Below are 72089 nucleotides of genomic sequence, written 5' to 3'. Positions count from 1 at the left end.
AAAAGTGAGCAGAAGATAGAGAGATTTCCCATATATTGCTGGCCCCCACATACACGCAGCCTCTCTCAATATTGAAATCCTGAACCAGAGTGGTACATTTGTTACAACTGACCAGCTTACCTTAACACACCATCACCCAAAGTCCCTAGTTTGCATTAGGGTTTACATTCTATGGATTTTGACAAATGTGTAATGACACGCATCCATCATTACAGTATGATACAGAGTAATTTCACTGCCCTAAAAATCCTCTGTGCTCTAGCTATTCATTTCCTTCCTTCACCGCTAACCCCTGACAACCACTGATCTTTTTACCATCTGCACAATTTTGCCTTTTGCAGAATGTCTTATAGTTGGACTCAGACAGTATGTAGCCTTTTCAAATTGACTTGTTCCATTATTAATATGCATTTAAGTTTCCTCCGTGTCTTTTCATGGCTCAATAGATCATTTTCTTCTTAGGACTGAATAATATCCCATTATCTTAATATGCCACGGTTTATTTATCCATTCACCTACTGAAGCACATCTTGGATGCTTTCAAGTTTTGTTAATTATAGATAAAGCTTCTATAAACATTCATGAGCAGGTTTTTGTGTGGACGTGAGTTCTCAACTTTTTTTGGTAAATATCAAGGAGTGCAATTGCTGGATCAGATGGTAAGAGTTTGTTTCGCTTTCTAAAAAACTGCCGACCATCTTTCAAAGTGGCTGTACTATTTTGCACTCCCACCAGCAACGAATGAGAGTTCCTGTTGCTCCACATCCTCATCAGCATTTAGTGGTGTCAGTGTTCTGGATTTGGGCCATTCTATCAGGTCTGTAGCGGTATCTCACTGCTGTTTTAATTTGTATTTGCCTGATGACATATGATGTGGGGCATCTTTTTATATGCTTATTTGCTAGCTGTATAGCTTCTTTGGTGCAGTGTCTGTTCAGGTCTTTAGTTCATTTTTAAATCAGGTTGTTTGTTTTCTTATTGTTGATTTTTATCTTTGCTCCTTTCTTTCTCTAGTGCTTCAGATCTTACTATCTCTGATTTTAGACCTTATTTTTGTTCTTTTGATGAACTTTTAATATTTTAAGAGATATTTTTAAAATTGATATTTAATATTAATCTATGTCTACATTTTCTCTATAAATGAAAAAAATATATTAGCATAGTTTTACTTGTCTATCTGGATCACCATTTCTGTCTCTCAATCTTCAGCCATTGGGATTTTTAGATTCAGCTTATTAATGATTTTATTAAACATTGTTCAAAACCATTATATAGACTTGATTATTTGATTTTTGGCTTTCCCATCATGATTTCTTTAATCCCATATTATTATCTTTTTTGGATTTTTTTTCCAGGAAAGCACTTGTAGTGGATCAATTCTTGCATATCCAAAATGGTTTTGGCCCTTGCACTTAAATGCTAGTTTTGCTGAATATGGAATTGTAGGTCAAAAATAATTTTTCCTCAGGTATTCAAAATACTGCTCTATTGTCTTCTAGAATCCATTATTGCTAGTTCAGAATTCTCATACCAGTGGGAGTCTTTTTCCTTTTTGAGTAACTTTTCCCTTTTTCTGGAAACAGAATTTTCTCTTTATTTTTGCTATTTTGAAATTTCTTAATGATATATTCAGCTATAAATCTTTTTTATTTATTATGACTGGCATTAATGGAAACTTTCAAAATGAAGCCTAATACTTTTATACAGTTCTGGGAAATTTTCTTTGATTTTTGCATTTTCTTTCTTTTGTTTATGAAACATCTATCAGTATATGTACCGACAATGGAATTTCTGGATCTATGCTTGAATCTCTTAATTTTTTTCTATGTTTTATACCTCTTTGTTTTTTGCATGATATTCTAGAATGATTACCCAATTTGATGAGCCAGTTTACTGGTTTGCTTTTCATCTGTAGTTGTTCTGCTAGTTAACTCATGCATTGAGTGTTTTTAAAAGGCAGCAATCATATTTTAAATTTCCAAGCTCTTTAGTAGCTTCTTTTTCAGAGGTGCCCAATCCTTTCAAATCTCTCTGACAATGTCAATAATACTTATTTTAAATTAATTTTGTTTTCCCTGTTTTATTTAAAGTATATTTATTATAATATCTTTTTGCTAGATTCTTAGTTATTTCTGTTTCCTTCGGACACTTGGTCCTTCCTAGTTGTGCACTCAACTTTGCATTTGATAATTCTCAGCCATGTGTTCATAGAGTCTAGTTCTGTGTAAAAAAAAGGGGATTTGTGGGTGTGGGTAAATGCGGTGTCAGATGCTTGTATATTCCTTGAGTGAAGGCTGCCTATTCTTCTGGGTGTATCCGCTGGTTGGGGCTTCACCTTACCTGTCTGAGCTAAGTTTCCATACTTGCTCTTATTTGACAATGGGTCTATATTACTTTGTGACTTTAAAAATAATAAAAAATAAATTTTGAAGCATTACAATACATGGAAAAACGTAATCTTAGTGCTTTACTGCAATAACTGACTTCTCACTGCCTGAATCTGGCCAAGACATCTTTTAGTTTATACTTCCAAAGAATAATGGTTAGTGTGTGATAACCTTTTAGGGAACATGGTGCAATTTAGAATGTTCATCCTCTAACAAAATCCTGTGGTGAGAATTATATATATAAATAAATATATATGTTGTATATACTTTATGTATAAATATATTATATACAAATAAGTAAATATTTATTTATTTGTATAACATATTTATTAATATAATATATTATATATTTATATATATAAAACAAAAACTTGTGAACATTTGCGTATGCCAGAAAAAAGAATTTAGGTTTGTAAGTTGGTGTTAAAATTGTTATTCCTTACCGTTTTTTGATGTTGTTGGTCTAGGGAAATTCTTATGAACTTTATTCATCAAGGCAGGAACTAAATCTACTATACTATTTGAACAAGCATTTCTCTGAAAGATCAAATTACACAAGGGTTCTTTCTTTTTGGTTTATAACATTGTGTAATTTTGGGTGTACATTATTATTTATCAGTTTCTGAATAGACTTCATCATGCTCACTACCAGTAGTCTAATTTTTGTTCATCACCATACGTATGTGCCCCTTTCCCTTTTCACACGCCCCCAACCCCCTTCTCCTTCGGTAACCACTAATCTGTTTTCTTTATCCCTGTATTTGTTATCTTCCACACATGAGTGAATCATGCAGTATTTGTCTTTCTCTGTCTGGCTTATTTCAATTAACATAATATGTTCAAGGTCCATCCATGTTGTTGCAGATGGGATGATTTTGTCTTTTTTTATGGCTGAGTAGTATTCCACTATATATATGTAAACCACATCTTCTTTATCCATTCACCCATGGAAGGGCACTTGAGTTGCTTCCACGTCTTGGCTATAGTGGATAATGCTGCAATGAACATAGGGGTGCATAAATCTCTTTGGATTATTGATTTCAAGTTCTCTGGATAAATACCCAGTAGTGGGATAGCTGGATCATATGGTATTTCTACCTTTAAGTTTTTGTGAAATCTCCATACTGTTTTCCATAGTGGCTGCACCAGTTTGCATTCCTACCAGCAGTGTGTGATTGTTCCTTCTTCTCCACATCCTCTCCAACATTTGTTGTTTTTTCTCTTGGTGATTGTAGCCATTCTGACTGGTGTAAGTTGATACCTCGTTGTAGTTTTGATATGCATTTCCCTAGTAATTAGTGATGTTGAACATCATTTCATGTGTTTGTTGGCCATTTGTATATCTTCTTTGGATAAGTGTCTGTTCATATCTCCTACCCATTTTTTGATTGGGTGGTTTTTTTTTGTTGATGAGTTGTATAAGTTTTTTACATATTTTGGAGATCAACTCCTTGTCAGATAAATGATTGCAAATATTTTCTCCCAGTTAGTGGGTTGTATTTTTATTTTGTTCATGGTTTCCTTTGCTTTGAAGAAGCTTTTTAATCTGATGTAGTCCCATTTGTTAACTTTTTCTTTTGTTTCCCTTGCCCAAGTAGACATGGTATTTGAAAAGATACTGCTAAGACCAATGTCAAATAGTGTACTACCTATATTTTATTCTAGGAGTTTTATGTTTTCAAGTCTTACATTCAAGACTTTAATTCATTTGAGTTAGTTTTTGTGTATGGTGCAAGATAATGGTCTACTTTCATTCTTTCGCATGTGACTTCCAGTTTTCCAAACACCATTTATTGAAGAGACGGTCCTGTCTCAATTGTATGTTCTTGCCTCCTTTGTTGAAGATTAGCTGTCCATAGAGGTGTGGGTTTATTTCTGGGCTTTCTATTCTTTTCCATTGGTCTGTGTGTCTGTTTTTGTGCTAGTACCATGCTGTTTTGATCACCATAGCTTTGTAGTATATTTTGAAGTGAGGGATTGTGATGCCTCCAGCTTTGTTCTTTTTTCTCAGGATTGCTTTGGCAATTCGGGGTCTTTTGTTGTTCCATGTAAATTTTAGGGTTATTTGTTCTGTTTCTGTGAAGAATGTCATTGGGATTCTGATTTGGATTGCATTGGCTCTGTAGATTGCTTTAGGTAGTATGAACGTTTTAACTATGTTTATTCTTCCAACCCATGAGCATGGAATATCTTTTCATTTCTTTTTTTAAAATTTTCATTTTAATATCAGTAACATTGGTTTATAACATTATATAACTTTCAGATGTACATCATAATATATTTCGAATTCTGTGTAGATTATGTCATATTCACCACCCAAAGTCTAATTATAGTCCATCACCACATGTATACCTAATCACCCCTTTTGTCCTCCTGCCTTCCCCCTTCCCCTCTGGTAACCACCAATCCAATCTTTGTTGCTATATGTTTGTTTGTCGTTATTTTTATCTGCTACTTATGAGGGAGATCATATGGTATTTGACTTTCTCTCTCTGACTTAATTCACTTAGCATAATACCCTCAAGGTCTATCCATGTTGTCACAAATGGCCAGATTTCATCATTTCTTATGGCTGAGTACTATTCCATTGTGTATATGCACACCACATCTTCTTTATCCATTCATCCCTTGTTGGGCATCTAGGTGGCTTCTAAGTTTTGGCTATTGTGAACAATGCTGCAATGAACATAGGGGTGCATGTATCTTTATGCATTTGTGTTTTCAAGTTCTTTGGATAAATACCCAGCAATGGGACAGTTGGATAACATGGTAGATCTGTTCTTAATTTTCTGAGGATACTCCGTACTGTTTTCTATAGTGGCTGCCCCAGTTTACACTCCCACCAGCAGTGTAAGACGATTCCTTTCTCCCCACACCCTCGCCAACACTTCTTGTTTCCTATCTTGTTAATTATAGCTCTTCTGACCAGAGTGAGGTGATATCTCATTGTAATTTTGATTTGCATTTCCCTGATAGTTAATGATGTTGAACATCTTTTCATGTACCTGTTGCGCATCCCCATATCTTCTTTGGAGAAATCTGTGTTCAGATCTTTTACCCATTTTTAAATTGGGGTGTCGGTTTTTTTGTTGTTGAGCTGTATGAGTTCTTTGTATATTTTGTATATTAACCTCTTATCTGATATATGGTTTGCAAATATCTTCTTCCAATTGTTAGGTTGTCTTTTCGTTTTGTTGATGGTTTGCTTTGCTGTGCCGAAGGTTTTTAGTTTGATGTAGTCCCATTTGTTCATTTTTTCTATTGATTCCCTTGCCCACTCAGACAGGGTACTTGAAAATATGCTGCTCAGACTGATGTCAAAGAGCATGCTGCCTATGTTTTCTTCTGGAAGTTTCATGGTTTCAGGTCTTATATTCAAGTCTTTAATCCATTTTGAGTTGATTTTTGTGCATGGTGTAAGATAATGATCTACTTTCATTCTTTTACATGTGGCTGTCCAGTTTTCCCATCACCATTTATTGAAGAGACTCTCCTTTCTCCATTGCATGCTCTTGGCTCCCTTGTGGAAAATTAGCTGTCCATATATGTGTGGGTTTATTTCTGCTCTCTCGATTCTGTTCCATTGATCTATGTGTCTATTTTTGTGCCAGTATCATGCTGTTTTGGTTACTATAGCTTTGTAGTACATTTTGAAATCAGGAAGTGTGATACCTCCAGCTTTGTTCTTTTTCCTCAGGTAAATATCTTTCCATTTCTTTATGTCTTCTTAAGTTTCTTTCAATAACGTCTTACAGTTTTCAGTGTATAGGTCTTTCACCTCTTTGGTAAGTTTATTCCTAGATATTTTATTATTTTTGTTGTGATTGTAAATAGCATTGTATTCTTGATTTCTCTTTCAGCTAGTTCGTTGTTAGTGTATAGAAATGAAACTGACTTTTTAAAACTTCATTTTGTACCCTGCAACTTTGCTATAGGTGTTGGTTATTTCTAATAGTTTTCTGATGCATTCTTTAGGATTTTTTGCATATAGAATTATGTCATCTGCAAACAACGAGAGTTTCACTTCTTCCTTTCCAATTTGGATTCCTTTTATTTATTCTTCTTGCATAATTGCTCTGGCCCAAACCTCCAATACTATGTTGAATAGAAGTGATGAGAGTGAGCACCCTTGTCTTGTTCCTGTTCTCAGAGTGATGGCTTTCAGTTTTTCACCATTAAGTATGATGTTGGCCATGGGTTTGTCATATATGGCCTTTATTATGTGGAGATACTTTCCTTCTATACCCGTTTTATTCAGAGTTTTTATCATAAATGGATGTTGGGTCTTGTCAAATGCTTTCTCTGCATCTATTGAGACAATCATGTGATTCTTATTCCTCATTTTGTTAATGTGGTGTATCACATTGATTGATTTTTGGATGTTGGACTATACCTGCATCCCTGGAATAAATCCCACTTGATCATGGTGTGTGATCCTTTTAATGTATTGCTGTATTCGGTTTGCCAAAATTTTGTTGAGGATTTTTGCATCTATGTTCATCAGCGATATTGGCCTGTAATTTTCCTTCTTTGTGTTGTCCTTGTCTGGTTTTGGTGTCAGGGTAACGTCAACCTTGTAGAATGAGTTAGGAAGTGTTCCATCGTCTTCAATATTTTGGAATAGTTTGAGAAGGACAGGTATTAAATCTTCTTTGAATGTTCGTTAGAATTCTCCAGAGAAGCCGTCTGGTCCTGGACTTTTATTTTTTGTGAGGTTTTTGATTACTGTTTTAATCTCTTTATTTGTGATTGGTCTATTCAGATTCTCTATTTCTTGTTGATTCAGTTTTGGGAGGTTGTATGAGTCTAAAAATTTATCCATTTCTTCTAGATTGTCCAATTTGTTGGCATATACTTTTTCATATTATTCTGTTATAATCCTTTGTGTTTCTATGTTATCTATTGTAATTTCTCTTTCATTTCTAATTTTATTTATTTTTGCCTTCTCTCTTTTTTTCTTAGTGAGTTTGGCTAAGGGTTTGTCAATTTTGTTTGTCTTCTCAAGGAACCAGCTCTTAGTTTCATTAATCCTTTCCACTGTTTTTTTAGTCTCTATTTCATTTATTTCTGCGCTGATTTTATTATTTCCCTCCTTCTTCTGACTTTAGTCTTTGCTTGTTCTTCTTTTTCTAGTTCTGTTAGATGCAGTTTAAGATTACTTATTTGAGATTTTTCTTGTTTGTTGAGATGGGCCTGTATTGCTATGAATTTCCCTCTTATGACTGCTTTTGCTGCATCTCAAAAGAGTTGGTATGTTTTCATTTTCATTTGTCTCCAGGTATTTTGTTAATTTCTCCTTTGATTTCTTCATTGAACCAATGGTTGTTCAGTAGCATGTTGTTTAGTCTCCACACATTTCTGACTTTCCCAGCTTTTTTTTGTAGTTGATTTCTAGTTTCATATGTTGTGGTTGGAAAAGATGCTTGATATGATTTCAATCTTCTTAAATTTATTGAGGCTTGCCTTGTTTCTCAACATATGGTGTATCTTTGAGAATGATCCATGTGCACTTGAGAAGAATGTGTATTCTGCTGTCTTTGGATGTAATGCTCTCTATATATCTATTAATTAATGTCCATCTGATCAAGTATTTCATTTGAATCTACTATTTCCTTGTTGACTTTTTGTCTGGATGGTCTGTCAATTAATATAAGTGGGGTGCTGAGGTCCCTTAGTATTATTGTGTTGCTGTTAATTTCTCCCTTTGGTCTGTTAATAATCACTTTATGTACTTTAGTGCCCCTGTGTTAGGTGCATATATGTTAATAAGTATTATATCCTCTCTGTGGATGTCCCTTTTATCATTATATACTGCCCCTCTTTGTCTTTTTTAACTTGAAGTCTGCTTTGTCTGATATAAGTACAGTAACACTTCCTTTCTTTTGTTTGCCATTAGCATGGAGTATTATCTTCCATCCCTTCACTCTGAACCTATGTTTGTCTTTAGTGCTGAGATATGTTTCCTGGAGGCAGCATATTGTTGGGTCTTGTTTTTTAATCCATCCAGCTACTCTGTGTCTTTTGATTGGAGAATTCAATCCATTTATATTTAGAGTCATTCTTGATAAATGAGGGCTTAATACTGCCATTTTATCTCTCGTTTTCTAGTTGTTCTATGTTTCCATTGTTTCTCTTCCTTTGTATTTCTGACTGCCATTTCTTTTTGGTGATTTTCTGAGGAGGTATCTCAGTTTTCTCTCTTTTTGTGAATTGTGGCTCTGCTCTGATTTTTTGTTTAGTGGTTACTGTGGTGTTTGTATAAAAGATCTCATAGATGAAATAGTCCATTTTCTCATAGCCTCTGACTTCCATTAACCTAAGCAGGTTCCGTCCCTTTCCTCTTCCCCTTTTGAGTTATTTATATTACAAATCATTCTGTTTTTAATGTTGTGAGTTTGTGACTAAGTTGGTGTGTTTATTGTTACTTTTGATGCTTTCTTTCCCTTTATCTTTTAGGTTATAATTGAATATTTGCCTTCCTGTTCTGACAGAGAGCTGCAGTTTTCTGATTATGCCTGTCTATTTATCTCCTTGCTCAAAGATTTGTAGACCTTTGCCTTTTGTTCCCCCAATGTGAGGGCATCTTTAATTATTTCTTGTGGGGGAGGTCTTCTGGCTATGAACTCCCTCAGCTTTTGTTTATCTGGGAAAGCTTTTATTTTGTCATCATATCTGAAGGAAAGTTTTGCTGAATAGAGTATTCTTGGCTAAAAGTTTTTGTCTTTCAGTATTTTGAACATATCATTCCATTCTCTCTTAGCCTGTAGTGTTTCTGCAGAGAAATCCATTGAAAGCCTAATAGGGTTTCCTTTCTAGGTTATTTTCTTCTGCCTTGCTGCCCTTAATATTTTTTCTTTGTCATTGACTTTTGACAGTTTTACTATTATATGCCTTGGAGAAGGTCTTTTAGCATTGATGTAATTATGCATTCTATTAGCTTCATGTATTTGTAAATCTGGTTCCTTCCCCAGGTTTGGGAATGTCTCAGCTATTATTTATTTGAACAAATTCTCTGCTCCTTTCTCACAAAGGTTCTTAATAGTAAGACACTTGTTGAATATTTTGAAAGTATGATTTGGGAAGGAAGGTGATGAAACTAAGAGAGACACTCTAATTCTTTTCCCTACAAAAATTCAGTAATAGATGTGTAATCATTTCTCTATGATTTTATGTAATGGCAGTTTTAAACAATAGCAGTCAGGAACAAATATAAATTCCTTACCATTACAAACATAGATTTTCCTTAATTCCATTTATTTTGGTTAATTTGAAAAAGATCTGAAATATATCACTATTGATATGTTTAACTGATAACTGCTAGAGCAGAGATGATTAAAGTCATTTTACAGCTAAAGGACTTGAGGCTCAGACTAAAATACCCTTCTTAGCAGAACACATACAATCAGTTAGAAATGTCTAAAAAGTAACTTTGATTCTTGATATATAGTTTTTGTTATTTTCTGCACTGGATTCATTCATTCTTTTATTCATTTAACCACAATCCATTCAACTGACCACCTGATATTTAACATTAAATACTCACTAAACAGCATAGTTCTGCACTTGTGTAGACTTGCTATCACAATTGAAGTCATTATTAATTTCTTGAATAAGTAAAAAAAAAATCTACTAGATTTTAAAGTTTTATTTCATTGTGTCCTAAAATGAGGTACACAAAACAGTACTTTATAGAATTTTCCTTTTAAAGAGTAGTGTTAAGTGAAAGAGTTAATCAGATTTTTGACTACAGGATTTTTCAGTCTTTACTAAGCTAATGTTCACTGTTAATATCTTAGTGGGGATAGTATGCTAAATTTCTCAAACTTATTTCACCAAGAAATATTCTTTTCTCCCCCAAGGAAAATCTTGTCCATTAATATTCTGTGGAACATACTTGGCATTGCTGATTTATTTGAAAATTACTTTCTTCTCGTTTTCTATCTTGTGTAATATGCTTTGATTTTCATCTTGGATACTCCAGTAATAAAATGTAAGGAGAATCAAAAACTTTCTTTTTAGATTGATTCTGTAGATATGCCATTTTCAAACCTTTCAAACACAGCATGATACTGATATATGGGAATCCCAGGGTAGGCATTATCATAAAGGTAATGTATCTCTAATTAGAAACAATGTTTGCCTTTTTCTCTGGTGGCCACATGAGGGAGCTAAAAAGAATCAAAGATTTCCTTTTTTCTTTAGTAGGGAATTTTATCCGCTTTTAAATATCCATTGTGAGTGATTCAATGGCAGTTGTTATTTTTTCAAGATCATTAAAAAAATCTATTAATATTATCTAATGGAGAAGAAAAGTATGAACAAGGAATCAAATTTACATTGCCAAAAAAATTCAGGTGATTGTGTATGTGTGTGTGTCTCTGTTTGTGTGATTCTCTTATCAGAGGACCAGAGGCTAAAGGGGTATAAACTTTCAGAGATAAGCCTGTACATTTCTTTATCTGAGAATTGTTAGGATTGTATTTCAACAGGATAGGAGAAATGGTGGTAATAATATTTTAAAACATTTTATTATGTAATATTTTATATATATAAATAAAACGAATTTAATGTATATGTAAGTAATCAGTCATAGTAATGAAATTAGCTTTTTAAATTCTAATTCCTAATGTAGGGACTATACCATTCCCAGGACCCTTGAAGGTACAAGTGTGCCTTTTGCAAATGCCCTCTCCCTGCCTCCTCCCCTCAAACCAGAGGTAAACAGTATTATGGATTTTGTGTTTATCATGCCTTGTCTTAAAAACATAATTTGATTACATATGTATACCTTCCTAAAAATATGTTTTTAAAACCATGTTCTTGTTATTCAGCTTTATAAAATTGCTTACAATTAGTTCTCTGAGCCTTCTTTCCCCATACTTTCTGTTCCTAAAATTCATTGAAGTTGTGCACTGCTATGTAATATTCCATTTTTTTTTGCCTGTGCCACAAATTATTCATCCATTCTAGTTGATGTATACTTGAATTTTCTTTTTCTTTTTGCTCTTATGAATATTGTGTGCATTTTCATGCTATGTTTCATGATGCAAATACAAAGAAGTTTCTGTAGGATAGTCTGAATCCCTTGGAATAGAGTTTGCATTTGTTTGCATCAAAAAGATAATCCCAATTTGGGGCTGGCCCCGTGCCTGAGTGTTTTAGTCCGCGCGCTCCGCTGCCAGCGACCCAGTGTTTCGTTGGTTTGAATCCTGGGCGCGGACATGGCACTGCTCATCAAACCACGCTGAGGCAGCGTCCCACATGCCACAACTAGAAGGACCCACAACGAAGAATATACAACTATGTACCGGGGGGCTTCGGGGAGAAAAAAGGAAAAAATAAAATCTTTAAAAAAAAAAAAATCCCAATTTTATTTCCAAGTTTGTTTTGGAGTGAGTGAGTTCCTGTTGCTCTGCAGCCTGGCCAACACTTGTTTTTTTCATAATCTTTAATTTTTACCAGTTGAGTGGGTTTCAAATGTTATATTATTGAGGTCTTATTCTATTGAGGCTGAAAATTTTTTATATGCTTATTGGGCATTTGTGTTTCTTCTTCTGTGAAATGCCGATTTATGATATTGGCTCATTTTTCTTTTGGAGTGTTTGTGCTCTTCTTACTGAATTTCAAAAGGAGTTTTAAAAATTCCAGATATGAATCTTTTATGGGTCATATGTATATCCTGTCTTCTATTTTTTTTCATGGTGTTTTGAAAAATGACCTTAATTTTAATTTGTGAATCTATCAGTTTTTCTTGAAGGTTTGTGCTCTTGGTTTCCTGTTTAAGAAATCGTTCTATACATGAAGGTCATAAAGACAAAATATTCTTCCATATTTTCTTCTAAATGTTTAAAATGCTTGACTTTCACAGTTTACTTTTTTTAAACTCTAGAATTGATTTTTGTGTACAAGATGAAGAAGAGATGTACTTTGATACATTTTTTATATTGCTGATCAATTGTAACGGCCTCAACGGTTGACTAGAGCATCCTTTCTTATAACCAGCTCCCCTGTTAAACTCTCATATTAGAATTGTCTTTGTTGTTAATCGGAATAGTATGATATTTCTATTTCTTCTTTTCCAATACTACTTTTTGGTTCATCTTACATTCACATATTTCACATAGAATCTTTGGTACCATATTGAATACAAGTTAATAATAGCAGATTTCCTGTCTCATTCCTTATTTTAAAAAGAATATTTCCAATATTGACCATTAAAATAATTTGGGTTTTGGAGGTTAACCCTTTGCCACGTTAAAGTATTCTCCTTCTATGACTAATTTGGTTAAAGTTTTTACTAAGAATGGGTGCTGAATTTTATGAAATCCATTCGATGCATCTATTGAGTTGATCATAAGTTTCCCCTCTTTAATCAGTTAATATAGTCGATTGCAGCAAAGAAATTGCTAGATTTGATTTACTAATATTCTAAGTATGTTATTCAGGATTTTGCATTTATATTTATGAGTAATCTAAAAAGGCAATTTTTTGGTATGCTTTCCTTGTCTTTTATTTTTAATCAATCTACTAGCCACTTAGAATGAGTTGGGATGTATTTCCTCTTTTGCTATTTTTTGGAGGAGATTGTGTAGGTTGGAATGGTCCATTTGTCAGAAGTTTGATTAAACTTGACTAAAAGTTTAATAGAATCTGATTTTTTTAAAGAATATCTTTCAAGTTTGATTTTCTTTCTTTAATAGGACTTTCTTGTAAAAGCTATAGACTTTCTAGTTCTTTTGGAATTTATTTTGATAAGATTTTAAAATAGGAATTTAACCATTTTATTTCAGTTTTCAAATTTACGAGAATGAATTTGTAGTTGTTTCTTATCTTTTTAATCTCTGCTGTTTCTTTGGCTGTATCCACTTTTCTTAACCAGCATTTTTGACACTAGTTGATGCGGGGTCGGTGAGCCGAGGAGTCGAAAGAAAGATTTCTTGGACTCTCAAGATCTGGCAGTAGTGCTCTTTTATTTAGAGAATAGAACAGCATGAGGACAGGACCCATGGGCAGTCAGAGCTTCTGCTGCCCCAAGTTGAGGGTTAGAGCTAAATTTAAGGCATAGGTATGTGAGTTATCTCTTTACAAGACAAAGGAAAGAATATGAAAAAAAGTTAAAATGTTATCAGTGCCGGTGGGGTCTGGTCATTGGGTGATCCCATGACTTTTAGACAAGAATCAAATCGAATTAAGTAAAGGTTAGAAAGGTTAGAAGCAACCACCCTAAATCAGTTACACGAGATTGCCAGACAGCAACCAACTTAAGTTCTTGCCTTCCCCATTAAGAGTTTCTAGGGACAAGGTCATCTCTCTTCTTCTTCCTGGTGCAGAGAGGGAGGCACCTTTTACAGATAGAGATTTACCTTACAAATGGAAATGTGTCCCAACAAGGGCAAGTTCCATTCCCCAGAGCCACCTTGCCTGTCCCAGTTTATCGAAAGCAATCAGCCCAAAACAATCCCGATGCCAAAGAGACATATCCTAGGGTGGCCAATTTCAGGTCCCTACAAGGTCATCTCCCCTTCCTTCCCAAATGCAAATATCTCTCAAAAGGGAAGCAAATTCCAGTCCTTGGAGCCTGCTTCTCATCTGCAGTTTTCCTCATCACTAGTAATTTTGATTTTTTTCCCCTTGATCAAGCTTGCCAAAGGTTTGTCAATTTTATTAGTTTTTTCAAACAGTTACTTTTGGCTTTATTAGTCCTCTCTTGTATTTTTGTTTCCTTCCTTTAAAATAAAATTTTGCTTTATCAAAATTTTCTGAGCACACAACTTAAAGAGTAGAAAAGTTAAAAAATTTGGTTTTTGTAAAATGGCAGTCTCTTGCTTCCTCTCTCCCATTTCCTCCTTCCACTTCAGTTCTTTTTGCTGATTATTTTGATACTTATTGCCAAAACTGTAGATGACATATTTTTACTGCTACTTCCTAATTTTTCGATTTTAGGTTTTGTTTTTTAATCTCTGTATTAGGTTAAATCTCTTCATAGCACAAATCATAATCACTGTTTTACATTTCTTTGCATTATTATTTTAATTAATATTTGTGTTCCCTTCTAGAAGTCTCATGTGGTCAAGGACTTTGCTTGCTTTTGGTTTCCTTTGATTCTCCAATGTCTAAAACAGGGTGGACATTCAGCTATTTTTTGAGTGAATGAATGAATGAGTGAATAACAGGAACGTGAAAGGGAGAACAGTCAAGAATTGAAAGAGATGGGTTTTCTTTGGGGGATAACTTGAACAGGACGAGGCCAGGTATTGTCAATTATTACCAGCTCATCTGCGGCCAGATTGCAGTTACCTAAGAATGTGAATGCCTTCTCTATACGAGTCAGTGTTGGTGACTTTTTCTGTGCTTCTTTTGTTTCCCTTAGGTTCATAATAAAGACCATTAGACATGTTCTCTTTCTACTGAGCTAAAGATAAAGAAATATGCAGGTGAGTTTCAATCCATAGTCTCAGATGGTGGTGGTGTGGGGATTTGTCCTGGAAAGCTGGGTTTCTGTTTAAGTGCTGAGGAAGCAGATAAGTAAAGAAGCATAGTGCATGCGTGATGGTGGCCCCTCCTGGCTTTTAGTTTTTTAAGAAATGTGCTCATCTAAATTTTTCAACAGGCACACAATAGTAGACAGAATAGTATAATGAACCCCTTCTCTGTATCAGCAATTTAATTTTTTCCAATCTTGTTTTATTGATCTCCACTGTATTATAAATATATATAAGTATATGTTATATACCTATATACATTTAAATATAATTATTTAATGTTATATATTGGATTTATTATAAGGAATTGACTTACTTGATGATGGAGGCTGAGAAGTTCCAAAATCTGCATTTGCAAGCTAGAAACCCTGAAGAGTTGGTGTAGTTCCAGTCTGAGTCCAAAGGCTTAAGAACCAGGAATCTGGTGGTGTAAGTTCCAATCTGGAAGCTGGTAAGCCCAAGCAAGACCCAAGAAGAGCCAAGGTTTCAGTTAGAGTCTGATGGCAGGAAAAAACCCGAAGTCCCAGCTCTAGCAGTCAGCCGGAGGAATTCCCTCTAACTCAGCCTTTTTGTTCTAGTCATGTCTTCCAGTGATTGGATGAAGCCTGCCCACATTAGCAGGCAATCTGCTTTACTTGGTCTACTGATTCAAATGTTAATCTTATCCACAAACACTCTCAGAAAGACACCCAGCATAATGTTTGGCCAAATGTCTGGGTACTCTGTGGCCCAGTCAAGTTGACACAATTAACCATCACAGCCACCCAGAGTTTTTTGATTAAATATGTTTTAAGCAAATCTAAGACATCATGCTATTTCACAAGTAAATGCTTCAGCATTTATTGCTACATGATAAGAATTTTTTAAAAAGTAAATTTTAATTTTAAATCAGTTTTAGATTCACAGAAAAATTGCAAAATAGTGGATTGAATCCCTGTACACCTCACATCCAGCTTCTCCTGTTACTAACATCTTATACTAGTGTGGTCCATTTGTTATGACTAATGAACCAGTATTGACATATTATTGTTAACCAAAGACCATAATTTATCTGGATTTTCTAAATTTTTCCCTAATGCCCTTTTTCTGTTTCAGAATCTCATCCAGGATACTACGTTACCTTAGTAGTTATGTCTCCTAAGGCTTCTCTTGGCTGTGACGATATCTCAGATTTCCCTTGTTTTTAATGACCTTGACAATTTTGAGGGGTACTGGTCAGGTAATGTGTAGAATGCCCCCATATTGGAATTTGTTTGATGTTTTTCTCATGATTAGACTGAAGTTAGAGGTTTTTGGGTGCAGGACCACAGAGGTAAAGTAGTATTCTCATCACATCCAACAAGTGTGTAGACTGCCAACGTAATTTATCGCAGTTGATGTTGACCTTGACTATCTAGCTGAGGTAGAGTTTGTCAGGTTTCTTCACTATAAAGTTACTCTTTTTCCTGCCTTTCCATACTGTATTTTTTGGGAGAAAGTCACTTTGTGGAGCCCATACTTAAGGAGTGGGGAGTTATGCTCCCCTTCTGAGAGTATCTACATATATTGTTTGGAATTATTCTTCATGGGAGATTTATCTCTTCCCATTCATTCATCATTTATATCAGTATGGACTCATGGATATTTATTTTATAGTTTGACTTATAATAAAATACTACTTTATTTATTTTGTTGCTCAAACTTTTTCACCTTTGTTCATTTGGAGCTTGGCTGCTTGGAGTTCTTTTAGTAGTCTCTTGTGCTCTTTTAACATACTCCCATCAATGTAGGTTTATAATTTTATAATTAAGTTTTAAAATTTTTGAGAACTTTCTTACTTCCTGGCATTATAAGATGCTCTAGGTTTATCTTGTATATTTTATGTTCCAGTCTCAGCATCAGTCATTTCTCAAAGAAGCCCTGTTTCCTTTTATTGGAAAATGGTATTAGGCACCAGGATCTGGGAAGTAATTGTGCTCTTTGCTAGAAAGTTGTCCTTACTTCTAGGCATTCTCAGCTGACAGAGCAAGGAAATATATGTGTATATGCAAACCTGTATATATGTACATATCTATAAATATTTCTATATGTAACCATCTATATCTATATTAAATTAAACATGGGTTAAGACTGATGTCTGCTTCTAATCCACTACAAAATGGATCATTCTAGCCTCCTACCTTTGCTAATCTGTAAATTACCAGTCCAAGAGTAAGAAATCTTGACTCTCATCTTTTTGCCATCCATTTATTTGTTTGATTCTAATATACATATCTAGTAGTATCAGAATTGTTAAATTGGATTTTCATGGGAATCCACTTTATCATTTGGAGTATACTGCTTCTTGGCTGTTCCCTTTGCCTTCAGTTTTACAGACTCCACTCATTTCTAAGCTACTGAAGGTAGCATCTCTCCCCCTCACCCCCAACTTCAGTGAGATTGTTTTGTACATTTGTAGTAGATTGTTTTGTCACATTCTGCAATCCATTGCATGATTCCCCTCAATCTTTAAATAATTTCTAAAAATTTGCATAAAATTTTCACTCAGTGCTGTAAAGTTTTATGGGTTTTAACAAATGCATACTGTCATGTATCCATAATTACACATCATATAGAATAGTTTCTCTGCCCTAAAAGTCAGCTGTGCTTCTCACAATCAACTCTTCCTCTGAGAAGCCTCTGGCTACCACTGATCTTTTTACTTTGCCTTTTTCAGTATGTCATATAGTTGGAATGATACAGTATGTAGACTTTCAGACAGGCTTCTTTCAACTTAGCAACATGCCTTTAAGGATCCTGTATGTCTTTTTGTGGGTTGATAGCTAATTTCTTTTTAATATCAAATGTTGTTCCATTAGCGAGCCCTGGTGGACTAGTGGTTAAGATTTGGCGTTCTCGCAGCTGCATCTCGGGTTTGTTTCCTGGTCAGGGAACCACTTACCCATCTGTCAATTGTTATACTGTGGCTGCTGTGTGTTGCTGTGATGCCGGAAGCTATGCCACTGGTATTTCAAATACCAGCAGGGTCACCCATGGTGGACGGGTTTCAACAGAGCTTCCAGACTAAGACAGAATAGGAAGAAAGACATGGCCACCCACTTTCAAAAAAAATTGGCAGTGAAAACCCTATAAATAGTAGTGGAGAATTGTCTGGTATAGTGCCGGATGGCACAAAAAGACCAGGCATGGTTCCACTCTGCTGTACGCAAGGTCACTAGGAGTCAGAATCGACGGGGCAGCACTAACAGCCACCATGTTTCATCGCATTCATGTACCATAGTTTGTTTATCCATTCACCCATTGAAAGACAACTTGGTTGCCTCTAGTTCTTGGAGATTATGAATAAAGCTATTATAAGTGTCTGTGTGCAAGATTTTGTAAGAACGTAAGTTTTCAAATGAATTAGGGAAATATCCAGGGGTACAATTGCTGAATTGCATGGTAAGTCGTGGTTAGCTTTGTGAGAAACTACCAAACTGTCTTCCAAAATGGCTGTATTACTTTGCATCCCCAACAGCACTGAATGAGAGTTCCTGTTGCTTCACACTCTTGTCAGCATTTGGTGTTGTCAGTTTTTTTGTACGATAGCCATTCTAATAGGTGTATAGTAGTATCTCGTTATTATCCTAAAATAGTTTCAAAATGGCAAATTAAAGCAACTAGCCATTTGTATTAGTTGATTAGCTTATTTGTATTAGCTGATGTAGCTGATTAACATTTGATTGTTTCTAAAATGACAATTTTTAAGAATATCCTATTTTATTTTAAAGATCTGCACATATATTTTATATGTTTAATGAAATGTAAACACTCATGAAAACTATAGAGGGAAAAGGACGTGGTTCTTCCAAATAAATATAGATCATTTGCTTCCTGTAAAATGTATGATTAATGCAAAGATTGATTTTTAATTTTCTTATATGGTATGTTGATAGTTCAACTTATTTAAGAGGGGCTTAAGTTCTTACTATTTTTCTTTTTTTTATATTAAAAAGTTTGAATTTTGGGGGGCTGGCCTGGTGGCACAGTGGTTAAGTTTGCACATTCGGCCTTGGTGGCCTGGGGTTTGCCAGTTCGGATCTTGAGCACTGATTTAATGGCATCACTTATCAAGCCATGCTGTAGCAGGCATTCCACATATAAAATAGAGGAAGATGGGCACAGATGTTAGCTCAGGGCCAATCTTCCTCAGCAAAACGAGGAGGATTGGCGGTGGATGTTAGCTCAGGCTCCTCTTCCTCAAAAAACAAAAAAAACTTTGAATTTTTTTTCGAAGACCAACCTTGGTGTGGGGAGGAAGCCAAGACTACAAACCCCTCCAAAAGGAAAATCTTGCAGAAATGAAATTGCACGATAATCAGGGAACAGAAGAATCAAGAAGAATGGAAGAGCCTGTGTACCACATTATTTGTTAAAGTTTGCTGAATGATGAATAGACTCATTCGTTCAATTCAACAAATATTTTTTGAGCTGTTCCTATATAGTAGATAGCTCGGAAGACAGCAGCAAATAAAAACAGATAAGATCCCTGCTCTTAGGGAGCTTCTATGCTGGTAAATGTAGTTGGATGATGAATGAATGAGTAAATACTGCAACATTCTTTTATGGTCATGTCACAAACTCTTGTGGTCTTAAATTATTTGAATGAAATATTTGAAATTTTATTTCACCAGATGCTACTTATGCTTTGACTGCTTATTTTTTTCCCTTTTTGGATTGATTTTGCCCTAGAAATCCCCATGCTTGGTCATATGTGTGGCTGCTGTCTGCACATAACACCCAGACAGCTTATTACATCCATACACTGATGGGAATGGAGAGCGTGTTTCTGGGATGAGTGAATGATTTTTCACTTCTGTCAGAGAGATCAAATTATCAGAAGGCTGCTAATCTGCCTATCTGCAAAAATAGCCGGAAATATGCACAAATGTAAACATAAAAGGGGACTCTCATAATTTACATAGCTCTCGTGTTTGTCCAGTCACCCTAAATGCCTGTAGGCTGTTATGCTGGACACGAATATACAGCAGCTTGGGGAATTGTCATTTTATCTTCCAATGAGACACTTTATCATCACCATTAATTGATTAAACATTTTCAACACTCTCTGAGTAAACCAGTCACACCATCTATTTCTACCTTGGGCTTCTGTTTATGGTCTAAGTGTGCCAAACATCCAGACTAAATGAAAATATACCCTCCAGGAACCACGCACGGCATCTCTCATAACAAGCTGCAGCACCTCTCGGAAGCACGGCTGCTATGTCGTGGGGAATCCAGGGAATCTTTAGCTTAACTCGCTGTGCCTTCGAGCCTCGAGCCTCGAGGAGGAATGGAAAGTGAGCGGTACAGGATGAATCATGTGGGTGGGTGATTGTCATACTTACGTCTCTCATTTTGAGGGAAAAGGAGCATTGGTTCAGGAACAGATTAGGTCTCCCTGGGATAACTGGGATTTGTGGGAGCAATCTTGGCAATGTGAGTTCCAGCCAGATCTCCAAGGCTGCGCCAGTGTTGAGCTTCTGTGGTTTTGTGGCTCAGAGGAGGGCACTGATTCTCCAGTTGCTTGGGGCTTACCCGCTTTACAGTCTCTATCAAATCTAAATAACAAGAGAAGTGATCCCTGTTTGCCTCTCCTTTGCAAAGATAGCTCTGAAGCCTGGGAAGGACGGGGTCGCTGGGGGAAGGGAAGAGCTTGGCTAAATGGAAAGTGTTGAGATGATTCAAAGGGCTCGTGCTGACAGAGCAGGGCTTGGCTTGACCTTCTGTGGGGGCCACAGGCAGCCTCCTACTGGTTGTTATTTTGGGTGCTGGAAAGCCTGCCTGTCCTGAAATATCTCTCCCTGCCGTCTTGCCAGGTTCTCTAATTCCCACCACGAGAGCCATCCTCTAGTTAAAGGCATTGTGTCTCCAGGAGGCCCGGGTTACAGGGCAGCCACCCATAGGCAACGCCACACATTTAACCCATAATTGCCCATCAGCCCAGAACCTGGCTGCAGAGAAAAGCTACCAGCTGTTGGTAACCGAACACTGCCTTGCTAAGAGAAGCTTTTTGACAGCCTCTTCACATAAGTGGGGGAAATGGGTGCCGCAAAGCTCTGGATCAGGAGTGTAATGGCTTCCATGGGAGCGGCCAAATTGCTGCAGTGATGGCATCTCAGCTTTCTCCTCCCAGGGCATGGGCCAGTTAGACTTCGGATACTGAGAGGAATGTGGAAATGCAAATGGCACCAAGGAAGTGCACATAAGTTCATGGATGATGGATCCAATGTGGAATCAGGGAACGCTTGGGTCACACCCTTAACCAGGCCTTATCTCTGAGGGAAGAAGACAACTGCCTATCCAGCTTGAGCTGATGTCCTCCAACATCCTGTCACTGGTCAGTAAAGACGTCTGAGGGTTTCACTGTAATTATTTCTTTGGGTATGGGAGGCACCTGTTAAAAGGTAAACATGTTCTCAGGGAGGAATAACCAGATATTCTTCAGAATTGAGAACATTCATGAGAATTAGACTGTCTCATATGATAGCCTGAGAGAAAGCTTGGAAGCTTGGTATGCTGCAGCTGTGCATGAGAAAAACATTCTTCACACAGTGCTGGAGCTACTGTCATACCCAACAGCCTGTTCTGGGGAGTGAGCCAGCTTCCTACTAAGTGTGGTTAGAGGGCCACATGCTCTCTTTATAAAACTAAATTCTTAGGATAGTATTTAGAGTTGCCTTTCTCTTCTTCTGGTTTTATTTCTCTTCTTGGGAATGGTCTTGGTTTTCCTCTCTGCATTCCTTGCAGGGTGTGGAAGGTCTCCCCACATATCCACCTCTGCATCCCTTGCTTTCTTTCTGGGATTCGTTGCACGGCTTAGAGCCTCGCTGGACAGAAGGGTGCCACCTCAGGAACAGGCAGTCTTCCCGCCTTTAGAAAGTTTTTCTGGGAGAGAGTTGGCCATCTACCTATGCCTCACCCGCAGCCCATTCAGTGCGGCGACTTAGGAACAGAGTCCCTGAAGCTGTTCTGTTGGATCTGCCGTCAAGGCAATAACAATGGGACACCAACAGAGAAAGGGTAGACAGCAGGCTCCCTTAGTGGGTAAACGGGACCCTGCCAAAGAGTGAACAAACAGAGGAAGAGGGACTCTGAAGTCAAGGAATATCAGAAAGTACCAATGAGAAACAAGTAGAACTGGAGGTAGAAAGAAGTCACATAGACTCGGCTTCAAACTCAGCAACTTGTGCCATCTTGAAGTTACTTAATGTCTTTGAGCTTGAATTTTCTTTTACAAATGATGTTAGTGATATCTGTTCATGAGGTGTAATTAAAAACAAATGAATGATTAGCACTGTGATTCTGGCCCATAATAGGCATTTAAAAATGTTAATTATCCTGATTGTTACTAAGAGCATTTTCAGTGGAGTAGTGAATAGAGTTTGAATAGGAAGTTAGCAAGTGGTTGGGAAGGAAGAGTTATAGTGTAAACTTTTGGCTCAGGTGTAGTTGAAATAAGTATTTTTTTGGATGAAGGAAACTTGAGTATGGGTGTCGATTCAAAGAAAATAGCCAGCAGAGAAGTTAGAGACATGATATTGAAGCAAAAAAGGGAATAATTTATAAGTCAAGTTACTGAAAGACTTACTGGGAGGTAGATGTGGTCTCAAGAGCGAGAAACATTGGAAAGGAGCAGCGTACCTCTTACTTCAAAAGAAAGAGAAGCTCTATAAGGATGGATAAATAATTCATGAGCTTGGAGGGCAAAACAGAGAGAATTTGAGACATTCTACAGCAGTGGACTCTGATCTATGGAGAGCATTGGTGGTGACCATAGGATCATGGCTTTGGAAGAATAACGGAAAAGTCACAGATCCGCAAGCCAATGCTTTTCACAGTCTGCGGGCCAGCGCTGGTCCAAAACCAGTTTGTCTCTGTTCTGAGACAGCATGAGGAGCTTGCACCAGAATGTAGATCAATTGTATCACTAAAGGCACTAGTTAGTTCAGCTAATTTTCTTTTTTCTTAGTGAGACTTTTGTTCTTTGCATTCTGGTGCAAGCTCCTTGTCTTGTAACAGAATGGTAACACATAGTTATCGTAGTTAGCCATGTGGACTAGCTACATAGAACTAAATTGCTTTAAACCACTGAATTTTGGGGAGTTCTTGTAGCAGCCTGATCTAACCAATTGCTATGGTCTAAATGTTTGTGTCCTCCCCAAATTCATACTTTGAAATCCTCACCCACATAGATCATGGCATTAAGAGGTGAAGCCTTTGGGGAGGTGCTTAAGTCTTGAGAGGAGCCTTCATGAATGAGATTAGTGCCTTATTAAAGAGGCTCCATGGGGCTGGCCCTGTGGCTGAGTGGTTAAGTCTGCGCGCTCCGCTGTGGCAGCCCAGGGTTTCGCTGGTTCGGATCCTGGGCGCAGACATGGCACCACTCGTCAGGCCATGTTGAGGTGGCATTCCACATGCAACAACTAGAAGGACGTGCAACTAAGATATACAACTATGTATCAGGGGGATTTGGGTAGATAAAGCAGAAAAAAAAAAGAGGCTCCAGAGAGATCCCTAGCCCCTTCCACCATGTGAGGACACAGCGGGACGGCACCAGGTATGAACCAGGAAGAGAACTCTCACTGGAATGTGACCATGCTGGCACCTTGATCTTGGACTTTCCAGCCTCCAGAACTGTGAGAAATAAACTTCTATTGCTTGAAAACCACCCAGTCTGTGATATTTTGTTACAGCAGCCCAAAGGGACTAAGACAGCAATACAGCAGGTTTAGGAGAAAGAAGAAATGGAAGGACAGCAAATTGTAGTCAAAGAGGGAGCTTTCAGAATTCCAGATGTTAGGAGACTTGTGGACTGCTCTTCCTGCCGTAGGTTTAGGGAGGCAGAAAGGTGGATGCTAGAGAGAAAGTCCTTCAATGGAGTGTAACGGCTTTAGGATTCTGATTGGAAGTTTGCTGTAACATCCTATTATTATTATTTTTAAAACGTTCTCTTCCCAGGTGTGGTGGGAACAGTAGACTATGTCCATGGGAGGTTTTAGAGTTCAAATGGCCTGTATTTATATCTCACCTCCACCACTGTCTGGCTGTTGTCCTTGATAAGAAACTTTGCTGAAACTCAGTTTCCTCATCTGTGGACATGTGTATAACACTGTGTACTATTGAGAACAGTTTATGATGACCTGAGATGAGAAATGTAAAGCAAACAGTACATTACTGACCACATCTTGAGCACTAAATAAAGATTACTTTTTCTTGTTTCTCCCTTTCCACTGTCATAGTCAGAGTGGAGGCCCTCCTCATCTCGCTATGCCTCTCGAATAGAACTTTCTGCAATGATAGAAATGTTCTGTAATCTGTGCCTTCCAATATGGTAGCTACTAGCTCTGTGTGGCTACTGAACACTTGAAATGTCGGCTATTACAACTAAGGAACTGAATGTTTATTTTTATGTAATATAATTTTTTTTTTCCCCCGAGGAAGATTAGCCCCAAGCTAACATCCACCAATCCTTCTCTTTTTTCTGAGAAAGACTGGCCCTGAGCTAACATCCGTGCCCATCTTCCTCTACTTTATATATGGGACACCTGCCACAGCATGGCTTGCCAAGCAGTGCCATGTCCGCACCCGGGATCCGAACAGGCGAACCCCGGGCCACTAAAGTAGAACGTGTGCACTTAACCACTGCACCACCGGGCCGGCCCCTATAAAATTTAATTTAAATAGCCATATGTGGCTAGTGGCTACCATATTGGACAACACAATCTATAGGCATTATTGTTCTAACTCTTCCAATCTATCTTTTTCCAGTCCATCTTCCATATTGCTGTCTGAGTTAGTTTACTGAAGCATGACTCTTGTCATATGTTCTCTCATCTCAAAGATCTTTAATAGTCCTATGTTTTCTATGAAAGTGAGGTTGGGTCTGTGCAAGCAAAGAAAAGGACACAGGATTAACATGTGATCTAAATATCTATATCCTGATGTATTGTTAGAGTTCTCCAGAGAAACAGAATTATATATATGTGTGTATATATAGACATATGTTTATATATAGACAGAGAGAGAGAGAGACAGAGACAGAGACAGAGAGAAAGAAAGAGAGAGGAGAGACTTGTTTTAAGAGATTTATTTTAAGAGAGATTTATTTTAGGGAATTGATTTCATGTGATAGTGAAAGCTGGCAAGTCCAAAATCAGTAGGGTAGGCCATCAGGCTGGAGAGCTAGAGGAGAGTTGATCTTGTGGTCCAAAGGCTGTCTGCAGACAGAATTCCTGCTTCTTCTGAAAGAGATCAGTCTTCTTCTATTAAGGCTTTCAACTGATTGGATGAGGCCCACCTACGTTATGGAGGATAATCTGCTTTATTCAAAGTCTCAAAGTCTACTGAGTTAAATGTTATCCTCGTCTAAAAAATACCTTTATAGCAACATCCAGAATAACATTTGACCAAACATCCGAGTACTATGGCCTACCCAAGTTGACACATAAAATTAACCATCAAACCTGATAATACCTCTGTCTAGACATTTGTCACCAACTCTTGGTGTTGAGGAAGAAACAAAATAGGGCTTTGCAGTGTGGCCCATCCCTTCTGCCATGCCAAAGGGGTAGCCATTTTAAAGGTTCTTTTTCTTTCAAAACCTCTACCTCTTGGCTCTTTGGCCATCTCTATTGGCCACACCCAGCTCTTTTGCCCTTTATTTGTTTATGAAAACCCAACACTTGGCCTTGCTGCCTTCATGGTTCTGCCCATGTAGATTCTTATCAGGCTGATTCTGAGAATGATCCCTGGCACTGGGCCTGCAGGGTCTTTGCCGGCAATGCGAGCAGCTTTGGTCTCTTCTGTGCTGGGCCTGGCCAGCCTCATTAAAACCAGGGACTTGGAAGTGAAAAGCTTTATTATCTTGTTATCAGTCCATTGAGTCATTTAGTCTCTGCCTGACTCTGTAAATGTGACAGTGTTACTAACAGCTTGAGCCCAATTTGATTTACTGGTGAAATTAAATTCTATACTTCCACAATGATGTCAGTACTTCCTGGGTCTGAAAAAAAAAACAAAACAGGCATAGCAGCAACTGCAAGCTTAACTGGTTAATCCATGAGTTGTCCAGGCCAGTTGCTCTAGATGTCAGGAGAGCAGTGCACTGCCCATTCTTCTTTGCTGAACATAAAGGAACCCTGTCCTTAAAATTTCCAGTGCAGTCAAGCCATTAAAATAAAATACTAAACATTCTCTCAAAATACTTTTGGGAAAGATTGTGATTTGCGTTTCAGAGTCTCTTTTAATGACAGGATTATTACTAAAGCAAGTTTTCTTCCTCACACAATGTAAAAATATTTTAAACAAGGAGATAAATATTTGAAGCCAAAATTATTATTATTATTGATATTAAGTTGGCAAATTTGATTAGTCTGTGTAACAGCATGAAGATGACAATACGTTATTACTGTGAGGATCAATAAACTAATGTGAGCGTTTCTATATTCTGTAAAGTCATTTCCGCCATTCTCACACTCTCGGAAAACCCAGCTATGGTAAAAGTCATTACGTGGTTAAATAAAACACAATTGATATAACTGCAACATTCATCTTGAAAAATATTGACGCTGGGGGAAGGACTTGAATAGTCCATTTTAGTAGTTGACACAACCCACCCGCCTGGGAAGTGGAACTAATGGGAAAAGACAGGATTGTGAAATCTGAGCTTCCAGCGTCTCCAGAAAACTTAGGTTTTTACTCATAAAAGTAAAATGGGACTTAGAGCAAGTAAATCTTCATGTAAATCTATTATTTCTTTGTGTACGTGTAGACTGTGACTCTGTTAGTCAGCCTCATGTTGTTGTTTTTTAATTGAAATTAAGCAGCCTGTTTGGATCAAGGGCCCATAGGAGAGTCCTGAGAGATTGGGGTAAATCGACTTCAACCTAGTGTAGGCAACACTGTTAAAGAGATATAATCTCAATAATATAAAATAATTTTGTTTAAAGTGTCCAGCTGCAATTTGGAGAAGGCTTTGTGGACCATGGCCACAGAATAAAGATGGGCAAATCCAATCAGTGTTGTATAGACATGACCCTGCTTCTGATCGAGCCCCTGAATGTCAGCCAGGGGTCCTTGACTGCCAGGTACCCAGATCTCCAGAGAGAGGTGTCAGAGACTCAGGAAGACATTTCAGTCCCTCTGTAGTTGGACTGTGATGCTGTCAGGCCTTTCAGCCATTTCTAACATGTCCTTTGATCCCAGAAAACTATAATTATGACCAAGTGATTTAAATCCCCAAAGATCTATGATACATTGGAAATTCATTGTTAAGAAACCTGATGGGAATAGAGCGAATGCGAGATGCCGAAAAGCAAGGCAGAAATGGAATCCAGAATACACGGAATAAAATATTGGATTGGATTCAGATGTGCATTTGTTTGAGCAAATCTGTGTCCTGTAATTTGTGTCCCGTCTGGGTGGCCTGGACCCAGATTTCTTCACTGCCTTTCACTGAGCCTTTGCTATGGAAGAATGTTCATTCTTTTAGGTCAAAGTCAATTTTTTATTTTGCTTTCATGATATACACATGGTTGTACCTAGAAAGGAAACTATTTTGAAGCATTGTTATGCTGTCGAACTGGATAGCCTTTGTTTATGCTATTTAGAGCTTTTTCCAGGAGTGATTTTTGGGAATCTCCAATATGTGATAGTATTTGTCTTCGAACTTAAAACTAGAAGGTTAACATTTCAGGAAAGACACAAGGAGAATATTGCATATATGCCCCTGCAAAACGAGGGACAGTGAGGCCATACATTACACATGGGCCTTATGTTATATGTGTGTATCACTGAGCACCAGTTTATATTGTATGGAGTAGCTATGTTGGAATCTGGCTCCAAGTGTACAGATTTTCTTAAGTCACATCTATTGGGCTACTTCAACTATAGGCAGAAATTAAAGAAATTTATGATAAATTTTTCTTTATTCTATTTAGTTGCATACATTTCTCTTTTTTTTCCTGAATTTTTCCTTCTTGATGGTGGAAACTTTACATTGTATTGCTCAGGACCATGTTTGGATGCAAATAACATAATACCTGATAGAGATTTTTTGCTGTGGTCTGAAGAATTCTTGAAGTAGATATTGTAAGTGTACATTCATCTTGTCAGTGATGTCGTTAGAGAGGCAAACTCTTTCCTATCTTTCCATTTGGCTATCCTTAGCACGTTGCCATTTGTCTTCCTACATATCACCAGTGGCACCAGACAGACTGTCATATTAAAGACAAGAAGAAGGAAGGGAGGATGTAAACTTTAGGAGTTCTGTCCCCAGATATTAGAAAAGCAAAAGATTTCCCTGAAAGTCCCTGTAGACTTTAAAGGTCTGTGTCATGTGGCCCCTGCTCCTGGCTGTATGAAAGATGAGGTACGTGAGTATCCAACTGGGCAAATAGCCTCAATAGTAGAATCAGGGTTCTATTAGCAAAGAAGAAAGCAGGAAAGCCCACGGGGTAGGCAACAGTGTCTGCCACGCTAATCATGATGAAACAGCCACTGTCCTTGGCTGATCTTGGTAACCTTCATTAATAGATTCCAACCTATATTTAATAATGATCATTGGTTCTTGCAAGGTTAAATAACAACCAACAGCATATAAGTAGACTTTAGAGCTCATATTTCTCCATTTATTTAGGCATATTTAATATGATATTGAGAGAAATAATGTTATAAAGATGTCCTATGTGATAGTAAGAGAGAAAAGGAGAAAAGGAGGCAAATATCACTGGCAAAATGAGCTAAGTGGTGTTTTATATACTGGATTTTATTTCTTTTAGCTTTTCAGTTGTGTGGTTTCAGAGCTAATTGTCCAAGATATCACTTTTCAACGTGTGTTCCTCGGAACATTAAATTCTAAGAGATTCTATGGACAGGAAAGTCAGTAAACTGAGTCAAAGAGATTGAATAAGTCTCGTGAAGTTTCTTTGCTACAAGACCTTTCAGAAACTTTGGAATATAATATGCTTTGAGAACCTCCAAAAGTAGCGTTGTTCCATACTTCTTTTATTTATTTAAATACCTTCCATTACATCATTTATTTAATAATGGCTTTGGTGAGGGGTAAATAATACCTTAAATATTAAGATGTGGTAGTGGCGTACGTTTGTCCACACAATTGCATTCTTATTTTTTTCTCCTTTTTTGGGGGCATATTATTTTGAAATGATGTTTGCTTTGCCTTTTTGGAAATGTCTTTTTCTTTTTTTTAAAAAAATTCTGCAGTCCTTCTACCACTAAAAATAGATAAAGATTAAGCCTGGTTGGTCCCAGGAAAGGAATCCTTGGAGGTGACAAAGAGCCAAAGTCGTGGCTTTTGAATGATTAAGTAGACTTTCTAAACTTGTACCAGAGACAACATCCTTAAAAGATACATCTTTCAAGTAGAAGAGTCAGTTGGGTCCTTGATAAAGCTATATAAATATTTTATATTTAAAAATATTTCTTGAGTACCTACTATGTGCTAGGCACTGTCAATATCAGTAAACAAAAGACTGCTCTCAGGGAGCTTATATTTTAACAGAGAGAGGAAGACAATAAACAGAGTATATAAGTAAACTATTCAGAGGTGTAGTGGATGCTGTAAAGTTCTGCCTGAATCCCTTTTCTGAGAGGAAGGAATATTTCTCTCAGCAGCTGATAGAAGTCAGACTTTGGTTGTCAACCCACTGACCTCAGCGCAGAATGTCACAGCTCCAGAACTCTCAGCGACATCACCTGAGGCCTTCATTGGGATGGCATTACACTTCAGCTTTGCCCTCTCTCTCTGCCCAACCCTGCTTCCCTGCCCTCACTTTCACAGGTCCCAGGTATTCCCTAATGAGCATCCTGCTTGCTAATCAACATCTCAGAACCTGCAGCCCAAGGAACCTACCTGAGACAGCAGGTGATAAACCTTATGTTGAAAAGAAAATGGAGATGGGCGATGTTGTCGGGAGGCAGGTTTCAGCATTAACTGAGGGTTCAGAGCAGGCAACATGGAGAAAGTGGGACTTGAGCAAAGATGAGAAGATCTTGGGGGAGTTATCCAAGGAGGTTTTTGGGAGCAGAACATTCTAGAAGAGACAACAGGCGGAGCAAAGGCCACAAGACAGGTGTATGCCTAGCATGCTCAAGGAGCATCAGGAAGTCTAGTGTGGCTGGAGTTGAGGAGGTCAGAGTTAATGGAGGTCAGGTCATGTGGGGCCTTGGAGGCCATGGTAAGGCCTTCAGCTTTTACTGAGTGAAATAAAAAGCAACTGTGAGTTTTGAACAGAGTGTCAGAATCTGACTTGTGTTTTAGGCAGATTACTCTAGCTTCTGTGTGGAGAACAGACTGTGAGGGAGCAAGAGCAGAAGCAAGGAGACCAGAAGGGAGACTTAGTCCATTTGAGCTGCTATAACAGAATACCATAGGTTGGTGGCTTATAAACAACAGACATTTATTTCTCACAGCTCTGGAGGCTGGAAGTCCAAGATCAAGGTGTTGGCAGATTCAGTGTTTGCTGAGGACCTGCTTCGTGCTTCACAGATGGCCGTCTTTTCATTATGACCTCATGTGGTGGAAGGGGTGAGGGGTCTCTGGGGTCGCTTTTATGAGGGCACTAATCCCATTCATGAGGGCTGTGCCCTCATGACTTAATCACCTCCCAAAGTCCCCACCTCCTAATACCATCACACTGGGGATTAGGTTTCAACACATGAATTTTGGTGGGACACAAACATTTGGTCTATGACAGAGACTATTACAGTTGTCCAGGTGAGAGGTGACAGTGACTTGGACTAATGTGGCAGTGGAAGAGCTGGTGTGAAGTAGTAGGATTCTGGATATATTGTGAAGGTCTTAGAGACAATAGGATTTCCTGATGACTTGGATGTTAGGATTGGATTGGAAATTTAAATAATTTGGCTTGAAAGATCAAGTGCTGAATACTGAATAAAGAAGACATGGAGTCTATCTCTAAGTAATAGTCTGTGAGGAGACCATACCATGAACTAAAAGCTAGTTATGACTCCAAAGGGAATTAAAAGTTTGACCAACTCGTGGCAAGGAGGAAATTTGGAGAAGATGTAACCAATTTGCAGTATGTCTTTGAGAAGTACCAGCATCCTCACCCCTTCCTGGGCTGAAACCCTGAGAGTTGAAAGGGCAATGAGAACTCTAGATAGGTTGAGGGGAATCCTCACACAGATGGGGCCATTATCAGACTTCCCAAGGTGTGGTCTGAAAGATGGCAAGACTCAGGGAGAAGATCCTCATGTGACATCCCCTGCGCAGTGGATTATCAGTGAGTGAGGCAGGTTTCTAGGTGGACAGGCCTGAGAGGAGCTTCAGTGACCTCTGTATCCTGGAGGCGTGGGGTGTGTGGGAGCATCTGAAAAGAGAAGACTGTGAATAGGCTTGCTGTAGTAGAGATCTGTATGAATGAGGGGGGCCCAGAGCATGAGACCCTTATGCGTAGAGGCCATGGTGGGATCAGGAACATCAATGGTGGCCACTAATACGTGACAACAGGGATCAGATAAGCTGAGGAAGACTGTCTCTCAGAAGGCAGTATAGACGGAGGAGACCCATGAGCGATAGCTCCTACCTGGGTACCAAGGTGATACTCAAGAGGCAGAATTTTTTACTGGAAGAGACTGGCTTGCTTTGCATTGGCTAGTTTAAGCTTTCTACCATTGATGGAAATCAGAGCTTAAGAGCTAAGTTAATTCCAGTTAACTAAGTAATTTCCTAAGAGCTAAGTAATTTCCAGTTAAGAAAAAATAAGAAAATTGCATTTCGACACACTGAACTTTTGTGACTATAAAATTCATACGTAGTAGACATTTATTCATTCTCCAAAATCACAAAGTTTGAACCTAGATCTTTTGCATTTTCAGTGTCTAAAGATATTTTTGAGTTATTTTGGTGATAGCAGCCATATTTAGCATCCTGATGACTTGCTGTTTTTCATAATCTACACTGACTCTTCTGATTTCCTTCGCATCTTTAGGGCTGAAGCTCTGAATCTGAAGCATATCAAAGAATGCTGGTGTTTTGTCTCCGTTTCCTGATTAGTTAAATCTATAGTTACTTTTTTTCCCCTTAGCTAAATTACCTATAGCTAGAGCTTAAATCCTTCATTTGAAAGGCAACACAAATTCTTTTTTTTTTTTTTAAAGATTGGCACCTGAGCTAACAACTATTGCTAATCTTCTTCTTCTTCTTTTTTTTTTTTTTTGCTTTTTCTCCCCAAGTCCCCCAGCACATAGTTGTATATTTTAGTTGTGGGTCCCTCCAGTTGTGGCATGTGGGACGCCGCCTCAATGTGTCCTGACGAGCAGTGCCATGTTCGTGCCCAGGATGCGAACCGTGGAAACCCTGGGCCGCCGAAGCAGAGCCTGCGAACTTAACCACTCGGCCATGGGGCCAGCCCCCCAAATTCTTTTTTTAAATTGAGGTATAATTTATTTCTAATGAAATGTACAAATTAAATATTAAAGTGTTTTGACAGTGTATACACCCATGAAATCATCACCATAATCAGGATAGTCAACATTTCATTCACCTCTAAAAGACTCCTCATGATTCTTTGCTGTCTCTGCTCACCAGACAGCCCAGGGCAATCACTGATCTTATTTCTAGCACTATATCTTTGCATTTTCTAGCATCTTATATAAACAGAATCATACAGTATGCACTTTCTTGGGTCCAGCTGTTTTCACTTGGCATCATGATTTTGAGATTCCTCCATGATGTTTGTATCAATAGTTCCTTCTCTTTTATTTTCTTCTCTAGGTAGGAATTCCACTGTATGGATATACCACATCTTATTATTCATCCACCTCTTGTTGTACATTTTCCCCCTAATGTAGTGGGTTAAATTTTGTTCCCTAAAAAGATACATTCAAATCCCAACCTTTCGTACCTGAGAACGTAACCTTACTTGGAAATAGGATTTTTGCAGATATAATCGGTTAACATGAGGTTATACTGGATTAGGGTGAGCCCTAAATCTAATCACTGGGATCCTTATAAGAAGAGGACAGACACACAGAGACACAAAGGGAAGAAGACCATGTGGTAATAGAGGCAGAGATTGGAGTGACACGGCCTAATCAAGGGAATCCCAAGGATTGCCCAGCGACCCCCAGAAGATGGCAGAGAGGCATGGGACACGCCCTCCCCTGGACCCTCCGGAAGGAACTAACGTGTCGATACCTTGACTGAAGACTTCTGGCCTCCTGAACTGTGAGAGACAACAATTCCTGTTGTTGTAAGCCACCCAGCTGGTGGGAATTTGTTAGAGCAGCCCTAGGAAGCTAATACACTCAGTTTTTGTCTATTTGAATAAAGCTGTTATGAACATTCACATGCTTTTGTGTGGACGTGTGTTCTCATTTCTTTTGGGTAAATACCTAGGAGTGGAATGGCTGTGACAAATGTTTAACTTTTTAAGAAACTGCCAAACAGTTTTCCAAAGTGGTTGCACTATTTTACATTCCCACCAGCAGGGTCTGAGAGTTCTAGTTGCCCTGCCTATACACCAATGCGTAGTATTGCCAGTAATTTTAATTTTAGTCTTTCTAATATGTATGTAGTGGTATCTTGTTGTGGCTTTAATTTGTGTTGCCCTAATGCCTTTTGTATATCTCCTTTTCTCTGTTCAAATATTTTGAGAGTTTTGTCTTATTATTCTAAAGTCCTTTGCCAATATATTTATATGTTGCAGATATATTCTCTCATCTTATGACTTGCCTTTTTATTTTTTGAAGAGACAAAGTTTTAAATTTTGAGGAAGTCCAACATCAATTTTTCTTTTGTGTTTTCTGCCTTTGTGGGCTTTCTAAGAAAACGCGGAAGTTCACTTGCACCCCCAGTGACAAATACTGTGTTTTCCATAAGTATATGTTCCATAACCCTACTTCTGTGCTTTGACATGCACAATACTTTTCATTTCAGTGTTATATTACGTTGTAATATTTTAAAGATATTTTAAGCACAATTAAAGATCCAGATTTCAGTTGAATTCAAATAACTCAACCAAAGTGACAACTGAATGAACTGACTTATGTGGAAAATCCATCACTAAACTCACATATGCCTTGCATCCTCCTACTGGTGGGTGGTACTCTGGAAATGTTGGCATTCATCCACTCCTCCACATCCTTTCACTGCTGATGTGTATTGATGTTGTGGTCCTGGCCTCTGCCTGGGAAAGAAGACAGGAAGGCAGAGACAAGGAAAGTGAGTCAGGAGCAGCAGAGGAATGGAGCATTTTTCACCCAAACCACAGCCCTGGTTAGAGTCAGCTGCAATTTTAATATAACTTTGTCTGCCCTGGTCAAGACAAAGCACTTTCCATTTAAAGAATCTTCTTTTGGCTGCAACAGTTGTTATTTGAGAGTGTTAAAAACTGAGAGTAAGGAAAACATTTTTTAAAAACTGATCTATGTGTTGGTGCGAGGAGGGAGCGTGAGAGGATTTAATTTCAAACTATGTGAGAGGAGAAAATACAATGTTGAAAAGCCTAAAGTTGTTTCCTAAATTGAATGTCCGTTTGACTCATGTTGATGTACGGTTAGATTCTAATGAAAACATCCAAATTCTATAATGTGGTAAGCCTATAGGAATGATCAAAATCTAAAGCGACCACAAAGCTAAATGAAGGACAGATGGTCTAACCGTATTCATCCATAATAGGTTATTTCAGCTTATATCACAAGCGAAAAATTTCAGTAATTGTTTTACAATTTCGTTTCAATATTATGGAGTTCTTGTCTCTCTCTTTTCAAACTCCTTGGCACTCCTTGAGGCTGGATTGAAAGACTGAGTGACAGAATGAGAAGAGGTGTTAAAGAGTTTACATTTTGCAGCCATAAAAGACAGCAAACGTGGTAGAGATGGGACTTAGGGAAACTGCTGCCTTGTGGAATTCCAGAAGGATTTAGTCAATTTCATTTTGTGTTTGACTCCCAGTAATGGGAGACGTTCCAAACCCACTGCATTTTGTGGATCAAATGTATTGTTTTTTGGCCACCCAGCTGGGTGGCTGGAACTTGGCAAGAGTGAGAAATTGTCTCCCAAAGAGTTTTGAGTGCCTGGAGGAGGGTTGAGTGCTCCCGCTGGAGTTTGAGCTATAAAGGCATTGCAGAGAAATGTTAGAGGAGAGAAAAGACACCTGCTCTGCAGTTCTCTGCGAGAATGTCATGCTCCGAGTAAGAGGATGCCTTATGTGACTTAGGATTTAAAAAGTTCCAAGCAACTAAATGGGAATCAAATTGGGAACAAGAAGTCAACTTGTGCCTCAGCAGCACCATAACTCACAGTCTACAAAAGCAGCAGCAACAACCAAGGGGAAGTTTGCAGATACTTGATTGTTAATCTTTCATGGTACTCATGCTCCTCTTAAATTTCCATCTATTCATTCAACAAATATTCACTGAGAACACACTATGTAGCCGGGTGCTGTTGCAGGCATCAAGGGTACAGCTGTGCACTAAACAAAATGCTGCCCCTCGAGAAGCGAACATTCTAGGTTGTGAAGACAGATCACAAACAAATGAACAAACAAACATTCTATAACAAGTAGTGATAAATACTATGGAGGAAAAAATGCAGCATGAGAGGCAGTTTTGGGGTGATACACTTTGAATGTAATCAAGTTTTCCTCTTCATTAAATTTCCACTGCTCACGATGTGTTAAGGCAAACCAAGATGCCCAAGGCAGACACATTCCTTAGACACCATGTTAATATAACAATATCTATGAATATTGTGTTTTCACATATATTTCCTTGTTTGGCCATCATGACCATCCTGGATGGCAAGCAGGACAGGGGTGCTCCTCCTGGAAAACTGAGGCTGGGAGAGGTTAGTGGTGTGCTCAATAATATGCAATTGGTTAGAAGCAGATTTTAGCCTATAATAAGATCTTATACTATGTTTATATCATGTTCATTTTTTTCATTCACTCAGCAAATATTTATTTAGTGCCTAGAACATGCTGTGTCTGGGTATGGCTTTAGTGTCAGTGGCAAAAGAAAACAGACACAGTCCCAGACTCATGGAGCTTAGAGTGTAGTGGAGGAGACAGATAATAAGCAAATGGTTAGAGGTGAGGTGAATGTTAGGAAGAAGAAGTGTCCTGTGCTGGAGAACTGAGACAAGGGGACCTGACCTTGTCTGGCTTAAGAATTACATAAGAATGAGTCATCTGAACAATCCAGATATAGTTGGGCAATCACAGTGTAATGTAGTTGCATTAAAAATTCCTAAATGTAGCATATTTAAAGTGAAGTGGTTCATCAAAACTGGAATTTATGTGTGCACCATTTTAAAAACTAGAACTTCTACACTTGTGTATGGATGCAATTCGTCCTTAGCCGTGACTGGGTAGCCCTAGGGTCAGAACACCTTGGAGATATACTCACAGGTTTTTTTCCTGGTGTATGGTGAAGAAATGATCGCTGCTTACTCATCAACTTTTTAACCATATCCATAATAATTACCCACTGTATAAGGATCTAAAGTGGTAGAGGAAAGATCTGCTCACAATATTTTATCATTGTATTGATTTATGAAAAATTTTAAGGGCCTGCAATTTACCTATTTGAGAGGCCAGAATGAGCTGGACATGACAATTGCCCATGGGGTGGCACAGAAAGAGGATCACGAATCCTATATAACCTGGGAAAGGCCTTCCCGGTATGGCCCCAGGCGGCATAAATGGAAAGGATGGTTGGAGTTTTCTACAGAAACAAAGGATTCTGACTGGGAAGACGACATTGTAGTGAAATGTGATAAAGACAGAGAAACAAGTAGTGAGGTTGGAGCCAGGAGTACCGAGAGCAGGTCAGACAAGCAATTCATGACAGAGTTCACCAACAGAGAACAAGCATGTCTCTACATTGTGGGGCCAAACATGGCAAATTATGGTAGCTTGAAATAGTCACTCTTTTAGGATAAAAAAAGTCAAAACTTCAGACAATTTGATAATTTTGTTCTGTACTCCAGGTGGGCACATTAGCAAGTACTCTGGGCAGTTTTGATGCTCACTAATGTTGATTGCTCTAAATTATGGAACTACTTTTGGAAACAGCTGTAATTTAAAAACCACTAATTTTTTTCGATTTCTCCTATTAAATGGAATTTTGCTTCCTAAGTTCTCAGTATTGCCCTCAGGAACTACGTGTAATAAGTCTACCCTTCCTTTAAATTACACATCTTCTCTTTTTTCCGAGGAAGATTAGCCCTGAGCTTACATCCCAGCCAATCCTCCTCTTTTTGCTGAGGAAGACTGGCCCTGAGTTAACATCTGTGCCCATCTTCCTCTACTTTATATGTGGGACGCCTGCCACAGCATGGCTCAATAAGTGGTGCATAGGTCTGTGCCTGGGATCCGAACCGGTGAACCCTAGGCTGCTGAAGCGGAGTGTGTGAACTTAAATGCTACACCACCAGGCTGGCCCCAAAATTACAGGTCTTTTAAGTTTTGGAAAATAGATCTTAGGTTCTTCCCAAGGTAATCTTTTCTTCAACATCAAGAGAGCATGCTCTGCTCCTTCAACCATTTCTCAGATGATCTAGCTTCCAAGTCTTGTTGTCTCTGTGTCTTCTTCTAGACACTATCTCAATTCTAAATGTGCTTCTTAAAGTGTGCTTGCAACTGCATGTGGTCTGACTGGTGGAAGATGAAGGCAATCACTTAAACTGAGCTTATAATCACAAAAAGATCTTTCCGCATTGAGCGATTGCTTCAAAGTACTAAAAGACGATGTGTGGGTCTGGCAGTCTAAAGATAAATATTTAGTGAGTGCTTATCATTTGCTAGGCCCTGTTGTAGATGCTGGTGATAGAAGGATGAACAAGATTGTCAAATTCACTGTTCTTACGGAGTTGACATCACAACAGAGGAGCAGAGGAATAAACAAATAAACCAATAATTCTCATACAATCCTGACAGCAGCCAGTATTTTAAAGAAAACAAAACAGGGTAATGTGCTGGAGAGAGTGATGGGAGCAGGGCAGCATTGCACAGGGGGTAGGATGTTAGGGAAGGTCGCTCAAGGGTGATGTGTGGACCCAGACATGATTGGGAAGAACTACCTATGGCAAGATCTGGGGGAAGACTGTTCCAGGTGAGAGGCAAATCAGCTTGCTCCTCCTCGCTGACCCTGCCCCCTCCCCCTTTCCCGCTGGCACCCAGAAGTAGAGTTACCCTTTCTCCCCTCAGCTAAGTCATTTGAGACTCCTCTCTTTTCACCTCCCCATTTTGTCTTCGAGGCCAAATGAAGATAAAGTTTCGTGAAGGTAAAGTTTGTACTACTTTTTTGAGTTTTGTTGTTTGCTTTAGAATTAGTATTGAAAGGAGACACTTTACCACCCTCACTTTCCTCTTTCATCTCAAATATGAAATAATAATGGTTAACTTCTGTGGAGCCCTTTCCTACATTCTAGTCACTGTGCTAAGCAGTATCGTGCATTATCTGGGAGGTATGTTCATTTATGATCCCCTCTTTATGTACAGTAAAATGGAGGCACTGAGGAGTTAATTCAGTTGCTGAAGGTCACAAAGCTGGTAAGTGGAGAAATCAGGATTTGAACTCTTAACTCTTACGCTATTTTGAGTGAGTAAAAGCAAAGCTGTAAGTGTAAATGAAGTTTTGACAGTAACCACAGCTGTTTATGTAGAAGCAGGTCCCCGCTAATCTGGGCTCACTGTAGGATTGAAACATATACTAAACTTGCCTGGCACATCTGGAGGACATTCATTGAGAGACTGAGCTGGCAATGGAAGAAGTTGCCCAAAGGGAAGAAAGCTTCGAGGAGCAGCATTTGGTTTAGGGGCAGAGGTCAGCCTTGGAAGGGAGATGCCACCCCAACCAACCCCAAGGCTTTCCTCTGAATGCTCTCTGGCCCTCTGGCCTATCCATGTGCTTTCAGGCATGAATTCCGGGGCAGTAGTGAGGGTGCTGGGGGAGGGGAAAGGACAGGGGTGGCAGAATAAAAGTGTAAGAACTTCGGAATCTCTGTAGGAAGCATAGGTTGCAGCTGGAGTAGCAGCATCAGTGGTATTAGGGATGGAGAATGACATTTTGATGCTGGGAAAACATTCAAACACTGGTAATGGTAATGTGTGAAGAGACTTTTCTATACTGTCCCAATCCTGATCCTCAACACGCCTCCAAACCCAGTTCATGAGGCTTAGAGATGGGATAAGGAGCCCTCTCTCTTTTATATCCTAAACTTTTACTGATGCATTACATGCATATGGAAGAGTGTGCTAATTATAAATGGACAGTTTAGGGAATTTCCACAACGTGGACACTGCAGGGAGAGCAAGAAGCAAAACTTAATGCATCCCGGAAATCCCCTTCGCTCCTCCTCCACCTCACTATCTTCACTTCTAAAAGCATATGTTAGTGGAAGATGTTGAGTTTTTTATATTTTTAACCAATTGGTTCAAAAACAAAGGAAAGTCTTCAACTGCAAGCCTTTTAAACTGGTTTTTCTAGGTGGTAAAATGATTTTCAGCCACAAAATCACTTAGTGATGGAAACATTTCCAGTCATTTCTAAAATGTGCTTTTAGGAGCAGGAATTTATTTTTAAAAAAGTTACCTTCTCTTTCATCTCCCCACAAGAAACTCATTCCTGAGTTTCTAAGGATGTCTGAGGTGGGGTTCTAGAATTTGTCTTTCCGACAAGTTCCCAGGCGATGTTGATGTTGCTAGTCTACCTTGAGAACCTGGAGCACTACTATAGGAAAAAGATGAATAGGTTTGCAAGACTCCAGGCTGGAAGCCAGAATTTATTTTAGCTGATGGGTAAGGAGTCACCTTGCCCTTTCGGGGGGGAATATGGAGGATTGCCTGTGCCAAAGATTGCCACATTTGGCAGGCTCTTTTAAATGCTTAAAGTGGCAATGAGAAGCGTCACAGTCACACTTCTCGTTGAGACTGACAGTAATATCACATTCATACATCATCTTGTTATATGTTCTTACTTTATATCTGAGATAGATAGATATATATATATTTAATTGCTTCCTATTTATGTTGTAAATTTCATTAGGAGACATGACTTTTATGCTCAATTTTTTAAAACTATGCTATCATCACTGCCCATAGTACCCAAGAACTCATTGTTTGACTCTTCTAAGCACTCATTTTCATCATAATGCTGATTGTTTAAATACTGCAGGGTCCCAAATTTGCTCATGATACATGTGCACTGAGAATACAAGTTGTAGATTTCTAACTAGAGGAAGCAGATATCTGAAGTCTGACATTGGTATTGGTAAAAAGAGTTATATAATGCTGATAGGATTGTCCATATACCACATCTAATATTTGGGTTCACTCAGAACTAAGGTCAGCCCCATGTATTCTAATTTTGTCAGCTAAACGGCTTGCCACCCAGGAGATGCTCTCTCTCTCAAATGTCACCCAAAGTTGACTCACTGAAAATGAGCTATGAGCAATTAGAACTCAATCTTGAAAACCAAGTTTTCTCTAAATGATGTTATTATATGGAAAAGACTGTGTGGGGCTCCATAATCTCTGCTGCAAGTATTCTGCCAGTCATAATGAGAGGTATTACTGCTATGAAATCCTACAAATTGCCTATTGTTGTTCCTGCTGTTCATATCTTTCATTATAAAATGGCCACTGGGAACAAAAGGCTAACTATTTGATGCCCTGGAAGGGTTAAATGCTGTTGTTTTGACATCTGCTGGGGTCTTATCATGCTAGATTGTATTACTGGCCCCAATTCTTTACCCCTCCTAATACTCATATTCTTTGCCATGTAACTTTCAGTTATGGGAAGAGTGTCTCTCTTTATATCTTCCCTTTGGGGTTACCATCTGACTTGTTTAGGCCAATAGACTAGGGCAGAAGTGAGGGTGTGCCAGTTTTGAACCTAGGCCTCAAGAGATCTTTTATGTTTCTGCCTGTCCTCTTGTACCTCCCGTCACCATGAGACCATATCTGGGTTAGCCTGCTGGTTCCTGTATGAGAATAAGAGATACACAAGCTAGAGTTGCCCTTGTCAAGTTGTACCAGCTTAAAGCAGAGGCACCATTCAATCCTCAGATGCATGAGCAAGCTGAGCTAGATCAGTTGGTTTGCAGCTGACCTGTAGATGTATGAGCAAGCCTAGCTGCCCTCAGCACAGACACTCAGCTAAGCCCAGCCTAGATCAGCCAATTTCTGGCCAACACACAGACGCATAAGCTATCATAGATGATTGTTGTTTTAAACTACTGATGCTTGGGATGGTTTGTTATGCAGCTATAGTAACTGACACTTTCACTGACACCAAAGAGATCAACAAAATCTGACAAAAAAGGAAGTAGAAATTGATTGTGTGGAGAACTGAAAGCAACATCGTACATTTCTGCATAAAAGGTATTTTAGCAGTAAAAGGAATGAGATTTCAAAAAAGGAAGAAAAGAAAAATGAACAAAAATGTGGAAAGATGAGCCAAAGTAAGCTAAGATTAGCCATATCATTGAACAAATACAGAGAGAACGAACGCATAGTAGATGGTGAAAGGAATGCTGTCTGAACGATTCCGGAAAATCCTCAGGCTTCCCATTTAAATGACTAAGCTAAATTTTGGAAAAAAGATCTACTTGAGGAGCCAGAAAGCAAAAATGTTGAAAAATTTACTTAATAGTAACTCTTTTATTCAACCCGATGACTGGTAATTTCTAGGCATTAAATGTTCATAAAATGGTTATGATCGACACTATTTTACTCAGATAAAATAAAACAATCTTAAATTCACAGCAGTTACATTGAGTTGTAATAGACCCTGGTAAAAGCTTTTTATGTAACATAAATCCTTAGGAATGTGTGAGCCTTTGTTTGTTTTTTTATTCAATATGGATAACATGAAGAAAAACAGGAGATGATGGGATCACTATGACAAAACCAGTTTGTGCTCATGTAGTCTCTTTTTGATTTGCAGTATACTTTAGCATATATTGTTTACAACAATATTGTTGAGGTCATTATTGTCTTTATTTGACAACTGAAGTAACTGAGGCTCAGAGAATTTAAGTGATTTGGGATCCAGCTACTTTGGGCTCTAAATCCAGGTAGTGACGTGCAGATCAAAATTGCTCTTTTTAACATAAATGTTGGACACAAAGCTTGAGGCAATTCTTCAATCAGAATTATAGAAGAAGTTCAAATGGAAGCACTGCCATTTGATATAATGTGAGAGAACTGATTAAGCCATGAAATAAGATACATTAGAAATGGTTAGGACTTTGGGGAAAATCTTTAAGGTGTACCATTCTGAGAAAGCTAAAAATTTGTCAGGTATTTAGAGCGCTATAGTGAGTAAATAGCCAGCGTTTAAATCTGTATAGTTTGATTTTGGCACTAGGGCACACACTGTCTTTTTCAGCGTATTTTATGCATGTATCTTATCTCCCCATTTGGTTATTTCACTCGTGTATTCCCTATGTCTTTGATGGAGCCAGAAATTTTCTTGGGGTCTTTCACTAACGTTAGTTTTCTTTTCTTTTTCTTCTTTTTTTGGGGGGAGGGGTGGTGTGGAGAAATTATTTTGAAGGTTGCCTAGCCCATAGCAGCAGGGAATAAATATTTGTTAAATCAATATACCTAGCCATGCTAAAGGCAGCTGGCTGCCAGCAATAAGTCAATCCATACAATAAAAGAAGACCGCCATTGTGCGAGGTGCCTCACATATATTACCTCGATTCATCCTTGTAAGAAGACCACTCAGTAAGCATTGTTTCCCCCATGTACAGATGAGGAAATGAACCTCAGAGGGTTGAAGTAATTTGCCAAAATTCGCACAGCTGGTAAATGCCAAGGCTACATTCATACCCAGGCTGTAAGACCAGAAATCTCAAGCTATTTGTCTCTAGCTCCTTTCCTTGGCAAATTAAGAATATTGTGCTGTTTCCTTATCATCATCTCTGTAAAAGTGAAGATATAATGAGCTGTACATCTCAGTTTTTAATGTGTTCTTTTATTGCTTAATCTGAAGCAGACCTTTCAGTGGGGTACAGAGATTTTAGGTCTGAGTCCAGATTCATGTGTGTTTCTACCAACTTCTACTCTTCTTTCACACCCACGAGTTGAAATTTCTTGATATTTTTTCACAAACATGCATTCTGATGAAACTCAGAGCTTTCTAAAATACCGACTTGCCAGTGGATCTTTAGAGGTTTGCTAACAGCTGAGTGCTCTGGACAAACATCACTCCCTTCACTCCCCCCTTAGCATGTTGAACTTCCAGATTCAGCCCACCATGTGGGATGGTGTGGATGGGTAGGAGAGGAGAGCATCAATGGGGGCATCTAATTTCAGAGGACCTTACAACAGAGATCAAGTTGGTGAGCACAGTTGCTGAGCTGAGACTGGTTGTTAAATATTTGATGATCTCCAGCTATTTCAGCGACTTTCTCCTTGAACTTCTGAACCCTTGTCTTCCCATCAGATTCTCTCCTATGATGTAGCTGAAAGGCCAACCAAGAAGTGGCTGGGACCTTGGTGATGTGAGACCCAACTAATACACAGATAATTATTGCTTGGATTCTTGCAAAGAAGGAAAAGCCCAGTCCAGAGAGATCCCTCCATTTCTACCAAGACTCTATTTCCCACTTGCTAGAAAGAGCCATATAAACAGGAACAAAGCTTGCTATGAAACCAACAAACAAAAATCGACAAGAGAATGCAGCGCCTATGTTTTTTATACCTGCATTGTAAGTACCCTACAAGCCAATAAGAATAATTTCCAGCGTTACCTTTGGCCAGGTGTAGCCCTTTGACCTCACAGCGTGGTTCCCTCTTGATGTCATGCTGCTTCTCTTTGGCATTTTACTAGATCTTGTGGGTCTCTGCCAAGGGCACCAGACAAGCTTTCTGTCAGGAGTTTTTCCAGGCTAGGAGCCAAAAAAGTGGCTTGGGATTGTCCAGAAGCTCCTTAACTGTTCTTTTCAGCCTGATCATTTTTGATAGAGGTGGGAGGGGGCAGGACTCAATAGCTTATGTTATCTAGTGGTTGGCTGACTGTTTATTAAATAGACAACATAGAAACCTATAAGAATGTGGGCTGTCAATGCCAGCATGCAAATTATATCTAGAAGGAAGATTTTAAGAATGTGGTAATGGGAAATACCTGCCAACTTGATCTGTTCTCACCAAAGGAAGGAAAAATCTTCTAGTTCTGCCAATATGAAAGCTCCAATTGCAACTAGTAATCAGCCTGATATTTGAGTCTCCGTGTTCATTGTAGTTTTCACGTGGTGTGAAGTCGGCTGGACTTGTGCTATGACACAGACATCCCACTGGAACTCCCAGACCCAAGATGGAAAGTTGAGCTGCTTATCAGTAAACAGTATTTTTTAAATCTTGGAGCCTTTTCATCATTACGTCATTTGGTTTCATGGTCAGATTGCTTCCTAGCTGATATTCTTTCCATCCAGAGTTGCAGAGTGCGCCTTGTGGTGCTTTGGAAATGCCTCGAGACTTTCACTCTATTTTTAATTATAAATAGACTTCCACTACCATCTAAATCAGTTTAAGATTAGATCACCCATAGTAGTGTCTGAAATATTACCATAAATTGGAATGTGAAATAAGCTACAAGGAGAATAAACTCAGTTGACACAAAAGTATTAAGCAGCTAACATATTGATTTAGTTTTTTCAATTTTAAAATATCCGTTGGCTGGGTATGTATATATTTGCAATTCCTTTTTATCTAACTCAAGTTAATTTCTTTTGGTTTCCATTTCGTATTGTTTCTCTCAAGGAGATTGGAAGATCGTTATCCACTACATCTTGTGGGATTACTTAGTTTGAATTTTGATTTGCCTTTTTAACTATATCCTGAAATTGGTAGTTTAGATAGCAAAGTGCAGTTTGAAAACATACAAGCAGCCTCAGAATAAATACTACAACTAATTTTTTCACAGATTACTTAAATCCTGTTATATTCCACTGTGTGGAGACAGCGAACGCCTTCAGCAAGATGAGCCATCACTTTATTTTTAAAGCTCGCTTATGTCAACGCTTTCTATCCGTGACTAGGTTAGCCACCATTATTCAGGGGTGAGATCAGAGTCCTTTTCTTTCCCAGAGCTGCTTGCCATTTTCTCAACACCTGCCTTGCAAGTGACAGCTCTGTGGGTGTCCTCATAAATTATAAATCATGTGCCTTGGTTCTGATGCCTTGGGACAGGCACAAAGTTAGAAACTGTCCTGTAACCTTAGAACTGTAGCTGCAGGGTGGGACAGCTGAGGAGAGAACAGAGATGCACATCACCAGGGGTTCTGTCAAGACACTATCAGGCCACCAGCCTGATGCTGGTGAGCAATTTGTCCAATTTGTACTGGAAACTGAGTAGAGGTTGTAAAAGGGAAACAACAGCCAGCCAGCAGAGGGACTGGGAGGAGGCATCTGAAATGGAGGGTTCTTTTTCCTTCTCAGGGTGATCTCCAGGACTATGATATGTGGTAAAAATAAACTCCCGGTCAGCATCCTCACTTTGTTTAAAAACTTATTGCATTTTCTAAGACTGATGATGCCTTTCTGATATCTGAATGGAATAAGGCTTTTAATTTGCTCCTTTAAACTTTCTCCTCCCATAGACTCCATAATAAAAGCTTGAAGTAAACATAAGAACAGCCAAACAATGTAAATTTATATGAGTAACTTTCTTTCCGCATCATCATCCATCCTAGGTATAGCATATAACTGATACCCTAATAAGGAAAAATGCTGTATTATTTAGCTCTACCCTATGTAGCAAATTACCCCCAAAGCTAAGTGATTTAACACAATCATTTATTATTTCTCATGGGCCTACTCTTCGCATAGGCAGTTTTGCTAGCCTGAGATGCAGTTAACTGAACTCACTCAAGAATCTATGGTCAGTAGCAGGTCTGCTAGGCAGTGTTGCTAATCTTGGCCAAGTTCTCTTATATATTTAGGGCTTTAGCTGGGACAACTGGGCAGACTCGACTCTGGTCCACTGTTGCATCCTGTAGCAAACTGCCCTAAGCGTATAATCATTGTGAAAGCATAGGAGTATGAAGAGAATGGAAATGGGAGAAACCTTTCTAAAGTCTCTGCTTATGTCAGGTTTGTTACTGTCCCATTGGCTGAAGCAAGTCATATGGCAAATCCCAGAGTCAGTGTGAGAGGAGACTACCAACGAGTGTGAATACATGGAGACAGGAAAAATCGGAGCTATCTATGCAATAAGTTTTCCACACATGGCAAGCTGCATAAATTTTCCATCTGAATTATTATGCAACATAATGTTATGATTAGGGTTTATCTTAAAGTACTTTATTGTAGTTTGTTTCCTTGAAAATCAGGCATCCAAAATGGTCCAAAAATTAATTTTTGGGTGAAAAGAATGCCAATAATCCACTATAGATAATTAGATAAAAATGCTTTGCTGTTGTTAACACTGAGAAACCTTCAAGGAAGCACGCTTATGCACTGATCAAGAAATAAGGAGGCAGTCTGAATGACCTCTTCCCATCCCCTCCCTCAACCTGTCAGGTGTTATTCTTCCACTTAGAAAAGTTTATTTATAATATTAGGACTAAGACACAAAGGTCACGTCTTTGAAATTCCTCTGTTGTATTACAACAGCAGATCCCTCTACTTCTGCCTTTTTAAATGAGAAAAAAATGTTAAAAGAGGATTGGGAGCCTCTCTTTTCTTCCCTATACCTAAAATATAGGTTTTCCAGGGATGGAGGCTGCATTTGACCCCCACTGGTATTTAATAGAACATTCCTAGGATAAATTAGGTGCTTTGCTGATGCTACGCCTAGCAAGAGAAAAATTAATCAAGTTTCCTGACATATGAGTTTTGCCAGGTGTCTAGTTAGGTCATGCTGATATAGGATTTTCTCTTTTGCCCCCTGCTTGAGTGGAACGAAGACTCAGGGCCACACAGGCAGCCATGCACTATGTTCTGATTTAAAAGTAAACCTCATCTTTTCCAAGACAAAGCAAAACTGTTCATGACCTTGATGAACTCCACCTTTCCTGTTCTCCTAGTGTACTAAGGGGTAATTGTAGGAAATCCAGTGACTATCTGGTGTGTGTGTGTGTGTGTGTGTGTGTGTGTCTATTTTAAGCCAGTAATTATATACCTGTCAGTGCTTCTCTCTCTGGCACCACACTCTGTTCTGGGAATCTGAAAGTTGGGTGACAGTTTAGTGGCTCTCAAGGTGTGGGTCCAACAGCATCAAAATCACCTGGGAACTTGTTAAAAGTGCAAATTCTAGAACCCTCACTCCATACCCATTCAATCTGAAACTTTAGAGGGGAGGATCCAGTAATCTGTGTTTTATCAGGCCTCTAGGTGATTGTGATGCATGCTTCAGTTTGAGAACCACTCGTTTGCAGTTTCTATAGCTGTGCTGTCCAATACGGTAGCCACCAGCCACATGTAGCTATTTATATTTAAGTTGCTTAAAATAAAATGAGATTTAAAATCCAGTTACTTAGTCACACTAACTATATTTCGTGCGCTCAATAACCACACGGAGCTAGTGGTTACTGTATTAGATGGCACAAATATAGAGAAGTTCATTCATTGTTGCAGAAAGTTCTATTGGACAGCTCTGTTCTATAGCTTTTCGAGTCTCCAGCTTACTTTCTGGGACTCTAGGTCCTTTAAGAACTTCTCTCCAAAGTGCTCACTTGACAATGGGGCAGGGTCTTGGCTTTCATAAACTCAGGGGTCTTTTATTATCTTGGATATCTTGGATGTAATGAGGGCTTCCTTTCCTCCTTGTGTATCTCCTATTGGTTGTCTGTCCCTTGAGGCTAGTGGTGGAAATCAGGCAGTCCCTTGGTCACATCCCATCACAGATATTTCAAGGGGCACATTATTTAACATTGGAATTAATCACCAACATTAAAAATTGAAATATTTTATATAAAAATTCAGAATTTTCCATTTCTCTCCAAAAAATTGAAGTATCTGGCAACCTATATTCCTGCCTGGCTATGATTGGCTGGCCTGGGGAGCAGGTTCCCCCTTTAACTGGGTATGCGTACTCGAGTTTGCCACAGACCTCCCCTGCTCAGTATCACTCATTTATGTTCCCTTCCTCACTCCCCATTTGAATGTGGATTGGCTGCTGTAGGCTTCCCATCTTCTCTTCCCCAGCTCCTCATTCCAGAGGTCACTGGGATTCTCATAATTGCTAAAGAACAATCCTTGGCAAGACCTCTAATGACAGTTAGGATGGTATGTAGTTGCTTGATGCAGTAGATTTCTTAAGACAAATTTTACCAGGTCCTCTGAAGTAACAGAAAGAAGCAGACCAGTAAACCAAGAGCGAGACATTCACAGATGCCCTCTCACTTCTGAGGCAGCATCCGAGATCACTATCTTCGGAAGGCAAGGCTCTCCTCTTTGCGTTGCAGAGCTTGTAAGTCTTTTTCAGCAGGGCCTGCCTCAGGAATCAAGAGCACTTTACAAACCCCTAGAGTAGTCCCCTTAGGTTCCTGTAGAGAACAGAGAAGCCTGATAGAAATGCATATAATGCCAATAAAAATTTTGAATTATGAGAGAGAAGCTGGGGCTATTTTTCTTAAAGCACTACTGTCCTTTACTGAATAACTGGTTTATGAATTGCAGAACTTTCTTTTTGCTCAGAATCTCCCTCTAGTTAGTCTTTATTCCAGGTCAACTACATAACATTTGTGATGGGAATACTTAAATTCGCTGTGATTTCATTCTCTTCTCTGAAGTTAAAGAGAGCGTCTCACACAGACAAAGCATCACATGAGGAAAGCGAACCTGAGCATAAACTGGGGAGTGAGGTGTAAAAAGCAAGCAGTGTGGTAGAAATTTCTTCGCCCAGATTCACAATCCAGCATTGACTACTTTAATTTTGTTGATCTCAGGCTAAACAAGTCTATCAATGCTTCTTTCATCGTACTCTTAAAAAAAGTCTAAGGTTAAAAGGAACACTAAATTGAGTACAAGGAAGAAAACAAGCCTAAAAACACAGAATTATCCAAGAAGGTTTTCCGAGAGAGAGGACTTATGAACCTAGTCTTTGATGACCTAGTCTAGCAGGAAAAAAGTGGGAAAACATTTACTGCCTCTGAGGTAGTTCTTTCTAAAATCTACACCTGATCATGTCCCTTACCCCAGTTCAAGCCATTTAATGACTCCTGCTGTCACTGGGAGAAAGTTCAGACTCCAGTTTCTTCTAGTCTGGTCTCAGCTTAGCTTTCCAGTTTCTTTCATCACCGCTTCTTCCGATCTTCAGACCCCTGGCCACAATGGCATGCTCCTTTCTTTCCAAACTGTCTTGTCATTATGTACTTCAGCATGTACCATTCCTTCTGTCTGAACAGTCATTTCCATTTTTCTCTCAGAATTCTTTTTATCTTTCAGTACCTTTCTTAGCTCATCTCCTTTGTGAAGCTTCTTCTCACCTCTCCATGCAAAACATCTCATCAACATTTGGGCTCCAATATTGCCTTAAATATACATCTAATTGCACTGGTCATACTCTTTTGGAGCTGTGTACGTGTCTATCTCCACCAATTGACTGTGAGCTTGCAGAGGGAAGAGTCTTTGCTTTATTCATATTTGCTGCCTAACTTGAGTACTGGAACATAACAGAAACAGTAAATATTTTAAAAAATGATTATGAATATTAATTTCCCAATACATTCAAATATGTATATATGTCCAAATATACACACACGTATGTATATATAACACACATATATTATATTTATAATTTTTTGTACTTTTAAATATTTGCTTGGGAAATGATGTTCCATGATTTTAAGTGAAGAGTCATGAAAGTAGATGCCATGTCTGTGTAATTTGCTTTGTGTACCAGTTGGAAGGTATCTTGTATAGTGTGGATGCTTGTATCAGTTAGTTAGTGCTCCATAACAAAACACCTCAGAACTTGGAGGCTTAAAGCAACAGCAATTTATTATTTCTTCCTAGTTTGCATTTTGTCTGAAGAATCCCAATGATCTTGTCTGGGCTTGTGTATGGATATGCTGATTGGTTGGTTGGGGACCACTGCGCTGTGATGGCCCTGTCTAGAGATGTTGTGGTGTAACTCCGTGTAGAGTCAGGTTAGTCCAGGCTTGTTTGTGGTGATGGCAGGCTGCCAGGGAGGAAAAGGAAAGGTGCAAGTTATTTTTCAAACCTCTGCTTGCATAATGTGTGCTACTTTCCCATTGGCTAAAGCAAATAAATAACCAAACTCAGAGTCAGTGTGGGGAAGCACTACCAAAGATTGTGGCAACACAGGTGTAAAAAAGAAGGCAATCAATCCATCACACTGCTTAATAAATACCTAAAGATAACTATACGTGACATGTTGAGATATAATAAATAGAAGATGGTGCTTTTCTCCAAAGGTATGTTATAAATTCACTCCAGTTTGGTGAATCCTGTTTAATCCCTGTCTTCCCTCAGCTATACAATCAGGATAATAATGTCAACTGCACAGGATTTCTGTGAGAATCATGTGAAATGATTAATATGCAGTCCTTCATACTTGGCACAAAGTCATCCTCAACATTCATTTTTTTCTTTTTTCTACCTTCTTTCTGTCTGTAGACTCCTGTGTAAACACCATAGTTTTCACTGTCTAGCCACGTTATATGAGGCTACTGAGAAATATTTCAATGGTGGAATAGATGTATTTCAGAGGTGAATCAACTGGTTTAGACACAGAGAGGTAGTGTCACCTTGAAATGTCTTGAAAAGAAAACTCTCATATTGTATAAGATCAGTGAAAAGCACAATTCGTCATTATCACATATCACCATCTTTGCCAGGAGTTGTGGGCACAATGTGATCCCTCATACTTTATTTCATGTGAAGATGTTGCCTAGTAACCTTGTGTTAAGGGAGAATGGACAAGAAAGCTATCTCAGGCATTTCTAACTCGGGTCAGCACCATTATATGCTTGGTATAAAACTGGAAAATTTTACTCAAGGTCAATGGACTCAACATTCTTCCTTGGTTCCAGTCTTTTTCTCTGCAGCACAGATTTAAACTTGAAACATCAACTGGTGAACAAGTCTAAATTATCATTAAATTTAGATTGGGTACCTTATTGTTCTTTGGTAACTTTCACTTTAGTTGACACTTAATAAATGCTCAAAATGGGTGGATATTGATTGATCAAAGTTTAACAACTGTTAGAAAAAGTCTAGTTAATAAAAGATTTAATCTAAAAGTCAAAGGGATAACAACTATATATTTGTTTATAAAAGATAATAATCCATTCAGCACTTATTCAATATTATTAATAAATTATACTATTGGTGGGAGTTTCATGCATCCAATTCAATGAAATGAATATTTATTGAGTGCCTTCTAAGTGTCAATTACCGTGCTGGGCGTTGGGTATACCAAAGCTCACAGAAAGGTCCTGCATTATACAGGGCAGTGAAAAGCGTTGATGATGAAGCACTGCTGTGACAGTGAATTGGAAAATCCTTGGTTCATGGTGACTATGTTGGGTGTCATGACTGCCTTGTGTCCTCTGTTCAGGTGTTCAGTCTCCACGACAGGCCCAGAGTCAGCTAGGAATTGTTTTGCAATAGGATAATGGTTAATTGATAAAAATGTATGCGGCTTTACTCCAAAATACTCCTGAATGATTGTAATTGTCTATTGACTGGCCAAGTTTGGTCTCATTTTTGCTCTTATGCTGTTTTGTGTTGGCAGGAGGTAGGATCTGCCAGAGATAGGACCCGGGACTCCTTTTTGTTCTGGGATGGCAAACACGTGGATTGATTATTACACCTTGATGACACAAAGTGGGGATGGATAATTTCTCAAATGGAAAACTAGGAATGGGAGGATGTGGGAATGGATGCCAGCTTGAGAAAATATGACACATGTCTAGTATTCCAAACATATGGTGCCTGGCTACCTCACTGGTTTAGGGATATTTGTAACTCTTAGAATATTATTCCCTCCTTCAACATTACAGATAAAAAATATCTATCACCCTTTTAGACCTTCTCAAATTTTACTTTTTCCTTGACAACCCTACGACTTTTCTGAAACAAAATAAGGAATCCATCATACACTCTCTTATGATTCTTTTTGACAGACACTAAGCACACAGAGAACACAACTGTATCTCACAGATCTTCAAAGCTCTACAGGAGGAAAGCACCTTTCCCACACTCCTATCCAGCCATTCTCAAAGGCCTCTAGGCTTGGCTTCCAGGCAATTAGAACTTTGCTCATGTCAGTGAGAAGGGAGGTGGCCTACCCTGATGAAAGAGTCCCAGAAAACCTTCCAAGTACGCAGGCATACATTTTCTACCTCCCCTTTAAAAATGTTTTTCTTTCTTATTTCCATGCTCTTTTACACTTTTAAATGAATTTTTAGAGATGTAGACTTGTTCACCTCTTCTAACTAGCTTTTCCACCTCATTACATTTATACATAAAATTTAAATGTATAAGAGTCACTGTAAGGTACAAATTAAAAATCAACAAAGGAAAAGATATTTCCTTCAGAGGATGCTGGTATCTTAAGAGGGTTCCTATAAAACAGACCCCGAGACAAAGATGTAAGTGCAAGTAGCCTATTTGGGAGTTGGTCTCAGGGAATGCCAGTTGGGGGGTGGGGAAGTTAGACAGGGAAGACAAAGAAGAAAATAAAGGGTACATTTTTGAGCAGTAGTTGTGGCTCAATACCCCCGGGGCACTCTGGGAGATTGGATTGAACTTCCTCCAGTTATGCCTCCTGAAGAGCAAGGAAGTTAGGGAATTTATGCTCTAATTCTCACCACTGACTGAGGGCTGCTACGGAAATATCAACTCTGGCGCTTCCAGCCACCCTGTGCACTGTCCGAGAGAAAGCCCACAGACAGCCAGTTAGGTAGGATACCGTTAGCATGTACTGGGACGTCAGCGCTGAGGGCAGATGGGCTGGGCCTCTACAGGATCTCCTACAAATGCTGAAGCTATCAGTGCATTTAAGTCAAGTGAGATGGTTGGACCTGTTTTTCTATTTTGTCTGAGAGGGCTTTAATTGGTAGAGAATAAAACATTCTTTTCTTCTAGGATTACAGATGACACAAAGGTTTTCCTATTGGATAAAGTTTGTGAGTGTTTGTGCACATATCTACTATGTCTGTATGCATGTGTTTGCACGTGTCCTAAAGACTGAAGATGAATTTTCAGTGCATCAGAAGAAATTTGAGAAAGAGTTAAGGTTAATGTGGTTTTGGGAGATTTTGTTTGATTCCTTGAAAACTGAATGAAGTTACTAAATGAAAAAAAGCCCTTGTGTCACTAATGTCCACTCTCCTCCAGACTAACCACAAATGAAACGCATGCAACTTTCTCTTAGCTCAGCAATTCCACCACTTATGGGGATTAACATTCAAAGGCTAAATTTCAAATATTTTTCTTAGATATCCCTTAAAAGTTTTTGAAAAGGCGTAAATCCTAAGATATTTGTTACTTTAATTATAAGTTTAAATCTTTACAATGGATTTGGTATCTGATGTCTTGAAAATATTTACCTTTATAAACAAAACTGTTATAGTCATGATTGAAAGTCTTTTATTGATAACACTTTCACCCTCTTTTTGAAAAGGTATATAAATTGAAAAATTATTTCCTTAAGGATAGAAATGTCAATGCTCTTCTCTAATCAGGCTTTTTTATGGCATTTTGTTCTACTTTCACATTTTCAATAGTTTCTTTCATTTCCCTTGGAATATTAATTAGTGTCACTGAAGATTTAGTGAATTCTTTTCTTTTTCGGTAAGGTAGAGACTTCCTGTTTCAAGTTTCTATAAAACAAAACTCATTCTCCTGTCAAAGTGGAGAAGGACAGATACTTGGATGTTTGGTTGGCAGGGGAAGGGACTGAGTCAAAATGTTACTGACACAAATATTCAACCCAATCCTTCAGGTTTCAGCTCCACCACCCTCTTATAGTGCCATCACGGTCCTTGGTGCTCCAAGTTCTGAAGCTTTCTTGGGCTTGCATTCCACCTGCATTGTGCTCTTGGCTCTTCGGTTAGGCTTCTCTGCTGTGCTAAGATCATGTCTCCTTGTCCACTCGTTTTCCATCTTCTGAATGTTGTTGGCGTCTTTTAACTCTTGTTGTCTCTTTTCCCATTTGTGGATTAATTTTTCAAATCCTTTTTATTGTTATATAGTGGGGGTTTAAGGAGGGAGAAGAGAGAGAATATATAGATATAGCTATAGATATACAGAGATATATAAAGAGCCAGAGGAGAGCTTTGCTGTGGTTCTAAGCCGGGGACTCCTCATATTGTCTGAAGTATACATCAAAGAGATACTGGACCTCTTTCGTTCTCATGATCTAGTGGACACAAATATTTGGATGACTCTATGATATTAAGAGAGCATATACTCATCCAAATGTCCACTAGGTCATGGGCTAAGTGGTCTCCTACTGCCTTGCTAGGTAGAATAGCCAACATAGTTTGCTGAAATTAAAAGAGGACACCATTGATTCTTTTTTCGCTCTACTTGAAAGATAGGTAAATAATAAACCATGATTTTAGCTATAATTGAGTAGAGGGAAGGATGCACATACTCACACTAATTTTAGCTGAGAACTTGGGAATCATAGTAGACTTTGTGCTTTGCACAGTAAAGTTTGCTCTGTAAAATCAGAAATTATCGAATCTCTCAAAGAAGGCTTTCCTGACTCCTTCTATGCAGGAGTGAGATATGAGAATAGGAGTGCGAGGAAAAATTCACCTAGAAGAAAACCAGAGGCCTTGAGCCAGCATATGCATCCTTTCACTGAACCAGGTGCTCAGAAAACATCAGATTGAGATATGTCCAAATATATTGCTTTGGTCTCTAATTCTGGGCTTAAATTTACCAAGCATTATTAAATGTCACTACGGTTCCCGGAGACTAAAGAGGCATCAACCTCTCTGCGCAGTCTGTAAGGCTCTCTGCAAGGGAACTATTATTCTGCTACTCAATTAACTGCTAAGGAGACAGAGAACTATGTGCCCAGGAGAGAAAGACCCTCATTTGTGGGCTAATCAAAATCCAATGGCTTCTGAAAAGGGCTTGAAAAGATCATTAATTAGGAAGGATGCCTAAATTTGGCATTCAAAGAAATGTTGTACAAGTCTAACAATAAAGACATAAAGAATAAAGTCTATAGACGATCAGGATGTCAGGCTATTCCTGACTTGCCCGGCAAGGATTTTGAGCTTCATTTGGGTCTCTAATTACTGGTTAACCATTTAGATTTGATGGTGGGTTTCTTAAGAATTTTTATATATTTATCTCTCTGATGTTTTTTCAATCCCCCAAAAGAACAATGCACCAAACCGGGAATGAGAAACAGAAGGGCAATTTATGCATTAAATTGTAATAAATAAAAAATTTAAGGGACACGTGGGATGTTTCTATCTCAGCAACCACTTGGAGACAGCCTTCTGACTTTAGCCCCTGGGCTATAGTAGATGATCATCAATGTTATTTGCACAAATGGTCAAAACGTTACTTATTTGCTGTGTCAAAATTATACTAATTATCTATGCATGAGACAGATTCTTTAATCTTATGTGAAAAGGTAGAAAGAGTGCAACAGTTGAATGTGAAGACACTGAAGTTGATGTGATCACATGATGGAAGTGCCTAAGCCTATTTTCTATGGATTTCTATTTTGCCCATATTCACAAAGTAGACGGAAGGGCCACTGTAAAGACAAGGTGCGAATCTGATCTGTAAAAGCCTCCTTATGAGAAACAATTAAGTGAAAAAACCTCTTTTGTGTTTTCAAAGTGGTAGAGTTCAGAGTTTAATTACAATTTTGGTTTTTGTGCTTTTTTTCATTCCATAGACCATTTCCTGACGCCAAAAGATGCCAAACTTCACCTACTTGACATATAAAAATAATGAATTGGATAGAAATTTTTTTTCTGGGTTTAATGACTACTATTTTTAAGTGTTAATTTATATGTTTTATTGGTGGTTCAAACTGTGAATCTATCTTAGAATAAAACTTGATTGCTTTAATAAAGAAACTGGTACTATTTTAGTGGTTTAACATTGGCAGTTTATTTTCTTTAACATGAAAATTCAGAGAAAGTGATCGAAGCTGGTGGATCTTTCTGCTGCACGTGGTCATTCAGGGAAAAATGTTCTTCTCATTTTGTTTTTCTGCCATCCCTTAGGGCATTATTTACATGGGTCAAAACTAAGTTGCTGTCATATCAGGGTGCAACTGTCCAAAGAAGGTCTTCTCATTGTCCCAAGAAGCCAGCCTTAAGTGGCACACCAATTCCACTCATCAGCAAGGCTTTAGTCCTGTGGCCAGGCATAACTACAAAGGAGGCTGGGAAACCATTACCTAGAACAGTAGCCAAAAACATTTTTCTGTTAAGGGCCAGATAGTAAATAGTTATACTTTAAGAGCCAGACCCAACTCTGCCATTGTAGCTTGAAAGGAGTCATAGACAATAATAAAAGAATAGGTATGGCTGGGTTTAATAAAACTTTATTTACAAAGTAGGCAGCCAGCCAGTCAACCTCTTAACGAGCCTGCTACATGCCCAGCAAACCTATGACAGTGGAGGAAGTTGCAAAGAGACCTTTGTGCAAATCTAGCAGCTTCTGTCACAGCAGCAACAAACTTTTAAAATCAACCTTAAGCTTCTTATATAATTAGAATTTTTGCCAATTCTACATAAAGAACCATACCAGGCTAATATTTGGTTTGTAAATCATCTTATAGATTAGATAGAGAGTAGAAACAAATAACTAGCACAAGAGTTTTGGTATTTAATGAGACTCAAAAGGCTTCATTTACTGTTTCTTGAAACTGCACTGAGTTTGGAAGTTGGAGAATATTTCTATTCTCATGAGTTTTTCCAGATGTCGTTATGCTGAAGAAGAATTTACTGCTTTTTTAAAAAAATTAAAATTTTCTTTGTCTTGTTTGACAATTCAAGTACCTTTCATTTTTTAGGCTAGCCCTTCAATAAAGTTTTTGTGATACTGCCTATGAATGGCTGAATTTAAAGTCTGTACTATATTATCAGACTCTTGGAGTAGATATTTTATACACCAAAAGTGGTTGTGATAAGGTTGGCTACAAAATCCTTGACATTCCTCCCATTGAGAAGTGAGGTGAATGTTCCCTTCCAATTGAATCTGGGATGAGCGCGTGACTGTTGAACAATGGAACACAGTGGAAGCAATGCTGTTCCAGTGGCCAGGCTTAGGCCTTGGGAGATCAGTGGCTTCTACTTCCTGTCTCTTGCAACACTCTCTCTGAAAATCCTGAGTCACCTTTTAAAAAAGTCTGACGACACTGGGACCACCATGTGTAAGAGGCTAGTGTAGATCCTTCAGTTGACAGTGAGAGCTTAGCCCTCCAGCCTCCCACCTAAACCCATTCCTAGGAAAAACTGCCTTGGAGGCTCCAGCTCAGCTAATCGGCCAGCTGAATACCACCTGGTGATGTCAGAAAATGGCAGAAAAATGGGCCAGCTAAGCAAGCCCTACTCAAATTCCTGACCTACAAAAATTATATCATAAAATATTATTTTTTGATATAATAAAATGATCGTTGTTTTACACAATGCTAAGTTTTGCAGTAATTTATCATTCAGCATTAGATACACAGAGAGGGAGAATAAAGGGGAAAAAATCCCTCCATTTGTTCAACTGTTGTCGTGTAATTTTTTTAATTTAATGCTAATGCTAGTTGTTATTAATAACTTAACTTTTAAATTAGATTACAATGACCCTTGAAATGTATTTTCATAGCAACAGTACGATCTAAAATTTTCCATAAGGAGAGAAAACTGTCTCCCCAGGGATAAAAATGCCTTAGGATAAATAAAAAGAATGTGAAACTCACCAAAAAGGAGCCTCATTGAAGATTTGTGTATTTCAAAATGAAAGCCTATGAACAAAGCTAAAATTTCAGAGCAAGAAGAGAAAAAGTCTTGCAAAGCATTTGCAAGGTGGGAGGTGGCATGTTTTGTGGAAGAGTTAGACAGACCCAAGGTCATAATCCATCCAGTGGTTGGGTGACCGAGGGCAAGTTACTTATCCCCCCTGAGCTTGGGTTTCCTGAGCTATAAAATGGGGATAAAACTGCCTTCCTCATAGGGTTACTGTGAGGATTAAGAGAGAGAATGTATACAAAGCACTGGGCAAAACACCTGCCACGGGGTGGGTGCTTAATGAACGGCTGCTCCCTTCTCTTTTTCAGCAAGAAAGTGGAAAAACTGAAAGCCATGGCAATCTGTATACGTGGGATAGCTCTGCACAGAAAAACTCTTCCACTTCTGATTCTGGAAATTATGGAGAGCTCCATTTTCTTGATATGTGACTATGCTGAGTACAGGCAAATAAAAGAGGGCAGAAAGATTTGAGCGGCAAATGCATTTTTTTTAAATGTGGGAAAAGCAGGATTTTAAATAAAAAGCATGAACATTTTTGGAAGATCTTCATTTCATTCTGGAGAATGCTATGTTCACCCAAATTTATATAACTTTTGTTTTCAATTTTAGAAAGACCATGTCAAGTATTAGCTTGGATTTGGAAAAACGGCATAACATTAATATGTGATGGAAATATTGGAATGCTGGCTCCCCAGCACTAGTTTCTAGGGAATAAATTATCCAAAATAAGAAAAAAATGACAAGCCTCTCCAAGCTCACTCATCTTCTCAGCCAGGTTGTTGAAAACTACTCTCTTCAGATAATTGTTCTTATGAATGATTTTTTTAAAGTCTTATTAAATATGGTAGAAACTTGGAATTATAGCCGTGAAAGTCACCTTTTAACCTTGAATTTCCAGTTTTGCTTATGTTAGGGTAATAACAAAGCAGCATCAAGAATGTGAGGTGATCTTGTTTAATGATTTCGAAACAGCTGGGTTTCAACCAGTAATTATATCTCTCCAGCTCTCCTGGGCAATTACGATTTAATTGAATGTAGTTATTTTTGTAAACATGACTCACTACCTTATATACTTTTAAACATATTTATCTTATTTTTCATTAATTTCTATTCTACTTTGTTCCAAAAGGATTTAAAGGGTACGCAAAATAGAAAATTAAGTAAAATTAAGATTAATGACAAAGAAAAGGACAAGCAAGTATGTAGGTATATAAAATGCAGCCAGGATTGTGGCGATGCCAACAATGTCTGCAATAGATTTTATGTACTTGCTACTGTTTGACACCGTGTTGATGTTAAACTTATTAGCAGTCAGTGAGAAAGTTCAAGTCAATGCCCAATGGCTCAGGGGAAGCCCAACCATTCCTAATACTAAGATCGGGAAGAAATATTTTCCTAGGGTCCTCAGAATGGGGATAGTGTGTAGCAGGTTTTTGTATAATAGTATCCTTACAGACTTTCATAAAAAGAATCTCACAGTTCTGGAAAAATCATCACAGTCGTATTATCTGTCCTGGTTTGGAGTTCAGAAAAATATCAGGAAAATATAATATATCATCTGAGTGATTTTCCCAGGCCCCATAATACCACGGAGGAAGGCAGCAGGTGAGGGAAAAGTCAACTCAGCTGGCTGGGTCAAAGTCTGACAACCAATGCATTACCACTGGCATGGTCCAGTCACGAGGAAAAATGGTGGGCTTGCCCCTCTGTTCCTCCACACACAACTCTCAGGTCTCCAAGATGTCTTTCACCCAATAGAATCCCCTTTATGCAAGCTGAGTTTGAATTTCTCATTGACACAAAGTTTTCTCTAACCCCCTCCACTTTCTCTTCCCCTCTCTGGTAGAATTCATCCTGCTGTTCCCATTGCTCCTGCAATACTTTTTTCATACAGCCAGCACAGCAGAGACAGTATGTTAGAGTTGTACAATGTATCTCGAGTCCCCTCCCCACCCATTGTGAATTCTTTGTAGGCAAGGACTGTGTCTTTCTTCTGTCTTATTGTATTTCCCATTTCCCATGCAACCCACTATCTAGTCTCTAGAATATTACCTAGCCCTTAGTAGGCATATAATAAAGGTTGCGTCAAATCGTCTTCCTTTTCACAGTTGTCGTTGGTGTTCAGTTCAACTTGATCAGTTACACCACTAGAAGTGTTGAGATGAGGAAAGCAGAGGGGAGTGATTTGTTCTGCCTGCTGCAGCCCTGGGAGAGCACCATGCCTTGAGTATTGTAGAATTCTGTTTTAAGATTCTAGCTTGGCTTGTGTTGACAGGAGAGTGTGGATCAATCTTTGTTCTTTGTGAAAAGAAGCCCCGTGGCTTCTCATTCCGTGTCCTCCAACTTTGCTTGATTTCAGAGATCATCATGGACTTTGCATTTTTATTATTTTTTTAACTTTATGACTTGCTTAACACACTGTACAAGGCCTTTAATAAAAATCACAAGCTCACGGAAGCTTTGCTAATCTACTTCACTCTTAACTGGCAGGTGTATGGAGGCTGCTTGTATGCAGCAAAGCTTTCGAAGCTGCGGATGTTTTCTTTCAACGGAGGGAAAATGTTGGGCTTTAGTCTTGTCTGTTGAAAGAAGATGAAAAGAAGCCTAAAAACGCTTATGGAAGGGGAATGGGCCAAGAGAATAGCTGAGAAATCACAAAAGGAAGATGTCAGCGAAGAGCACCCCTGATGATTTGCTAGGCAGTTTCTAAGCAACTTTTAATGGAAGGTCAGAGATAAGCAAGATAAAGGGAGGGGGAAAAACATTATTTTACACAATAAAGTGACTGTGAATGCTGCCAGTTAAAGGGGAAAATAGACTGGTTAGTCCTGGCACTTACTGATGTGTGAGATTTTTTTGTGAATAAAAACGAAAATCTTCCATAAGAGAGCCTATCAAATTTGAGCAAGTGTAATAATCCTGGCAATGTGTATATATCATCACTAAAAAGGCTTTCTGTAAAACACATCAGGATTTGCCAATAAGCATTGACACCTTCATTTCCCCCCCATGCTAATCCATAGATATTTTATTCATTCATTTATTACAAATATATTTAATGCGCTCCTTCCCTGGATCAGACACTGTGCAATGGCTGCAATGGGACCAGATTTTCCTAGTTATCCTCCTGCCTCTCCAGCTCATCTGTTTCTGTCTCCCTTCCAAATCCTCTTATCTCCTGCTATCCCCATACTATGCTCTTCCCTCAGCAATCTAATGCTTTCTCATGCCTTGAACTCATGCCTTTATGCTTACACTTCTCAGAACTTTAGCTCTGTCTTCTCACACAGGTTCCAGCTCCATATTTATAGATGTCCAGGATATTTCCACTTTGATATTCCATCATCACTTATAATCAGCTTTTCCAAAGCAGCAGCAGCAGTCCAAGATCCATAAAACATGCATAATCCCCCAAACAATGCATAATCTTCAGCTGCCTTGAAGAATCCCATTGTCCATCCAGGAGAAAGGGATGGGTGGTGGTGGGCACTGATCCAGTTGAAGGATGAAGGCAGGTAGTGTAGACTGATCAAAAAGTGTGTGTGGATTGTGTTGTTTTCCTAAATCATATTCTGAGGAGTAGGGAGGAGTAGGTTAATTTCATTTACATCAAATAGCAATAGAGACAACAAAGAAATGTGACTCTGGGGACTTTGCGCTCCTGAGTGGGAAACTGAATGATATGTGGACACAACTAACATTTTCATTTCGTCTTTTTTTTTTTTTAAAAAAGATTTTATTTTTTTATTTTTCTCCCCAAAGCCCCCCGGTACATAGTTGTATATTCTTTATTGTGGGTCGTTCTAGTTGTGGCATGTGGGACGCCACCTCAGCATGGCTGGATGAGCAGTGCCACGTCCACGCCCAGGGGTCGAACCAACGAAACACTGGGCCGCCTGCAGTGGAGAACGCGAACTTAACCACTCAGCCACGGGGCCAGCCCCCATTTCTTCTTCTAAGCATGACCTCAGTGAATTCTTAAATTTATCCCAGAAAAGATTTGTCAGAAAAGAAAAATCAATTTTTTTATGGTTTATTCCAGAAGGATGATCTTCTACCGAACGATGAAGTGCATTTCATGAAGATTGTGACAAATTTACCAGCCTAATCCAGAGTGAGAAAGCTAAAAAAATTGAGATTTTAGGATGAGAATATCCAGATGCATTCAGATACTATGAAGGATAATACATATGACAAAGAAATATATGTAACAATGCATAGTATTTCTCCAGAGAAAATGAAAAGAAGGGCAGCCATCATAATTATGTTCCTAACTGCATATCCTAATTCATGGAGTACAAATGTGAAATAAACTCGAAGATTCTTTTGACTAGGTGATTATTTTCCCAAGGTGATGAATGAATGAACAAATGAATGAAAGATTAATATTACTGCAGCATTTTCATAACCTATTTAATAAGAATCCCCAGAAAAATCTTAATGAACACGAGGCCCTCCGACATCATTAGCAATAATTTGTCTTTTACATGGGAAGCAAACTCCATCCAGGGAACACCTTTCTTAAAGGATAGGCTCTATCCTGTGACAAAGGAGAAAAATGCCATATTTACAAACTTCATGATAAAAACCGCTCTTTGTTTGAAATCATTCCAGCTTACTTTCCATTCATTATAATAGAATAGAAAAAGATGCTCCTAAATCTTGAATGCTAAATTAGACTGATACCTAGAGCCCATAATGTCTGCCTGGAGGAGGCAGGAACAAAATGAACTAGACTACCTCTCCTCTTTGGGGCAATTGTCAGGTGTCCCTTATAGAGCCACCTGTGAGCTGCACAGACTTCCTTTGGGTTTTTCCATCACCAGCAGAGCCATGCTAGTAGGAGGCCTGGAGTTGATAAAAAATTGAAGAATTCTACTTTCGAAGAGGACTGGAAGCAGTAAGGGAATATTTGAATGTTGCTTCTGAAGTGTGTTTTATAGGAAATAAGGGAATTATGAAATCCTTTTACTGGTTTCTGCCTCTTGACGATCTGACATTTCCATCTCATTGCAATGAACAGAACCAAATTAAGTCCTATCCGGATTCTAAGCTTTAAGGTAGTCTATAAAGAATAGTATATGATCAATATTTAATGAAGTAGGACCTTGCTTCTTGATATGTATTTCTAAATACTTCATTTGAGAAATGAAATAGGGATTTTTGGATCTGGGGGAATAATTTTCAGGAAGGGAATAGCAATACAGTCCATGATCAGCAGGTGAGCTCACAATGATGCAGAGCCCTAGATCAGTTGCTCTCAAAGTATATCCCTAGACCAGCAGCATCTGCATCCTTTGGGAACTTGTTAGAAATGGAAGTTTTCCGGCCCTGCCCCAGATTTTCTCAATCAGGAATGTGCGTGTGTGTGTGTGTGTGTGTGTGTGTGTGTGTGTGTGTTTGCATACACACAGGTCAGAGCCGTCTGTGCTTTAACTCACCTTCCAGGGACTCTGAAGCCTGATAAAGTTTGAGAACCATTGCCCTCCACATAATGGAAGTCCCCAAAGGGAAAGCATTTATTAGGCAAATCGTTAGTGTTAATGCAATGAACAATCCTATTCTCATTAAAAACAGCAATTTATAGATGAATGAAGTAACATAAATTTAAAAAGTAAAACTCAGAATTACAGATAAATTATAATATGAGGTAATTAATTCTGTATAAAAGAAAAATGGGAATATCAAATTTGTAAAATTGGAGATCTGGAGAGTTGCCTTGGTTGTGTGTATGTACATGTGATCATTTTGTTACTAGGGTTTAGTAGAAGTTTATCTTTTATTGTTAAGGTAAATATAGATCGAAAAAAGAAAAAGACATGTACTTACCTCTAGAAATATCATTTATTTGTTTAAAATGTGTAATAAATCATATAATTATTAAAAATGTATAAAATGCATATTAATTCATAGATGAGCAATATTGCATTTCAAACTGAAAAGGCCAGTTGCTTTTGGGGTATCTCTCTTGTTTTGAAGTAAAAAACACACAGCTGGGAGAAGTAGAGGTTTTCTTGCCAATACATCTGCTTTCTTGACACTGTTCATAAAACACTTCACACTCTCAAGTTGGAGACCAGCTTTCCCCAGGGTGCCACAACTGAAACATTCCAGTTAAAATACTGCATAACACTCAGAGGTTGGAATCCCCTGCCCTCCTTTTTTTTTTCCTCAACCTTTGACTTGCCAAAGGGGAAAAATCCATATATTCTGATTTCATGGAAATAAATGCTAGAACAGAAACAAGTGTGTAATATTTGACTCGTTATTATCTGTAGATTATGGATGATTCAAGATTTAAAAGTTCATGATGCTTGAGGATTGGGTTATTTGAGAGGCTTCACTTAAACAAGGGCCTCTCACCTTGAAATCATCATTTAGGATCTAGACATGGACAATAACAAAGTACCATAAACTCCTGACCCTCACCATTTGTTCCAGTTCTAAATGCTTGGTGATCCTATGATTCTACCGTTCTTAGAAGGCTAGGATATCATGCAGCTTCAATGTATTTTGTCAAATAGAATTTGCATATGTCATTTAGGAAGATGCCACAATAGTCATAGAGTGAAGCCATATTCTTCTGACTGGAGAAGTGACAAGTCTTAATAGATACAACTAAATGTTGAAAGAGATGCTATAAGGACTCATAATCTGTTCACACAGACAGCTTAGATCTCCATGGAAGAATGTTCAGAGAAATAAACTTTCATAAGCAAAGTAGATAGACAGAAAGCTCTCCCCTTCAAAATATAATCTCATCAGATTCAGACTGATCAATGTTCTAGTAAGTCATAGAAGATTTGGAGCATATCTGTTTTCTTTTATGGTTTAATTTAGTGGTTTCCAGTGTGGAGATGCATGTACCCAGGGGGATTTTAAGAGAATCTATTGAGGTGTGGAAAGAACAAATTAAACTTATGCTAAAATTTTACCTAAAAATAAGAAAGTATGCTTTACTAGTATTTAACATACAAGATGACACACACACCCTTGCTCGGTCCATATGTTCCATTAGGTATGCAACTCACCCTGAGGGAGAGGCAAAATTTCCATCAATGGAGGAGTTGACAGTAAAGTTTCCCTCATTAAATTATTCACTTGTAGGTCATTGTTCTGTAGTTCACTTAAGTGGATTTAGGGAATGTATTATTGAATTGTCACTAAATAAAATGGACAAGTACTTAAAATTATCACAGTCCCCTGAGAAAAAACCCCAAAATATGTAATGAAGGTGATACTGACAATGCAAGTACCAGTGAAAAGTGGCAGAGCTGACAGTGATATTCAGTTCTGACAAAATCTGACAATCATGAAAACCAGAATATCAAATAAAATGCATTGAACATAGAAGAGACCTTTGAATTGTATCTCAAAATATTAAAACAATTTTTGAAAATAATGAAACATATTCAGATAGTTCTTACTAGAAGAGCAAAAGTTTTTTTTAAAAAATTGTTAAAATAAAATTATTTTAAATATTGTGCAATTCATTTTCAGTTTACCTTTTTAAGTCGGTTTTTTGAGGTATAACACATAAATTAAAATTCACTCCATTTCCGTGTAGCTTGATGAATTTAACTTGTGTGTATAGTCACTAACAATTCTAACCTCTATGTCATCTTGGTGTTGGCATCTATTGGTTGTCTTTTCATTCTGTTTGATGTATTTATGGTTCTCGGTATGACAAGTTATTTTTTTACTAAAACCTGGACGCTTTTGAATTATGTTATGAGACTGCATCTTCTGTTTTAACTGGCTTTCTCTAACACTGTTCTGCCAGGGGACCAGGGCTCACTACCTCGTTACTGCCAGGTGGGGGTAGAATTCCAAGTTTCCTACTTGGCCTGCAAGGGGAATTCTCCTTACTACTGCTAGGTGGGAGTGAGACTTCTGGCTCTCCATGTGATCTTCACTGATCCCGTGTTGGGGGTGGCCTCATCACTGGGTGATGGTGAAGTTCTCACTTTCCACGAGGCCTTCTCTGACAACACCCCGCAGGGAGAGTGAGGAATACCTCACCACTGCTGGGTGAGGGTGGAAGTCCAAACTCTCCATGTGGTCTCCACTGACTCCGCAGATAGGGGCCTCATTACTGGCTGGTGGGGATGAGAATCTTGGCTCTATACTTGACCTTGTCTGACACCACTGCTACAGGATGTTGGGGTACCTCATTACAACCTGGTGAGATAGAAGTCTAAGCACTTTACTTGGCCTTTGCCAGCATGGATGGATATGGGAGCAAGGTTTTTTCTGGGTGTTTTGCTGGAGTAGAACATTTATTGTCTAAAAGCTTTGTGTCTTGCTAGGTTGCCCCTTTCATGGTCCTTTGGCTAAAGAGAGCAGGCTTTTGTTGGTGCAGAATGCTTTTTAGAGTCATCTTTGTTGTGTCTATTAGTAAATTTGCTCCTGTATACTGCGGAGTAGTATTCCATTGTATGAATGTACTACAATGTGTTTATCCATTCACTGCTTGATGGACAATTGGGTTGTTTGCAGTTTGGGGTAATTATAGATAAAGCTGCTACAAACAGTCACATACAGGTCTTTGTGTGGACATTATGTTTTTATTTCTTCTGGGTAATACTTAGGAATGGGATTTCTGGATTTCCGGATATGTTTAACTTTTAAAGAACATACCAAACTATTTTCCAAAGTAGGTGTACCGTTTTGCATTCTCATCAGCAATTCCACTTGTTCTGCATCAACACTTGTTACTTTCTCATCATTTTGTATTATCAGTCTTTATCTTTTTAGTCATTTTGATAGGTATATACTGGTATCTAATTGTGTTTTAACTGCATTTTACTAATAACTAGTGCTGCTGAATATCTTTGCATGTCCTTATTTGTCATCTATATCTCTTCTTTAATGAAGTGTTTTTTTTTTTTGCGACTTTTCAAATTGGATTATTTATCTTACTATTTTGTTTTGAATGTTCTTTATATTTTCTGGATGAAAATTCTTTATCTGATACATATTTTGCAAATATTTTCTCTTAGTCTATAATTACATTTTGTATTTTCTATTTTTATTCATATTTTATAAGATGCATAATATATATTAATAATATGATATGATATGATATGATATACGGTGCTCCCCCTGCCTAGAGAGTTCCTGTCTCCTCTTCACTCATAGCTCAGCCCCTTCTCATTTCTTGTCTTTTTTTTCCTCCAGTAGTTGCAGTTGGTTCCAGCCAATTGTATTCTTCTTTGTGGTAGGTGGATTAGGGGCCCCCAAAGTAATGTGGGTGTATACGTAGGTTGGGGTAGCCTTGAGCTTATTATATCTGATTGATTATTTCAGATAAAACATAAACACTTTTAATATATTTTAATCATTTATCATTAAATGATTCTAGATAGCTAAAGGCAGGAAAGAGGTCTGAATAGAGAGCTGGGGATCTTCATCTATGTCTTTATTTATTCCCAAACTCAATTCCTTTTCTTTCCTTAGAGCTCACCCTCCACCTCTTGTCTCGGTAAGTGATACCACAAGGAAGCAGTCACTGCAGCCAAAAACCTGGGAGTTATCCTAAAGTGTTCTTTTCTTGCAAACAATTGATTATGTCTGGACGGTCATGCCTCCTAAATGTTTCTGACCTTTTCTCTTTCCTCCAGCCCTTCTACCACTGTCTTATTAAAGGTTCTCTTTGTCTGCTGCCTGATCTGGGGGTTCTCAAACTTTGGTGTGATCAGAATCACCTCCAGGGTTTGTTAAAATACAGATTCCTGGGTCCCACCCTTAAAGTTTCTGATTCTGTAAGTATGATGTGAGGCCAGTGAATTTACATTTCTGTCAAATTTCAGGTGATGCTGAGGTTGCTGGTCCAGGGGCCACACACCCTCCAGAATAGCTGTCCAATTACTTAACAATTAAAATCCAAACTTCTTATCAATATCTAATCTATCCTATACTTACGGAGAATGAAAGTGGCACAGGAACTGTCCTCAGTAACAGTGGGGATCCAGGAATGAACAAGTAATTTGCATTACCTCAAAGTGTATACAGCCTGGTGGATATACCATGAAGTTGTAGGTTGCATGCAGAAGGGCCGGTTTCTTGCGCACATGACCTATGCATTCACATGGGGTCATGTGCTTAGAATGGCCTCAGGCTTGGTTTAATGCTCTGCTCTTGCCATCTTGAAATTCTTAATTTTTGAACCAGAGTCCCTGCATTCTCATTTTGCACTGGGCCCCACAGTTACATACCAGTCCTTGGTGGCAGGAAGGCCAGCCCTAAGCAAATTCACTTTTTCAGTTTTTACTGCCCTCACACTGACCCTGATCAGAGCTTTCATTTTAATGCCTCGTCCAGCCTTTCCTTGATGGTTGAGCCTCATCAAACTTCACTGACCTGGTTTTTAAAAAACACTACTCTTCACTAGGTGACGGTGGTGGTAAAAATTCTAGTGGGTGGCTCTGGCCATGAACGCAGAAATTGTCTTCAGCCCCTGAAAGGATACTTGAGTATGCCACCTGATAGTAGATTTTCTGGGAGAAATGCTCAACTTTACTGAAAACAAGAAATCCTTGTGATACTTATATTTAAGAACTATACAGCATGTCTGCCAGCACCCAGGAGTGGAGTCATAAAGTCACTACACATTTAGAGCTGGAAGGAGTTGTAAATGTCAGTAGTTTATCATACTCAGTCACTGTCCCTGACTGGATTCTAAATGGGACTGGTGAGGTAAAGGGCTTCTATCAAATAACCCCATCCTCAGGGATCAGTTTTCTAATCTTGAATCATCTATAATTTGCTTTGAACTCATAAGGTCATAAAACTTGAGAATGTCATTCAAATGAGTGATGTGCTTTCTGCAAAAAGTTATCTTTAGGCCTTTATGAGGACAGCACGCCATACCTGTTAAAACCCAGAGACAAAGCTGACATAAAGTTGTCCACACAGAGTTAGATCCTCAAGTTTCCTTAGCTTTTGCCCTTTTAGAGGTCTTATTTTATAAAAGGTCTTGTTTTATAAAAGAAATAGTGGAATATTACTGTTTATCATGTGCATGTGTGTGTGTAGAGAGAGAGAGAGAGAGAGAGAGATGGTGTCAGGGAGAATGTGTATGTTTAAGTGGATATTAAAGCCTAATTGTGTGATTTAACATTTGAAAACTTCACATTCCTCCTATGACTTGAGGGAGTAAAAAGGGCCTATTATCATTTTCAGGCCAGATGTTTTACTTAACTGAGCCGGTCTGATGCCTGCACCTGTCTGGGACCAGCAGTTGCAGGATTAGTGTAAGAGGCTGAATTTAAAAATCTAGACAACTGTTAGTGAACAAGCGAATGGTGTGAAAATGAACAGGCTTTCAGCATAAAGGATTTACTGTTTATGACATAAGGTAGTGCATCACTGGCGGGAGAATGTGAGCATGCCCTGTTACCTCTGTCTGCGCACGCTCATATACACGACCGAGTGACAATCACAGGGACTGTGCATGAGTACAGAAAACAGAAGTAGGGGATGGGGTTAGAGTTGGAGGAAACAGAGACATATTATACCATCCATCTGTGAGACAGCCGTAGAGCTACATGGAATTATATATTATTTCTGGTGGATTATGTCAATTATAAAAGGAAGAAAACAGGCCCCACCTCCATAAAGATTTTCTTTAACCATACAACCTCAAGGAAGCAATGGTTTGTTATCCCAAAGTAATTCCTTCCTAAAGGATAATTTACTTTTCTCATAATATAGAAAGTAAATATACTAGTTTTTACAAAAGCAAAATAAAAATAAACTTATTTTCACTGGTGTAAGACTAGATGTGACTTGGAAATTCTGACTGATCTCAACAACTAAGTAGATTTTTTTCTACCACTTTAAGGCAACACACGTACACACTTACACTTCAGTGCATATTTGCTTTACCCATTTGGCTAAAATAGAAAATATGACGCTATCCTTTAGAGTAACTGAATTCCCGTGTGTCCCCTATTTTTCTGCATTCTGTTATATCTGACTTAATACACGCACACACACACATGCACAGCTTAAAATAATATTGAAATGACTAATGCTAAAGAAAAGTTAATGTGGACTCGCATGCTCATTATCTTCGGAACTGCACTAGATTTGGAGCGCAGCAACTGGGGTTTGTGCCTAACTCCACGTCACCATGCGCACGTGACCCTGGGCAAGGCACTTTTAGCCTGCTTGAGCCTCGGGTCCTCAGTCCCAGGATTTTTGTAGGGATTAAGGAAGCTAATGTATATGAAAAGCACTTTGTAATTTGTAAAATGCTTTACACGCGTTAGCTCTTAGTTTCAATTAAATTTAGGGAAGAAAATCTGAAGCTAATTTGTGTAAGATTAGCTCAAGAATGGTGATGAAACACAATTCACTTATGGTAAAAACAACTAATTTATATTTGAAACACATAAAATACACATGAATTCTCTCCAATGGGTTAAAAAAAGAAAGTTTTCCTTTTTGAACTTTCGTCACATTAGTGTCCTCTCATTCATTCCATCACTAATACAGTTGGGTACTTGTTGTGTGTCAGCCCAGGGATAGGGTGAAGAAGACACAGTTCTTGCCCTCATGGAACTTCAGACGGCCTGTAGGAGGCAGACATCAAGTAGGCAATTATGTAGGCAAATATTTGATGGTTATCACAGCAATGTTCTATGGAAGGGGACATGTAAGTGCAACGAGAACATATGACAGCAGTACCTGTACCTGACCCAGCGGGAGGTGCCACCAAGTCTTCCCTGAAGAAGTGATGTTCAAATATTATAGTCTTTCGTATAACAGATGTCACACATTCTTATCTTTAGTTTTGGACCACGGTTTATACTTTTGCACTGTGGCTTGTTCTTTCAGACACACGTACACCAGAAAATATAGGATTTGAGTTTTTTGTTTGGATTTTGTTTAAGCTATAATAAGGTTATAGGCTGAACTTTTCCCAGGCTTCTTTTAGTTGCAGACTTCTTTGGTTGCTTCTTTGGGTCTCAAAGTTGCCTTCAGCAAAAAAGTAGACGTATTGACTTACGTAACTGAATGGTACTGGGAACCTATTGTCAGGTATGGTTGGTTATTGGGGCAAATAATATAATCAGGAGTAGGACTCTCTCCCTCTCTTAGTCTCTGCTTTCCTGTGATAGCTTTATTCTCTGATGGGCTTTCTCCTTCGAGATCTTCTCTTTCCCAACAGTTCCTAAGGAAGCTCTGGAACAGAGTTCTTTCGGTCAGACTTTGGTCATTTGCCTTTTCTGGAGGTGAAGGGTGGTGTCAATGCTATACCAATCACAATGAGAGGGGAGAAGGGCAGATCTTCTGGGATAGCCATAAAAAAAGAGAAAATGATGGTGGGCAAGCAAAAACACATGTGTTCACTAAAGGCTGGACCCAATCTCCTTTGCCTGTTATCATGACCCTCAAACTTTATAGTATTTTGGTATTAGTTTTTTATTGCTATGGAACAAAGGACTACAAATATAGTATCTTAAAACTACTCTATTTATTAACTCGAGTTTCTGTATGTCTGAAGTCTGGTGTGGCATGATTGCATGCTCAGCTCAGGGTATGACAAGGTGAAATAAAGGTATCAGGTGGGCTGAATTCTTACATAGAGGCTTTGGGGAAGAACATGTTTCTAAGCTGGTGGGTGATCGGCTGAATTCCATTCTTTGTGGTTATAAGACTGAGGTCTTTGTTTTCTTGCTGCTCTCAGCTTCTAGAGTCTGTCCTCGTCTCTTAACATACCATGTGGCTTCTTCCAGCAACTTGGACCTTCTTATGCTTGAAATCTCTGACTTTTCTAGTCTTTGATCTCTGGGTGCATATATAGAGGGGATCTCTCTCTCTCTCACATATACGCAGATACCTTCCATATACATATATCCTTATTTATCTACTTATTATAAGGAATTGGCTTACATAACCGTGGGAGCTGGCCGAACAAGTCTGAGATCCATAGGACTGGCAGCAGACAGGAAGGGAAGACCACAGACAGGACGAAATGCTATGAACACAGGTCAAAGCTGTTGTCCATTGGCAACAGTCTGAAACAGAAGATCTAGAGAGATGAGAAACCCAGCTCTTGAACACTCAGCTGCTATTTGGAATCTGGCTCAGGGAATACCTAAGCCTTCTTGTATAGGGCTTCCACTGATTAAGTCATGCCCACCCAGGATAATCTCTCTATCTGAAGGTCAGCTGATTAGGGCCTTTAATTACATTTGCACAATCCCTTCACAGCAATATCTAGTGTTCAATTGAATAACAGAGACCAGGAATCTTAGAATTCCTCCTACCACA

General features: G+C 38.5%; 1 long non-coding RNA gene across 2 annotated transcripts; it reads left to right on the top strand.

The window, feature by feature from the left end:
* Positions 1 to 20696: 20696 nt before the first annotated feature.
* Positions 20697 to 33222, top strand: LOC139073386 (uncharacterized). Of its 2 annotated transcripts, XR_011522044.1 has the most exons (3): positions 20914 to 21227; positions 31864 to 32310; positions 32649 to 33222. It is a non-coding gene; the product is annotated as an uncharacterized lncRNA (long non-coding RNA). The 2 variants fall into 2 exon arrangements; XR_011522045.1 differs by lacking the exon at positions 31864 to 32310 and having other exon boundaries at positions 20697 to 21227.
* The last annotated feature ends 38867 nt before the right edge of the window (positions 33223 to 72089 follow it).

The sequence above is a fragment of the Equus przewalskii genome, chromosome 9 (assembly GCF_037783145.1).
Source record: "Equus przewalskii isolate Varuska chromosome 9, EquPr2, whole genome shotgun sequence".
Classification (NCBI taxonomy): Eukaryota; Metazoa; Chordata; class Mammalia; order Perissodactyla; family Equidae; genus Equus; species Equus przewalskii.
Note: the sequence above shows the minus strand (reverse complement) of the source record. Positions and strands in the feature narration are given on the sequence as shown.